Raw genomic sequence first — 72,089 nt, 5'->3', positions numbered from 1 at the left:
GGAGATTTTTTTTTTTCTCTTCCAGAGTAGCACTTCCCCCTCAGCTTGTGAATCATTTCAGGCCTTGTTTTCTGTCTCTCACAGCATGTCAGTCCCAACCCTCTGCTTTAATGAAAGACTTGGCAAGCCAGTACAGTTTTTCCACCTGTAGTTTTTAAAATCAATTTAGTATCTTCTCAAGCAGCACATTCCCTTATAGCCCACATCAAGATAGTGCTTCAGCCATATCCCCTCCCTGACACAGCCAACCCAAACACGAGCAACCACTCCTAGGAAGACACTGATAATAACATCTTTCCCCAATTTCCTTTTTCAGTTTTTCTTTTTCATTCATTCTCCTCAACAGGATATTGAAAGGTTTCTGACCTCCATAAAGGTCATTGCATTAAGAGATAGCAAATTCTTCTCTCAGCCCTGATATTTCTCACTTCTCAGCATTTCAAACTTTAGTATAAACTCCAGCTAATTAAAACTTCTTGCAGACACTCTCCAAAATATCTTTCCCTAAGTTTTTGCTTTCATCTCCACCCTAGAACTTTATTTAATCACCAAGAAATAAACAACGTTCACTACTTTGCTTTTATTTTTCCATTCCCTGAGTGATCATCCATCGCACACCACCTTCGCACACACACCCCTAATTCACCACTTCACTTCCAGAGAGGTACAAAAAAAATCAGCCTTGGCCAGACTGGTTAGCGAGACACAAAGAAGCAGCTAGAAACGCTTCCTCATCGTGGCTTCTCATTCAGATATCTACTAAACCTTGTATGTGGAAGGTTTTCTTTTTAATGGTAACTCACTAAATGGGTGTTGTCAATATGCTATATATTTCATTTGAAGGATGTTTTCCTGCACAACATGTGCCATGATGTCCCTAGGCATTGAGTTGGAACCGGTTTTCAGTTTAAATGTTTTTGATATTTCATTCTTTTTTCCTTGTTTTCCAGAGTTCCTGCTTGATATTTAGTAGGTTTTAAGTTTTATGGGCTCTGACAACAGCTGAATGCAATGCATTATTTACAAAACTTTTCACTTCAGTCTTCTACCTGATTCTGTTTGGAAAGTCAAACCATTCATAGGTAGAATAAAACTTAAAATTTCTTGATTTGTTAAATCCTTTATATGCATGTGTTATTTAAAACAGCGAGTAAGTCTATAGTCAATGAACTGGAAAAACAATGGTGAGATCAACTGAATTCAATTTTGACTTAATAATTGGAAAAGTTTTACAGGGTCAGGCTGGTTTCTGAACAGGGTATACCCTATTTAACTGAGATAAACCAGGTAAAAAGAACAAATTATTCTTTCCAAAACTGCCAAAATAACAATTGGAGTCTGACTTGTCTTTAACAAAGCCTGGTGTCTAAATAATAAACCACCTCTGTTCAACTTGCCATAAGACCTTTTCTCCAGCAAAACTAAACTGTAATTTTAAATTTCATTTTTGTTTCCAAATTTGTTCAGTCAAGTCCATGAATGTACTGATTGAGGAGAAAACCTAAGAAGCTGGGGAGAGTGGTTTGAAATACTAGTCAGTGAAAAGGTTAAATTTTACTAGTCATTTCACGGTTTTAATTATTTGCTCTGTTTTAATTTCATGCCAATAACTATCAGTTTTAATGCTGTCAAACCAGGACTTTGTTTAAACTTCTTCAAACTTTGATGTTTTAACACCTACAAATTTCAAAAGGAAGTAGATTTGTAAGCACTTGAAGAGGCAAAGTGAAAGAGGCCAGAGCTTCAGAGAGCATCAGGACTCTGCTTCCTGACACCTGTGGCCTGAAGGACTGAAAAGCTCCTGCCAAGTGCTCCCAGAGCCCACTGTGACATTCCTCCTTCCTAAGGCTTTCACTCAGCATACATTAAAGCAGGCTTGGGTTTGACTCACCCACACACCAAAAGCTGTGTAAGGGATGAAACGTGAGGAAGTGATCTCATTCTGAATCCAGCACATCTTTCATTGCCTGACTGTGGATGTGGGAATTTCCCACTGCTTCTGTAACAGAGTTTTTTTTTTTTCCTCTGGGGCACTTTTGAGGCTGCACTACAAAACAGATTTAAGTTGAGCATTAGCAAACCATAGCAGGGTGGTGTGCCAGGGCCCACAGATGGCTAATGGATAATTTGCTAAAAGAACACTTCACCATATACACGACAATGCCCAAAACATTATGGAAAATGTGATGCTTTCAGCAGTCCCAGGCTCAGCCCACATCTGATATCACTACTACACTGTAACTTATGTCCCATGTTCAGTCCCTAATCAAAGGACAATCAGCAAATTCCCTTCTAGACTGTCCATAAAATATCCCCTTTCAGAAGTGATATCTAGTCTCCCCCCGCTTCCTCTAAGAACACAATTATTTCCAGAGTCCAAAATACATTGTCTTTGAAAATTGCTCTTATCAAAGCCCACTGCTACCAAATTAAACTTAGCAGCATCACTTAAATAAAACAAAAGCTCAGAACATCAATTTCCACCTCATAATCTTCCAAGACATTTCTCATTACAAATTGCCACAATGCAAACAAAATATTCCGTTTCCTTCCAGCTCTGTATAGTACAGGTATAGTCCTTCCAAAAGAAAATTAAAGCAGCATTTTTGTCTTCTCTATTTGTCTTTTTTTAAACAAGAAAAAAGTATGATCTGAAGATTATGTCTGATTTTGAATTGAAATATTTTTTTGACATGGGTTGGGAAAATACAACATTCCCTGCTGAAGTGGACTGTTTGACATCAGTTTTGCTGATTACAAGCTTAATACCACCCTTGCTCAGTCCATACAACCAAAATACTTTTGCAACCCTTCTTGTGTCCAGAAGTAGCTTAAGAGCAGCTTTTCAGTGAACCTGAAGATGAACAAAAAAAAGCTGTAAAGACAACAAGAGAAAGGTAAAGAGGATCTGCAGAAACAGCAAGCAGCACATAATCATTTTGTGCTCTGCTAGACACCTGCCTCTTATTATCCAAGTGCAGCCTTCCCAACACCTAAAAGCAGCAACACTTAAAGTCAGACAAGAAACACCATGTTTTACACTTGCTCATTCTTCCTTGCAAGACAAATACAGTAGTCTGCATTTTACTAAAAATGGCTTTATGCACTGCTTTTTTAGAAAAATGAAATCACAGTAAATGAATAAGAATTCTATCCTGAATTCCATCCTGACATGCTGAGAATATAAATTATGTTTTATAAAACCGTCGTACATAACTAATCCAGACGGGCGCTGCTCGCACGAGCTATTAGCCGCCACTTTAAAAGCTGCAGTCTAGTTTAGTGGAGATAATTTTAATTGACTCAAGGGTGTATCTCAATGGTCATGAAATTGTTAGGAAAGTGTATTGCAGGGAAAGAGCATTCCCTCAGCTGTGGGGAGCACAGTCAATGCAATCTAATAATGCTCTGGGTTTCCAACTGCTAGATGCATTTTGCGATTGGAGGTGATTGCATTGAGGCTGTAGATGGGCCACATAAATGGAAGCTTTTATTGCTGGTTAGCGTAATTACTGCGACTGTCTGCGCTGTGTTTGCATCTGCTGGAGCTTGGTTAAGATTTCTGGAGAGTCACATAATGGGAGAATAGTTGTTTTCACAAGGAGCTGCTTCCCTGGCTATTTGCATTAAATGCTTTCTTGGGGTTTTCTGCTTGTCTTCTGATGAGGATAAAACATGTGAAATGGGCAGGGCTCTAACACCACTACCTGAAGAGCCCACTAAATGGAGGTAAATAACTGATAAACAAATAGCTCAAGCCAGTTATAATGAAGCCTCCCCCCCAGACTCACAAACATTATCTGAAAATATAGTTAAATAAGGAAAAGGATATTTTTAAAAAATCTGTTCCTTTCTACTGTATCTTGGGAGTATTTAGCAACTTGAAAGAGACCTTAATTCAAAAACCCCAAACTGAAGACAGTACTTGTAAATCAAACATCATTTTTCTCTTCCTCTTCATTTTTGGAATGTTTGTTTTGTTGTTTTTACTCTTTTTCTTATTTGAAACTTTTCTTACTCCTGCACTTCTATCTCTCCTTTTCTCTCACTCGTTTTTTAGGCAGTAAACAGTTTCCTGATATTAAATAAACTCCATGTCTGATTTTCTTACTGAATTTAAATAACAAGAGTTATTTTGCTCAGCAAAGCTCTGCTCATTTCATACCATTGCCCATATTGCCATGGATTCACTGGGAGTCACCACAACTCATCATGCAAGAACTTGGGCGTTATGCTGAGATATTTCCCTTCAACAAGAGTCAACCCCAAAGTTTCAGCCCTAATAACAAGAGTCAACCCCAAAGTTTCAGCCCTAATCTTCAAGGCCAGCCTCAGGGATGGCCTCTGCCACCTCTGCTCAGGGCTGAGATCCACAGCCATGGGAAACGGTGTCCTGGGCAGCTGCAGCTGGGACACTCAACATCTGCAAGGGATGGTGAGGCTGGGCTGTGGTTCTCACCACTGGAGGAACAAAGACTCGGACTCCCTCTTCTGCTTCAGCTTTTCCCACCTGACTTTTGAAATAAATCAATAAGGGGGAGGAGAAAGAAGAAATTAGAAATAGCAATTGCTTTAACAGAGGATTTTCATATGCTTTGAACTCTGATCAGTACCACCAGGAGACTCTCAGCTGAGAGCCTCCCACTGTTGTGCATACTGCATTTCCTTTGAGGACAGGCATCTAATAATTCCTTTTGCCTTTGATTTTGCCCCGTACCCAGAGAGCACAAGCAACCAGCAGAGGCCTCTGACAGGTTGCTGGCCCTGGTCTATGTGCCTGCAAAACAGATCAGACCTTATCGTGGCCGAGCCAGACACCATCACCCCCCTGGAAGGGCCCTGAAACCCCAGCCTCACTTGTTGAGCCATAGTGGATCTTTCAGCATTGAGTCCTGCCAGGGCTGGAAAATGAGTGTGCTAAGCTAAAGCTACTTATCTAGCTCATTTGCAACCAAATTTTTAAGATTAACCAGTCTACCACTGCTATAGCTAAATCTTTAATTGGTCTTGAAACAGCAAGGGTAATATAAATCAGGATGCAACAATTCCTTGTTAGCCCCAGGAGACACAGCGCCTCCTTTCACAGAAGCAAGTAAGGAGATGTGGAAGCCCTTGATTATATTAGCACAGATCATTTCAAGAGAAACTAATATTCCACTCACCTCTAAGGCTGGGACACTTGCACAGCAGGTGCACTAATCTGGTGTGTGCTGCAGTTACCTTTGGCACTGCAGATTCACCTATGCAAATCTCATTTTCCAGTCTGTGAGTCAATGTATTAAAATTATTTTTTTTATTACTTGGTTTGCATGCACACAGTTGCAGTTCATTAAAATTGATCCAGAATCTTTCATGTGGTTTCATGTAAATTTAAATATGAGTAAAATTGGTGGTTTGGGGGGGGAAGTTTTCCGGGTTGGTTTTTTTCCTTCTCAGTCATGCCCAGTGATGGAGGTTAACATCAGGCACAATGCTGTGTCCCAGCTACAATGGCAGTGGTACCCAGCAGTAATTAGGGCTACTTGGATTCACACATATGACATACGTTTGGGAGGGCTGTTGCTTAGTAAAACCAATGCAGTGATCTCAGTGTTAGAGGTGCTTATCTTTACTACACACACACAAAAAAATTTTTAAAAAAATTACTGCTTGGGTTTCTTCAAAGCTGTTTCAGCAAAAACTAAAATATAAAATTCTTTGGGTTTTACACTACCTCAACTGACCATTTTCATTGAAAAATCTGGCATACTACACCTATTATCAACCTAGTCAGTCAAAAATGGCTTAAAATACACTGTAGGCCTACACACTAGGACTTAGTCTGCAATAAGCTTGTGCTAATTGCATTCCAAATCCTCTGTATTGTGTCTCACAATACATAGGCTACCAATGTAACAAGTACCCAGCAAAGCTTTTGTCTAAGAGGAAGTAGTAAACAGCAGTCTAACCTTCCTCAGTAAATGGTTTCTGAAAAACTGAAAGCTAAAGTGAGTATCTCTTGGGCACTGATTGCTCTGCTTTCCACAGAGCTAGGAACACACTTCGCAGACAGCAATATACTTTTCAAGAATGTTTGGTGCATTAACCACAGAATTACATATAAATAGTTCTGACTAACGCTTGCTTTTAAGTACCAGTACAAAGTGTGCCAGGAGGAGACAAAACGTACTTAAAGACCTATTCAAATTTTATTTGAAGAATAAAAATGAGCCTCAGTTAAGACTTTTTTCATTGCTACATCAATGCTAAATCCTTATTTGCGATATATAGAGCTACAGTGAATAAAGGGATCTATCAGTTCCAAACCTGATCCTTAGATACTCTATTATTATTAAGTACAATCTTTTTAAATGAATGCAAAATTACTGTCACTCAAGGTAATAAGTTCCAGCCACGTAACTTGACAAATCTATCATCATTATTACCTTGCATTTTTTTCCTCTCCCATTGCAATTGCTTGATATTGGCTGCCTTAAATTAATTGTTATTTTAATGAAGTAAGACCAATTTAATCAATTCAAATATGAGAAGGTCTAAATTGATTTTATATCTTTCCTTATCAACCTAGACTGCACTCCCTGTCATAAAGTACAGCCTCTTCAAAAATAATTGTTCAGGACTAAATTTTAAAGCTTCAGTGAGAGCGTGATTTGATCTTCTTGTAGTCCCCAATTAAAAGAAATACACTATAAAAACAAAGTTGTTTCAATACAATGGTGACAGCACTGAATTTAATACATTTATTTAAAACCATACAAAAATGTTAAAAGCAAGATATACAGATCAAAGAACAAATGTTTGATTTTACACAAAATGTTCTTTCCAGATTTTCTAAACAAGTGGCAATATCCTGCTGTACTGAGCTTTGTGATCATAGGTTAACAACTGCTTCATCTAGAAAGTAATCACCTTTATGATAGCAAAGTGGAAATCATTATCTTGGTTTTTGAAAGCATGTAAGTAGGTACCTGAGACTGCTTATTTCCAGGTTTACTTTGTCTGCCTATTCACACATCACTGATATTATATATACAGACATAAATGCAAAAGGAAGCTTAAAAAAGTGAGTGTAATCACTCACCCAACAACTGGCCCAAAGTTCAAATAGAGGTCACTTGGTGCTAAATATCACTTTTTAAAGTATGTCCTCTTCCAAAAAGTAAATCCTTGCATAGGAAAAATCTTTTATGAAAAGTAAAACAATTGATTTTAGAAGGATCAATATTTCATTTGGGATGCACATTATGCATCACTGCATAATGCCTTAATGGCTGGAAATGAATCACATCCAGAAAATCTAAAACCAGATCCTGTAATAAATATTAGCCTGCCTGTCAGGCAATCAACCAGAATATTTCTGATGAATCTCTCAGTCATATGCTTGAGTCAAAGCAGCACCCTGTCACTCCAAGGGATAAACAGCAGAGGCTGAAGCTTTTGATATCACAAATGGCAAAAGGATTTTTACACCATATCTCCAAATTTTAGATAAAGAGTCCGTTGACAAACAGAGTCTTGGCTCAGACTCTCTCCAGGACTATGTGCAGGGGCTGAGAGCCAAGAGTACTGAGCATTCAAATTCAGGGACCCCCAGCACTGACCTGAGCAGGGGCAGCCCCCAGCACAAGCTGCCTGTGCTCCAGGAGAGGTCACACAGCTGCTGCTCTGCCTTTGCCCTCCCAGCAGTTACAGAGACAGCCCAGTACCAGGGCTACACTCTCAATGCTTGTTTTTCATGGTGTGTAATACTTGCACCTATGCAGGCTATCATGCTTTCTTTAAAATTAAAGAAATTATTTCTCTTACACTTTAAATAATCTCTCTGTAGCTGAGCTGCACTACAAGGTTCAAGGTAAATTTTTTAGCTATGTACTACATCTACAAGCGTCTCTTAAGTGGCTGGCTGGTAGTTAAACACACTTCCTGGCAGGGCTCCTCGGGATATGATTATTGGATTTAAATATTCACATCCTCTCACCTGAAAGCAACACTTCCATTCTCTTGCTGAGCACTTCCAGTCTAGATAACTTGTGAGAATATTATTCTATTCCCATGCTGTATTCTGTGTTTGCCAACAGTAAATTGATTAGAGGTCAGAAGTAAAAGCCAAGTCACCACAGTTGGGAAGGATAGCTGATTTATCATCTACCTATGTGGTTATTTTGGGTATCCCACAGTGCTAATTTGGAAAGACGGGAAAAGTATATAAGTGGAAAAATAGTAAAAAGCAAGAGCATTTTCAAGCAAATTTTGGTTTTTTTCCAAGTGCACTCAGAATTACAAGTCAATGTGAATGTTATTAGAATTAAATACCGACACTACTAATTCAATCATTAGCACTTTTAATAGCTCTGAGGTTTTGGGCTGCTAATAAAAAACTGGACTCTTTTCTCTCATTATATCATCTTTCTGTCCCTTTATCTCAGGGTCTAGCAGGGCTTGTAGTCTTCAAATAAACTCTCAGTGCCAGAAGTATGCCATGCACTTTTTAATTTTAGGTTTTAAGTAAAAATTTACCATTCCTCTTTAGCTTAAATCATGGAGCAATCAGAGGAACCACTAAACAGCATTGTTCTGACATAATATACTGCACTGGATCACTTTGCTTTTTGCACTGGAATGAAATAGGGATTTTTCTTCTGGTTGATATTCTTGCAGCTGTATCAGTCAAAGAATTTCATTTGATGATGCACTTTGTGGTTCAGCTCATGTTGCTATTGGCTATCTGTAAATGTTGGCTGGAGAGGATAAATTTTCTTTCCTTTTAAATAAATTGGCTGCCCAAAATGTTCAGAAAACTTATGATATTTTTGTTGATGACAACGAGCTTTTATATCCAAACAAACTCCAGCAAGTGACAGTTGAGGCAATATAACAAAGTGTGCAATGACAGAAGAGAATTGATTATGTTACATCATTCTACAATCATTCTACACTAGTTGCATAACCAGCATTTATCACAGAAAGAAGTCATCCATTGACCAGTTCAAACATATTCTTATCAAATGCACATTACTCTGTTTGGCCTTGGGGATGTTCCCAAGGAGCTCGGCCAGAATAGCCCAAAAAACAAAACTCCCATCTCTCCTAATACTGTAGTTCAAGGTGGACACTAGGCTATAAATCAAACACTTTAAAAAACCCCAGACAATAATAACTAAAAATTTATTTTCTTTTAGGTATTTTGTTTTCATAATAAATTTAGCTAGGAATTCAACCAATAAAAAAACCATAAAATCATTTAGGTTGGATAAGACCTTTAAGACAAAGTCCAGCCACTAATGCAGAACTGCCAAATCCACCACTGCACCCTGTCCCCAAGTGCCTGCAGGGATGGTCACTCCACTTCCCTGGGCAGACTGTTCCAAAGTTGACAAACCTTTTGGTGAAAGCAAGTTTCTTAATGTCCAGTCTGATTTTAAGGTTTCAGAAAATGAGCAGGGATATCACTTCAAAATACTCCAGTCACATGGCAGAAATCCTTCTGGGAATGTGGCCTAGTCTGGCTGTTCAAAACCTCCAGCCTCATGGTGTGTATTTTTGCATTTCCACTGATGTGCTGGACGGGCTTGTGGGGCCGGTAATCTGCAGCTCGTTTTTCACTGAGCAAACTGCAGCACAATATCAGAACCAGACAGACCTTTTTTTCCTGAACCACACTGCATTATGAACTGGGAACTGTGCTTTTGTTAGGAAAGCATTCCCTGCATGACCTCAACTGCAACATTCCTGTCAACTTAAGCTGGGACAATCAAAGGAGAAAAAGTCAAACCAAGAAACTCAAGCTAGATGATGCAATAGGGAACATTTTAGTATGTTGTAAAAAAAAATTATAATTAAACAAAAAAATCCTAGAAACCTCCTTCTACATGAACCAGACTGTGACTCAATTGCATGAGCCTTTAGAAAAACCTCAAGACATAATGGGATTTTTGCAAGAGTCTTCAGAGTTGACAAGTCTGCTAAAGACACATTCAGCCTCATCCCTTAACTGAAGATGTTTTTATTTCCTATATTCTTTTGATATGAAATAAGCACAGACTGGAAATATAGAGCTGCATTTTCAGCCAAACACAACATATTCTAATATTGTACAACTTCAAACTCAACACTGACTCATTGCAAAGTGGTGAAATTAGAAAACTGTCTTGGCCAACTCTGCAATAACTCACCACCACAGGAGAGCTTCACTGAAGCCATTGGCAAAAGATTCATTGCTGCCTTTTCCTGAAAGCACTCCTTCATTTACTGCATTTTTTTAAACTTTGCACTGCATAAAAAAGATGACCTGTACATGGCCCAGATATTGATTTTGCCTTCTGAAGCAAACGCCTCACAAACTTATTCATGGAATGATTCACAGCTTATTATACAATGTGTTTCACTAGCACTTCTCCACCCACTGCTGATTTCCTGAAGCTCATGAGGTAACCACAGCAATTACTTACATAGAAAAGCAATATGCTACATTATAGAAGTAACACAATATGTTTTAACAATTTATACACAGAGGAGGAGTCAGCACCATGCAAGCAGTGAGTTCTCCGATGGCCACCAACAATTCACATTACTGGTTTGTGGGTTGGATTTTTTAAATAGAAAAAGGGAATTAATCCCACCAGGATTGCAGTTAAAGTGTGGGTATTTTCCATGGGCAATGCTCCCCTCCTCTCACAGAGTAGTACAAAACAGTGTTACTGAGAAAATCCCTACAATTTTGCAAATTAATCTTAACCAAGATACTAATGGCCCGTTTGCTAAAAATGTGATATCACATTTTCCCAAAAAGAAACCTACTGGAATCTCAAGTGAAACAAAACAAAACAAAAGGAGGCTATTCCAGCCCTTTAGAAGACCAAGCTAACAAAAGCAAGTGTGGGCAGAGAGGAGATGAAAGAAAATTATCAAGGGTGATGCTTTAACATAGTTCTGCATTTCTTCCTCAAGGGAAAAACCTGGGAAGCTCTGAAAGGTTTGAGTGTTCCAGTACCCACAGCAGCCCCACTGGGCACCTCTGGTGGGCTCTGGCCAGCACCACTGGTGTAACGCTCTAAGGTAAGTGGTACAGCACAAGGAACAACAAAAGGAGTGGCTACTGGGTTAATTAACATCCTTTGTTTTCTATTAATGACACAATAAGCCCTCAATGCTAACAGCTTTTCCTCTTGACTAGAGGTCTAGAAAAAAAATTGCTCCAACACTTTTAAAATCAAATTTTCACCATGGACCAGGATATAATTTCAGGAATAAAGAAAAAAACTACTGAGGTCACAAAAGCTAATGAGTTCTTCCAACAGACATTCAAAAATACTCTGTGCTACATATAAAATTTGTTAGAGGTTATTCTGAAGTCTTCAAGCCTATGTTAGCTCCAAGGGCACATCAGCTCTATACAAGGCAGAAGACAGAGCATGGGAAGAAGCCAGGTAAACAGTGGAATCGTATCCTGCTCTCACATAAATTCTGTACTCTGAATTCCCTAAGACGCCCCTACAATTTTTCCTGAGTTTTATTTATACTCATAGCTAAGGATGTGCTGGAATCAACAAGGAAAGAGACACAGTGTCAACAGCTTCAGGTCACATTGCCACTAAGAGTCTTTCAACATTAGATGCTGATTTTGGTGTCTGAGTTATTTTCATCAGTACTGCCAATCAACAGAAAGAGAAAGGCAAACTCATCTGATTGATTTTCATTGCCCACAGCTAAAATCTCTGTCTTAACAGAGGTAGCGCACTTATCATCGCACAACTTTCTAGATTCTTTATAGAATTATGCACACAGTGAAATACTAAAGACATGCACCAGTCTTAGATGGCAATTTTACAGAGGAAGAGATAATATATATCATATTTTACCTTTGCATACCCTCCGTAGCTGTCAGTAGAAAATATGTTAACTCTTTCATTCTTTTATTAATCTGTCATGTTTTCTAATCCTTATACCTTGCCAAGATCCTAAATGAAAGGTTTGGGCCCAAGTAATGAATTTCCACATGATGTTTTAGTCTATTGAAATAGAGACATAATAAAATTAATCCCAAAACAGCCTATGCAACAACATTTCACCTACTTGCAGCTTAATGGAAAGCACCAGTAAAAGCAAAATCTAAGAGATATTAAAGAATAAAAGCTTTGTGTCATTTGCTGTTTCACATCTTACTAAAAGGAAACTAAGTTTTATTATTTCTACTTTCTAGATATGCCTACTCCTCAGTTTCCCTAAGAGAAACTGGTCCCAAGAACAAAAGCTACTGTTTCTCTGGCCATTGTAAAGATGGGCTGCGGTGACATCTTCCCTCTGCAAAAGTGTGATCTCAGAAACGCTCATTAGACCTCAGCCATGACAAACAGCACCTGGGCTGAGCTCCTCTTGACACTGGCTGCTCCCAAGAACTGCTGCCTAATGAGCCCCTGCTTTTTCTTTTTTTTTTAGTTGAACACCTTAGACACTTTTATGCCTGAATAACAACCCAAGTGGGATAATATTTTTGTTCTCCAACTTCCAAAGAAAGCTTCCAACCCAAAACATAGCCAGAATGAAACATGACTAGAGCCAGTTCTCTTGGGGCCCTATAGACAGTGGCCAAAAATGAGACCCTTGGAGCTCTCAAGCACTGCAAGTCTGCAACCATCAAACTCCCTCTGAGTGGAGCCAGTGAATCTCACATTTTCTGTACTCATCTGATATCCCCACTCCTCGTGGCTCAGCCCTTCACCCACTGAGAAGAGGCAAAGGCATCTGAAGTGAGCATTTAACTGCCTCCAAGGGGAATTTTTCACAGGTACCTCAGGCACACACTATATCTGTGTGCATATGCTGTAGCAAATGTGCCAGGCACGCTGCTCTCCTGCATTCTTATGTACCCCATTCCCTGTAAGTTAGGCTTGTAAACTGGTATTGTGGTATGCTAAATCCTATACAAATCCTTTGTTAAATTGTTTAACTTAGGTTATAAATGAAGTTAAATGTTGCTAAGTTTAACTTAAGCGCTGCTAAATTTAAGTACTGTTGCGCCTCTCGGCAGTGTTCCTTTCTATCCTTTTGTCTCTTAACCCACCTCTGCCTCAGCATAGTTTTGGATTTATTTCAGTTTGGATTGATTGACTCTGGATTGTTGTTTAATTTTCCTTGGTGTGCCTTAACCATTTCTTAAGCAGCAGAGTGAACCTTGCCAATGAACTTGGTTGTGCTGTCACTTTTATATTAAACCGGTTCATACTGATGCCTTTGTCCATGATTCTTTAAGCAATTTAAAAACGCTCATTCACAACATAGGCCATTGTTTTCTATTTAGTTTTAAGTCATTCTGGACCTCCATCATCATTATCATTTCCAGTAGGGAAACCTTCAGACTCTCAGTTTCCTAAGGAGTTACTTCTGCAAGAGACAAAGAGTGTAGGGAAAGTGACTGGATTTCAAGCAGCAAGCCCATGTCATCAGTGTCAGTGAGCTGTGTCCAAAGATGCACACTCAAATGAAAACCTGGCCTTACAAACACTATCCGACAAAACTCCAGGGAATCCACTGATCATTTGGGCTGGAGATGAAATTTCTTTTTTCTTTCAACCCAGAGCTCTATAAAGAGCAGATGTTCCTGATGAAGTATCCATAATGATGCCAAGATGTTTGGATTTTTTTTTTTTTCCCTGAGCAGCTCATTTCACATCCAGCGATGTGTGCAAGTAATTTAACGTTGTTCCTTCTGATGCAAGGCACCTCACACTTGCCTGTACTGACTTTCACGTGCTGTCAGACTGCCTGAGCTACAGCCAGTGACACCAGTGACTGCAGGGCTGGACACAGGGAGCTGTGCAGCAGCTCACAGCCAGAGCCTGCACTGCACAGGTGCTAAAGCAGAAAGCTCCACTCTCATGACCATTCCTTCCACATCAGATGCAGCCCCAGCCCTGTTGCTGGGTTTGATTAAGTTCTTTTTGAAGAACATTAGGGTACATTAACACCAATCAAGTTAAATGTGTGTCACCCACTTATTCTCCAATCCTTGAAGTGATTAGGAGGCATAGTAACAGTTCTGTCTTGATATTGAAAAACAAACAAAGCCATTCCATGGTTGAAAAACAGAGTTACTCCTGTTCTGATCTGAAACCCTACCCACAGAAGGGAAAACAAAAGGAATAATGCAATTATGTTCACACATAATTATATAACTGCAGTGATGTAACTTCAAAATTTGAGTATTCTGTTTTTATTTATCTAGTAACTTTAGCCATAAAGGGATACAACACAGCCCTACTCATGCCAGAAGCTTACCTGGTTAGGTTTCAACAACAGTTCAAACATTAGGACCCCAGCTACCAGACCTGCTCCTGTGCTGATAGCTGAGCCAAACTGGACACTATTTTCAGCATCTTTGTGCTACACTGCAGAAATGTGACTCCTGTGTAACCCCATCCTCCTACAGGCAGCACTCAGGGGAGCTAAGGAATTCATCAAATTCTTCTGCTCTATCACCATTTGAGAAAACAATGGCATCACTGGACAACGTTGGCCAGCAGCGTGCACTCTTCCTGTTTTCATGCTCACTGTGGATAAATTAAACTTGGAGAACATTTGAAACATTTGTCCAACATGTACTGCTATCAACACAAAGCCTTTTCTTGCAGTCAAAGGCAAGAGTATGCAAATCCAGGCAAGAACACAGCCAGGACACAATGTGTTTTGAATATCCTGACTGGCATCTAGTCCCTTGGGAACTACTGCCAGCAGGAACAGATGAGCTACTCTGTGCTGAGAAGGTTTAATAAACATGGCAGTTTTCAGCAGCTCCCTGACACCTCCACCATCTGCTACAGTAAGATATTATTGTGAAACAAGAGTCATGCGAGTCTGAATGTGCTTGGAGTACAGTGAAAAGAAACCCACGTTAACCAAAATGGGACGTAACAGCAGAGCTACACGCTGGGAAACATCCTTCAGTGGGTCTCCCTGTCTGATGGCTGTGGGCAACGCTTCTAAGGGCACACCTCTGTTTCATGAAGAGAATTATTTTTAAAAAAGGCAGAATGCTCATTCTTGATGATTTCAAGGTTCATTAATAGCTGCAGCACATGCAAGGAAATTGCAAAGGGTAGATAATGGAGGATCAAAATGCAGGATCCACGCCTTAATGGACCCAGTGGAACTGAGGTGGCTTGTCACAACATCCTGTAAGACTATTTTAAAATTCCACAATGTACCTGGAGAGGAAATACACTTCAGACCAACAGCATTACACAACCACGTGAAGTAATTGCTGTGGGCACTATCATCATGTTCTGGCTTATCAGAAATCAATGTGAAATAATCTAAATCTGGGTGGCAGATGCTAACTGCCTCCAGAAATGTGTAACTCCCTCAGTATTATGACAAAAAAGGACCACAGCAGCAGTCCAGCTTCCTTATGGCAACAACTGGGGAGCTGGTTCCACAACAGCCAATTCTCAACAAGCTTAGTTTTCCACAAAGCATCTAAAAAATGAAAGAACTTTTGCAAGAAATTAAAAAAAAAAAAATCACACAAAAGAAAACATAAACTAGACACAGACTTTGCAAAAAAGCCGCATTCTTTCCCATCAATCCCTTGACTGTATTCAGGCCTTCCTGAAGCAAAGGAGCCCTGTCAAAAAATTAATCCCAACATCAACTGAACAGCAGCCAAGATAGTTATCTGGTCCATATTTCACCTCATGTTTGGGTTGCCTAACACACCTAATCAAATCCATAGGTTTGGTCCCTTCCCAGCCTCCACACTGCCTCTCCCAGTTCCAGATGCAAGACAATGTACAAAACGCATTTCAGATGGAATGATTCAATGTGGAAAATATACAGTTCATCCAGAAGGAAAGATTTTCTAAATGAAAATGTTCCAAACCTCTGTGTGTCTGGTAACTTTTTTGCTATATGTTATTTTTGCTTCCTGGACATCAGAGATAAGAAGTGAACTTTTGATTTCATAGTACAAAAGTTTCCTATCAATACTACTTAAACTCACCATTGCCAAGGAAGAACCTCAGCACACATCAGCTTGACAGGAAATACAAAAAGGCAATGTAACATTTTGATGATCTGGTGGGTCCTCAAAATTTGGAAAACAGCAAGTGCCACTGTTTACAGAAAGTCCATCTGGTCCTTAAATATCAGTCAGACTCTTTCCTAAAAATTAAAAGGAATTGAAGCAGGAAATATTATATATTTTATCTCATACTGGAAGCTGATTTTAATAGCAGATTCTGTATTACATGTCTATTGTAACTATGAGTTCAAACCCCACATTTCAGAGGATTAAGATAATGAGTTTATTTGCAGAAATTGTACAGGAGCAAACCAGAAGCCTGGCAGCCCTCTATTCTGAACATCTCACTGATTTAGCAAGGGTTTTAAGCTGTCACCTTCACTTTGTCTCAGAAAGCTTCAACTTATCACACATTGGAAACTGAAACCTATGACTGTTCACTGCTTCTGGGTACAGAGAGGGGCTGTGGGCCAAAGGGGTGTTCTGGTTTGTGCTCTGGCTTTGCAACCCAGAAGAGCTTGTGGCTGTTGTACTCTGCTTTTCATAATAGCAGCTGAGATACTTTCAGATAATAACCCAAAAATTTAACAGCACAGAAATAGCGTGGATATATGTTAGAGGATAACAGTGACAGGATGCATTTGGTTTAACTTGCACAGGATGAGATCTTTCACTTGCCTTAAAATGCTTAGTTCAGAATAAAACAGGTAGCAGAGCCTCATCCTTTCTTCCCATCTATACAAACTGACAAGTGAGAAGTCTAACCAAAGCTTTTCTACAGCAGAAACAACATAGATATAGAAAATCATTACCTCCCACCAGCCCCACAAAGTAGACAGTGATGTCCAGGTCTCCCAAGGAAAGCTATATTTTAAAAAGGCTATTCCCCACAGCAGCCATACAAATCCACACATCCACATATGCAGTTCCCTGGAGTTCTCTTGCTTGAAGCTCAGGGAGTGGCTAATTTGTATAGCAATGGTTATTTGGCTGTGTGACAAAACCCACACCTTCACACAGGACCTTCCTAAAGCATCCCCATGAAGCTCTCCCCATCAATCGAGACCTCTTTCCACTTGCTCTACCTATTCTTTACTTCTGAGTCATTCCAAGATCAAGACAACTGAACATCCATTCTCCATAGAACTCTGGGATTTACAGAACCACATGCACAGATGTGCTACCACAATGCTCTAGTATTTCACATTAGTGACAAAATTCCAACCATCTCTCTCTCATTCTCTTACCTGCTCACATGCTCGTTGGATCATACTAAGCTGTTATTGTGCTAAAAAGCAAAGAAATAAACTGTATTAAAGCACTCCCCAAATAGACCTCTGCAGTAGCAGTGAGGCAGACACACCATGAGGCCACACATAGCTCAGATATTTCCTGTGATTCTGTTTGACCAGAAGGCATCCATTGCCTTGTTATAGAGCTCTGCATTTGCCCCCAGTGGAACTAGCTTGGCACTCGTCTAAAGTCATGAAATGCAGATGTAGCAGTTTGCACTGAGCTGATGCTTTGGAGATGTGCCATCACACAAGCTCAACACATTATTAATCTGGTCACAATTTCCATTTAAACTCAATGACACTTGAAATGATATGCCTTTACATTCAAATTAGAGATAGGTTTGGAAATATTTTAATCAGTAATCAATTCCCTACCCCACCTAAAAACAGATGGTAAAATGTTTCAGTTAATAGCAGGAGCATATGAAGGGGGAAAGGCTTAGAAATAATACTACTAAGCAACACAAAGAATGTTTAATAAACGGGCCAGACCCTGAGCTCACCAGAGTTAGGGAAAAATTACTGTCTGTACTTTGATTAAGTCAATGTTGGGGCACCCTGACACATGTTGGTATTTGCATATCTTCAGCATATGTTGCATAATTCCAGCAGATGCTGTCCCAAAAAGCATCAAAAAAATAATTTTCCACTTGTCAATTTCTTATTTTGATACATTTTTGATTTAAAAAAATTGTATCAGAATTGAAAAATATCATTGGATTACCAGTAAAAATATACTTAATATAAAAACCTCATGAGAGCAGGTTTAAAAATACAGCAATGCAGTTACTGATTTGGTTTTTTTTTTAGAAAATACAGTGTAGCATGTTATTATATAAAAATCATGTAAGCAAGGGTTGTAAAGACTCAAACACCATCTAGTTATCTGATTAGAACCTCCAGTTCCAGCTCCAGTGTAACTATAGGGAATAGCAATTAACATCCACCAGCCAGCTCAGCACTCATGTCAAACTAACCTTCGAAGGCAAACTGTTCATTCCTACTGGTGCAGGAAATTAAAGATCAACTTGTAATTCAACAAAGCTGATGTTTCTAGGTGTACTCAAAGTTTGGCCAGATTTGAGTAGGCTTGGGTAGGAAGAAATACATCCTGAACTCTCAAAAGAAGATCCTATGACTAGCATGATAAAAGTTAGCTGTGCAAAAGAAAATATTTGAAAGATGATGATTTTAAGGGATAAAGTATTTTGTTTTCCATCCCTCATTCTTCAACATGACTACATCAGTCTGAGTGGAAGAGTGCTTCAATATAAGTTGTGGAGAAGTACACCCCAAAATATACAAGTCAGCGAAGTTATGAACCAAAGTGAACATCTTATAGAAAAAAAGTGCTCAAGAACCCTGGCACCATCACCAAGACACCTGCACAGAGTTAACCAGCCAAAAATCATCCACAACCTGACCTCTGGCTGTAGCTTCCTTCATCTTTCCTTAGTGAGAGCATGACACTCAGTAGACACACACAGATGCTTAATTTGAGAGTACATTTCCTTCTTATCCTGACAGATCTTTCCTACATTCTCCTTTGCTACAGAGCAGCCAAAATCATTACACAGCCCGACAGGTTGCCTTGTTGCAGCTTTTTTCTTTGCTGAAGGGAAGGAGCAGTTATAGCTGGAAGGTTAACACGTGCCACCACTGCACAAAAGGGAGATACATCACAGAACACCAATTCTCTTTTAGGACAGGTTAGCTTTCTGTCACCCAGATGAAGAAAACTCAGTTTCAAGCCACCCCTAGTCCAAATTGGTGGGTTTTGATGAATCTTTCCAGGCCAGCCCTCAAACTACTATTTCTCTTGCAGTTCTGTTGTGTAATATATCCATAGCCAGAAAAATCCTATTTTATTCTGTTTAATGTTTTGCAGGATCACAACTTCTTCAGCCAACTTTTCTTTAACCACTGTACAAACCCAAGAGGCTTATAGCTCACCTTCCAAAGAAGCTGGGTTCTAGTATTTGCAGGTTTGCAATACAGTCCTAGGAGTTATGATGCAAATAGCATTTAATGCAGTCTGGGTTGATGCCGCTGTGGTTTCTGCAGCATTCTTTGCACTAGTAAGGAAAATACTTCAAGGTACAAACAGACGCCATAGGTACCACTAACTCAAATTCAGCTGTTTTACTGTTTTCTGCTAATAACCTTTTCAAGGCATGCTGTTTTATGTGATTAAAATCACCCAAAAGCAGTGTTGAAAAAATACACTTAAAAAGTGACATAAAACATGGAGTAATTATACACTTAGTCATGGTTTACCACTGGATACTTGGAGTAGAGAGTCAGAAGAGGAAAGGCAAGGGACTTTTACCACTGTTTTCCACATGAGCACCTCAGGCACGCTGAAAAAATTACCAGAAAATGCAGCAATGAAAAATAAAGGAAATTATGTCTTTTCTGTCCCAGAATTCTTGGCCTCAGCTTGCCAATTTTAATTTATTTATTACACTGTCATTGTGTGCAGCTTTTTTCTTCCTTCTTAAAACTATGAGTCCCTGGTAGAAAAAGAAAAAGATTTAAGAATTGGTATTTGAGATTCAGTTAAGAATGCATATTTCAGAAAGACCAGGACCAACAAACTGCATTAAGGGTTAAGATCAGGAAACAGGCTGCACTTTCTAATAGCATTTTTCATTTGCATGAATTTCTGAAAGAAAACTCAATGCATTTAGCATATACTGCAAATTTGTTTAGAATAGAAGATATTTTTCAGGCCAAGGAAGTATAATCCAGTCCCTCTATAGGTAAAATGGATGTGAACAGGGGTTTTAAACAAAATAAAACAAAAATTACCTATTTGACTATCAAGATTTCTTTTCTGACCCAAGTCCTTGGTTACAGATAGGAAAATGTTCTTCCATATAATTTCAGCATCAGTATTTCTGCTATCAAGAAACACAACTCAGTCCACACACAAAATGCAAAATAAAAAAAAACAAATACCTGTACCCGTTTCTTACGATTGATAAATGCTATGTACAGAGCTCTCAATGCAGCTGCTTGGGATGGAAGCAGTAAAGTTATACATAATTCATAACTGCAAAAACCAATGCCTTTCAGCATCATTTCTACTTACTCTCATTACTGCCCTTTATATTCTATGCTTTCCAAAATCCTGGGACTCCTGTTGTCTTAGGACGTCTCATTGTTGGATCGAGTATAAGACCATGCAACCATCACTTAAATATTAAATAAAACAACAGCATGTATGTTTTATACCTAAAGATCATTGCTGTCATACTGACCTAATCAAGATTATGACCCAAGGAAAGCATGTGCCCTCAGTGAAGCTCAAAAGCAACTGGATTTATTCCATTAAGAAATTAAGAAGTTTGCTATTTAAGTTAAATTTTCTTGGACTTAATATGAAGAAATCTAAATCAAAGAGACCTAAAACCTATATATAGCTGTCCAGTTATCAAGAAATAAAAAAACTGTACCACGAGCATTTTCTTCATTACATGTAAGGACAACCAGTTTTGTTACCTGAAAGAGTTTCTTTAGAAATAAATCTAAGCACAGAACATTGGACTGTGTGGCTCTTGTAGAACGTGGACAGCACATACCACCCAGTGATTGCTGTCATAAGATTCCAATTCACAGGTAAGTTCTGCCTCCACGTTCTCTGCTCTGTTTCCTAAGCAGTCTGCAGGATCCTCGTTTAATGTGTTTTTAGAGCCACTGGACGAGAGCCATGCTGCAAACAGAGCACCAACACTGACCTTTGCTCTGTCAGGGTTTAGAGCAATTTGCAGGATGGTCACTGAAAGAAGCAATAGAACCCAGCACAATTTCAGTGATCCCACAAGGGCACAGAACATTTCCAAAAGGATGGCACAAAGGCCAGTAGCTTTGAAGCTGTGTAAAGAACAATTTCTCAGGATCAAGGTCAGTGCTGTGTCAGTTGCTGTACCAGGAACCTACAAATTACCTCCTCCCAGTGCTTTAATTTCCCAGATAGCCTCAACAGATTTGGGGTTTCTGCTAAAGTTTCATTTGTTTTAAATTCATTAGACACATTAAGAACTGTTCTACCTTAGGAAGCATCAAAAGACTGAAATTTAGACCCTGTAATGGCATTGTGTGGTCTAGTTCCAGCAGCTGCTCTACCTCCTTGGTGCTCAGAAGGAGCCTGGCTGGTCTGTCCACACCTTCAAAATTTTCATCCCGCAAAACTACTTCAGATGAATCCACACCCTAGAATGGGATCCCCCTGTCACTCCAAGGGGACTTCAGTGAACTTCATAGATCTAAGCAAGCAAACGCATCCAAGTATGAACCTTCTGTGGAGGTTTATAAATCATCCCCAGATTACTTAAGTCAACCATGCAGTGATTTACCTCTTTGAGCACTGAAATATATTTCTAAAAGTAGAGCAAGTTCTATCATTACTCCATTGAAGTAGTAAAATATAAAAAATTATGACATGGTAAGAGTATTACATATGCATGAAGTGTTCCTGCTTGCTAGGATAACACTGTGCACGATGGTTGGAATTAATTTTCCAACTAGAATACAATGTTATTAATAAAGTATGACAGAAAAAAAATCAAATATGTTGATTTAAAAATCAAGTAATGTCTTTGTGCAGCAATCAGATAAAACTTCAGTAATGAGTGTATTATCATAACCCACCAGAGACAAACAGGCACTTTCAGCGTAGAAGTGAAAGAAACCTTTCCTGACTCAGGCAAGCAAATCAAGTGGGATTTTCAGAAACATGCATTTGACTCCAAGCAGGAGAAATTCTCAGAGAGCCACAGCCTCACACTCAGAAGAGTCTCTGAAGTTACACAGTTTGTGTAGGAAACAGTTACATCTGCCCGTTTTGGCCCTCATCGTGCTTTCCTGAAGAGAAACATCAAGATTTCTCACCAAGAGTGGAACAGAAGTCTTTTCTCATTCACTCAGTTGCAAAAACTGTGTTTTATCCCTAGCTGGTCTGGGCAATCAAGTACCATTTACTGACCCATTTACCCCCAGCACAAAGGCTGTGTGCCAGTGCTGCAAGGAGGTGGTGCAGGGAGGATGAAAGCAAGGGAATGCTGTCCATCATCCAGGACAGCATTCCCACCACCAGAGTAGGAGATGGCTTCTGACAGGAGCAGCACACATGAGGAGGGGTGGATGGCATCCTCCAGTCCCAATTCCCAAAGGCTGAAACAAGAAAGGGGGCCAAGTCTGGAGGATTAGAGATCAACAGAGGTGAAAACTCCCTGGAGAATCATCTCACAATCCCTCTGTATAGACTGCCGATGGATTTTTCTGAACACCACAAAGAAAGGCAGGCAAACGGGTGATTTTTTTTCTGCTACCCAAGCCTTCTGTTCCTCCCACGTTCCTCTTGTCCTTCATTTCAGTATCCAGGCCAGACAACTCTTTATGAAGCAAATATCCACTCCAGCCCCAAGCATCTGTTCCACACATCCCTGCCTAGGCAGAGTTCTCAGCTCTTGCCGCTTTTCCTCCTCCTCTTCCTCTGCCCACTCTCACATCCACAGCCAACCTCTCACTTCCCCTGTTTCAGCATGGTTCAGTTCATCTGCCTGTTTGGCTCCTGCAGAAGCTGCCACTCACACACTCCCAGTTCCCCAGAGGTACAGAGAGACATTAAGAAACAGCTTGAAATAGAGCAAAGAAAAAGGTTTTGGTCTTGGCCCGAAGCATTTGAAGTCCACAGTGGTGCAATTGTTTTAAAGCACCTTAAAATGTATTCCTAGCAAAGCCATGCATTACTGAATTTCCTGACAGTAGGTTTTAGATATTTTCTTAACTCTCTGTATGTGTCCACAACAGTGTGCACATGTCCCATAGTTTACCGATTGATCTCCCAGTTATCCAAATGGCTATTAAGTCATTAGCCATAACCTGAGCCTGAGATGCAAATGAACAAGGGCCAGAGAGGATCTTTCAGATCAGTCTGAACATTATTTCCTAAATAACCTTTCACACTGTATGCTCCAAAAGGTGCTGTGGACTAAAGCAATCTTTACCAAACAATGCAGAAAAATCATTTGCTGTGCTATTGTTATCAGAAACCTCTGTGCACTTCAGAGTGGGCAGACATCTGTTACATCTGTTTCAATGAAAACCCCCAAGGGATTTTCTGCAGCTTGGCACCGCAGTTGAACGTTATAATGTCAAATATGAAGCACATAACACAGCAGGGTGTCCAGGGACAGGGAAAGGCAATCCAAAGGCCTGCCCTAGTTTCTGTTAAAAATAGGTCAAAGAGCCGGTATAATCAAAGTCTGGCAGCGCATACTAATTACTGACAGCATGTCTTACACTTGCCTTGACTGCAAAGCAACTCATACACAATCTTATTAGCCAAACACACAAGAAGCCTTTTCAGATATCTAACGTTTGAAACATAAATGTAGATCTCCTATTGCTGCAAGAAATTTGTTTTACTCTGGATGACCTGTCAGATTAATTTCCAGTTAAATCAATAACCAATGGAGACATACTTTCCAGGTAATGATTTAAAATTCATTAATATATATTTGCTGAACTAATAAACAAATATTTTATGCTATGCATATCAAATAGCTTGTAGATGCTAATTACAGAACGTGAGATTGCTGCAGAAGTGCATAAAAAGCCCCACCTGTGATAGCACTGGCAGATAGGAAATAGAAACAGAGCAGAGCAATTTTGCACATTTTTACAGGTAAAATGTGACTTTAAGATAAAAACTAGTCTCCATACCCAAAAATTAATACATATTCTCAAGAACATTGTGTTTAAGGGCAATCAGAAAATTCCTTTTAATTTGATAAGAAAGTAGCACAGGAAGAAAAGGACAATGTTATTGTGTCACTGAGATGAACCATCACCAGTTTATTTTCAGTCACAAATGGCTCTACGTATCCATGCTCTGGGAGTCAATGCTGCCAGAGAAGGGAAAAGGCTGAGAAATTCATTCTGCAGTTTATACTAAAATAATATGTGAATTGACATATTAACAAAGGCTCTTTTCAGAGATCCAAAACAGCCTCACAGAACCCTCCTAAATGAACACCAGCAATGAAATAATGAAAAATTTTGTCTCTAAAAGAGATGTGATGTAACAATGATTTCAGTTAGAAGCATCCATAACTCGCACGTTGCAAAATTATTGACCTGACCGTATCACCTCCCCTCTTCGATCTGCTCACCCTACCAGAAAAACGTGAAATAGCAACAAGATTACGGATTTCTGCAGCCTAAGAACAAACTGCAAAAAAATGCTCCTAGAAAGTTATTTTTCTTGACAAATTTCCCAATTTACAAGGAGTGGGATAAGAAAACAGATAAGTTTTTCTAAATCTCTCTGGAATTAGCACAATTTCAGCCAAACAACAAATGTGTTTCAAAAGTTTTTCTAGTTGTGAACAAAGGAAAAGTTCCCTCTTCCTGCTCTAATGCAAATGTTTTGGGTACAGCTAATATGTAGAACTTGCTAATTGCAATTACTGCTCACACCGTAGAGTGAATTTAAAAACCAGAAAATGCACTTGTCCCTTCAAATGAACAGATTTCCCAATTACAGCAGAGGCCACACTCAGCAACACAAAGAAACTTTCTAGTATTCTTAGTTTCAACACAGAAACAAATAAAAAGAATCTCATTTGCTTATAATCTTTATAAGGGTAATTTTATTTTAACGATTGGGTAATTCTGTCCTTTAAGTTGAAAGAAACTCCTGTCTCAGCAAAGGTCTCATGGTGAAGAGTGCTCTTGATTGTGTTTTGCAATCAACAATGGAGAGAGGGAGCTGGCTGAAGCATTGTTTGCCCAAGAGCACACAACACTTGTCAAGAAATAATTGTGTTAATTTTGGGCATTTAAGCTGGAGAGGCTAGAATTAATGACTTTGTTTCTCAAAGCTAATTTTTCCTATGGTATTAGATACTTGCAAGATATATTCAGAAATACTAATGTAGGAAGTTATCCAGGCATGGGGTAAAAAGGTAATTGTGAGCACTTGGCCCCATAAGGATAGGAAACTCAGGCACCTTCAGTTTTCACTGGCACTAAGCATTTTTGTGCTAATTTCATCTTGTACAAAGCAGCAAGACATTAGAATGCTTTTGACCCATGAAGGGTTGCTTCCAAGTCAGGTTCTTCTGACAAACACATCAGTCCTGAAAATACCTTCATCCATCCAGCAGGATTTTACTGACAGCATGTTCAGACACATGAGGAAAAAGACCCTTATTTTAATAAGTGGACATGTATGGATGGATTAGCCACATTAAGAAAATTTAGTAATGTGCCTGCAAGAAAGCTATCAATTTAGCAAATAATCAATATCAGAATTCTACAAAGTAATCAGAGAGCACGTGAACTCAATAAAATCTATTTAGGCAACATCATGTCCTTTTCTTCTACCAAGACTCACATGATTAATTTCAAATTGCATCATTTCCAGCTTGTTTATTTAATCTAGACAACCAAAAGGAATGACACAGGCAGTGAAGACACGGCAGAATGGTGTGGCACAAATGCTGGGATTAGCAGAATTTCCTGTACTCAGTGGAATGTCACAGAAGCTATTTGAGTGTTGGTGAAGTCTACAGGAACACTGATGGAAACACTCTACATTTAAGAAGCAGCAAAAATATTTCTTTGAGATGGTCAATTCTGCTGTATAAATAATGGCAGCCTCTTCAGTTTTCTCATTGATCCTGGGAGGCAGGATCAGCAGGAGATTGATCAGTGGAGCATTACAGTTACACTCCAATCCATCATTCAACAGAGGTTATCTAATGCTCATGGCTGCTACTCGGTTGAAACCAGCAATCCACACAGTAACTACTATAAACTCTCTGGTTCCAACAGTGCCTGCATGGACAAATTTGGCAGTAACAATTCATTAGTGAACAGCGTTGAAGTTCCTGTAATCTAAAAATCAGCACCTTTCCTAATCTCTCATCTCTGTGCTTTCAAGGCACGATGTCCTTTACCATTATTTATTGCACATTGTAAAAAGGATGCAGAAGAAAATCACATAGTCAGGTCTTGGCAGTACTCTTCAAACAGAGGATTCTTCCATGAAAAATATATTATGAACAGTTTGGAGTCAATCAAAGCACTGTGTCCATTAACTTACAAGCTCAGAAAATGCAGTCACTCAGCATTTGTTTCTCTTGACCTTAGCCACAGACTGATGAATTCTCTGCAAGCACAGCCCAGCTCATATTATAAGACCAGTCCATTGTAGCTGAATACTGTGATACACACAGAAATTTACTGTATAAACAAACCAGCCTGGCTTATTACTTTAGGAGATAACTAGACCTTGTGAAAACAACCATCAGACACTGCTGAGCACAAATACGAAACAAGAACTCCACAACATTCATCACTTTTTAAAAAATTAATTCTATAACCCAGAAATTTCCACAAATGTTTTCCTTCCTAAAAAACCTCGAAACAAGAATTGTGTCCCATAAAATATTATGGGAAACTACTCTTCCCTTTGATGTTAGTTAATGCTAAATGAAGTTTCATGCATACATGATGAGCAGGCACAGCATCCCTTATGTGAAAGCTTCTGACCAAAGTACATTTTTCTGTCAAATCCCCCAAAAGAAATAAGTTTTAGGCAATCATACAACACATGTGTGCTTGCCTGTTTTCCCAGCAGCTTTTCAACACACTGACCAATTTGAGCTCTATTTGCACCTTGAGAGTATTAAAATTCTACAAGTTTCCCAGAAACTGGAAACTATGCAAAGGAGATGAGGAAAGAGACAGATATATAATTTTATTTTCAGGCATTTAACCCATTCCCCTATCAAAACCTTTCCCTATACAAGCATATGGAGAACCTGTACCCCAAAATGCAGGAACGGGCACAAAAAGCCAAGCTCAGGGCAACCAGAAACTGCTGACCAGGTCCAGGAGCAATGTCCTCAGAGCCATCCCTGGTCACCACTCCCAAACCAATCACCCTTCATGCCCCCCTCCCAGCAGCGCTCAGGCACCATAAGAAGGACACAGCTCCCACAGCCTAATCTTTGCTTACTGGCACCCACCAATACTTGCTTGCTGTGAAATAACATTTTTTGTTCAGAATCTGAAAATAACTATTAAATAATAGCTATTAATTTTGCAGTTTTTAAAATCTTGTATATTTTAATTGAGATACGAGAAACAAAACCCACAAGCTCTTCAAATTTTGCCGATACTCATCTACATTGGACAGTGGAAAGCTGCTGAACCTGGTTCTTAACTCCTCAAATGTATCAAGCCTCCCTTTTTTTTAATGCATTGCTTATTTGTGCCCTGTTTTATCAATTTTTGAGACCTACATGGACAAAGTTTTTGGTTTGGTTCCATTATGAGAGCAATGTTGCCTCACAGTGTCCCATGCAGAGCAATGTCTCTGTAAAATATCTATAAAAATTCAGGCTCGCTTTTCAAGTAGGGCTGAACAAAAATGAGCAACAAGAGTAGAGCCTTAAGACAATACCAGAAGTAGCACACAAAATATTAAAATTCCGATAATGTAAGACTTAAAGTAAAAATCTGACATCTCATAACTAAGTCATGAGACCTCATCAGCTCGCTACAAGTCTCAGTGCCTCCTGTACAAGCCAGGCTGTGCCCAGGGAGCCATCTTGCTAATATTTCTCAGTAGAACGTAGTCTGAGCACAATTGCCGCTAATTTTCCTTACCTCGTTTGCTTGATAGCTCAGATTTTTATAATGGCTGGCACTTCAGATACATTTTAATATGATTTAAAAAGGAATCAGGCTGAATAAAGAGAAGAAAATGTTATTGTCTCCTTTACCTGTGTAGCTGAAATCTAATTGCCAGCCCATTTTCCTGGCAGAGCTACCAGTTTTTCACACAGGTCTCATTCCTGAAGATGTGCACTGCAGCTCAGTACAAAGAATTAGCTGGTACCAGAGCAGCCACTGTTCAAAAGCACAGCCAGAGCCTGGGGAGATCAAGCCTGGGGACAGGGGAGATGGAAAGATCCCTCCCCACTGAGGGCAGGGGGCTGGGTCAGTATTTGGGAGGGAGGAGGGAGCAGGAAGGAACAGGACCCAGTCCTGGGGGATGCCTGAGGGGAGGCTGCACAGCGGGGCAGCTGTAGCTGGACAGAACCAGCAGGACAGGAGCCCCGGTGCAGAGTTCAGGACATGTCACAGAGGAGCACAAAAGGCTCTTTTGGGGGGCGCTTGTGCCAGATGGACACCAGCTCTTTCCCCTGCCAGCGGCCACCATCCCCTCCCCTGGATGTTCCTGCTCCAGCAGCAATGGCTGTGACCTCTGCAGGCTGTTCAGTGCGTTCACAGAGCCATAGGACTCAAAATTAGCAAATGAATATTTAATCAATTAATATCAGGCAAGTGTGACAGACTCAGATAAGCCAGTCTTTTCCACAGTGGGAAATCACTAACATGTCATTAAACAGAGCGTATTTCCGTGCATACCTTGTGTAAAACATGAGTAATAAAACAAAAGGAAAAATAAGCCCATTTCTACAAACTCCTCTACAGATTTGTTTTTAATGCATAAAACAGCAGCATCAAGGTTTTTCTAGCTATCTAAGAAATAAAAATTAAAAGCTGCAAATTACTTTAGTTCCAGACTCACTGAAAAGGAAATTATCCCACACTTGTCATACTTTTTTTTTAAAACATCCCAAATTCAGATAATTGTCTGAACCTCATCCCCTGGGTAATTCTTCTGTCAAAGAGCAGCAGTAAGCATGTAAAAACTTTACAGCTCATCACTCGCAGAAAATGCTGTGTACTTATTCAAAGCAGCAGCAGCAGGTTCCTTCCACGAGCAGAACTGGCTGCTCATGCCCATTTTTGTCAGCCCAGCTCAGGAATGTCTGATCAAGGCATTTGCAGAACCCAAACAGGACACCTCTACCACAGCCCTTTCCATAAACTAGGTTTTCCAGCAGCCGTTCCCTGGGTACCTCATCCTTCCTGGGGAGGGATGTGGGAGCACATAGTGTTCCCAATGTTCAGGCATGGCCACAGGAGCAAGACTGGGTCCACTGCAATCTGGAAACTTCCTTCTCCACTCACAGAGATCGGGGCGGGGGGGGGGAATAATTTAAAAAAAAAAAAAAAATTAAAACTAAAATAAAATTTTAAAAAAAATCCAGAAAAGCAGAACTAATAATTATAAAAAAGTAGATGTTTTTGTTGTCACCACATGCACACTCTGCAGGCACAATTGCTGAGCCAGTTGTAGCACAGGTAGGATTTTCAGTGGAAAGCAGAAATGAATCTGCTGTTTTGTCACACCAGCTTCCCCAAAGCTCTCAATGAGGTTAAATTACAAGCTACAGACACAGGTATGGGTGGCCCATCAAGCCCATGCTTTTAAGAGTTTTCACAAAGGATAAAGAACCTAGAAACAGCTACAGGGGAGTGCTTTTGCCTCAAGTGCTCAGGGCTTTTACCTTTTTAGAGATGATAATTGGCTCCACTCCCTAGAGTGGATTTGTGTATGCTTACTTCCATGGATCATGTTTTTTATCTGTGACAGTAATTGCTGTCCATCCCAGTGCGCAGTTTTCACCTTACACTGTTAGAAAGGCCATGCTGCTGTTAGAGTGCACAGGGCACTGATTTCCCAGACGAACACCTTTCAAGTTCCAAACCCCATGTCCTCAAAACTTCTTGCTGATCATGAGCTCACACAGACCACCAGCCACCTGAGAGTGTGTTTAATTTACAGCAGAGACACATTCTGCCTAAAAAAAATACCTGAATATTTCCTTTCAAGCATTAGTTGAAAGTAGCCAGATTCACCAGCAGCACCACCAGGTTTGGGGATAGTGAATGGGCACTTTGCCAGGATTTTCCTGCTTTGTCATTCTCCAAACATACTCAAAACAGCAAGAGGGCTGTCAAAAAAAAAAAAAAAAAAAAAAACAAAGCTCTCAGTGTAACAAAGCTGTTGTATTTCAGATCCTTAGAAGTGTCCTTTCTGGGATTCCTTGGTTAAAAAGTTATGGCACGGTGGGAGGTAAGGAAAAATATTCATTTTCTTTTTTCATCCCCAGGAAAAACAAACTCTCACGAATATCTTTTTCATTGGTATGTACCTTTTCTTCTAAGAAAAGAAAAAATACTCTGCTATATTAAAAAAAAAAACAAAAAAACATAGCAACCAAGCCAAGTGTCCTCTGAGGCTTTACAAATATTCTAAATCCCTCGCAGAAGCAGACTTCTTGTTTTAAATGGGAATTTGCAACCTGTGTCTGGATTCTGCCAAAACATGCAACTTCTATCTTTGGGTTCACATACAAGGATAAGCCATTTGCTTGGGAATGAGATCCTTCTCAGTACGTAATTAAGAAAAAGTCTATTTTAGAACAGGATAGCAGCCCTGCAGGTTATGCATTGAAATTCCTCTACTGCAGAGCTGATAGCCAAGGAGGCTTCTTTTAATAAAATCGAAATTTGCCTTTAGCCTTCCTGTAAGTGTGGGATTTACCTTATGTTAACAATCTTTCAGTGATGATAATAAATGCACTGCAGACAGAAAAGAAATACAATTCCATACAGCAGAGCATCTGTGTGACAAACAATAGCACTACATTCTTCTGTGCAGTAGCATCTGCCAAGTCTGATAAGCAACTGCAAGAAAACACTTTTTTAATGTATAAATCATGATCTGTGTACAACACGGAGAAGAAAATTTGAATTGCCTGGCCAAAACCTGAGCAATGCAGTGCTCTGGAAATACAACCCTGGATTTTATTTACTGATCTGCCTTGCAATGGAAATAGTATCACCTCCAATACAGACTTTTTACTCCAAAAGAAATCCCATTAACAAATGGAGAAAAAGCTGCTTAAATCTGAGGTTCGCACCGTCTTCTCCTTTCAGAAAATAAGTTCTTTTTTTCCAAGGGTATATTTGAAAATACTTATTTTCTATGCACAAAATTATTATACAATGTATCTCAATTTAAACATTAAAACAAATAACCTAGAATCCACCATATTACACTTCAAATAGTGGAACTACAATGAAGCTGGAAGAAAACACCCTGACTGCACCCAAAATTATGATTAGATCCTCTGAATTGAACCATGTAGAGTTATATCTAAGAGAGAAAAATATACCATTATACCACCCTCAAAATTAGGGCAAGAGTGCTTAGGACACAAGAAACTGGTACTGGCAAAATACAATATCAGCCCTGGGAAGCTGAGGTGCCTTGAAGTTTATTCAGCAAGAGATCTCTCTGATGCAGACTTGGTTTTCTCCCACACTATTAATTGTGAAGAGGTTGTTCTGATTCTCCAAAAGGAAGAGTTACAAACAGCAAGCAAACTCTATGCAAACTTTAGACGTATTATGTGAATATTACATCTGTGTCCCTCTCCCTCCCTGCTCGGACCCCTCTTGCCCACCAAGCAAGAAAGAGTAAAGAAGATGAAGTTTCCTCCAGTAAACCACCAAGGTGCTGTGCCCCAGGCCCAGACTTGTCTCTTCAGCCCTGGCAGGAGCAGATTCATGCAGTATCCAAAAAATAATACGCAGAAAGCACAAATGATACGCTGAATTTTGTAAGCATAAAACGTCTCCGGATGAATCTCCGAATTTGTACTTTAGGGGGTTGGTAACAGTAATTCTACCACTGAAACCTCTGAATGGTCATTACCATGAGCACCTGACAGGTATATTGTACACTCACAGCAAACACTTAAACAAGCAGAAAATCAGCCAGAGAGCTCTGTTCATTTGCATAATTTGCCAGTGCCTGTAATTTGTGTGCTTGCAAGTTATAGAAATGTCAAAATACACTTTCAGTAGTAGATGATGCTGAATGTTTGATTCCAGGTCTTTAAATCCAGAATACATTTAGTTTAGAAATATAGTACTCAGGGAAATGTCCCTTTCAGCTAAATGTATTTCAAGTCAATGGGCAGCTTATAATTTTAAAAACATTTTTATGGGAATACTGCATTAGAAATATCTTAGCCTCTTATGCTATACTCTCATGTCTGCATTTTTACAGGAAACATGAAGTTGGGAGTACCCCAGCCAGGCATTTATAGATGAAAGATGCACTGATTCCCTCAAGTTAGCTGTTGCAAAATCAGTTGCCCTGCATGAAATTCAAACCCAGGAGGACTAAAGAGATCAAATCAAAACATTCTAGTGGATGATGACTGATGACCATCTCCTTCCCTCTGGTACTGATTTTGGAAGACCAACAAGTGCCTTCCAAAAGCAGGAAGCCCCTACTTGAATATTTATGACCCAGTCATAGGAGACAAGTGCTTTTCTGGCCATTTTTATTCAATTCCCTCCTGCCACTGCCAAAACACAGCCAGGGATATGGCACCACTCCATATCTGCCTCAGCATCAGGTGGCAACACAGCAACGTGCATCCCTCCCCTGAAACCCCTGGGGCTGACCATCCGCTTCCTCGAATTGCTAGGAAAATGGAGACAATGTTTTGGAAATACCCAACTGAAAACTAACAAACAAAATAGATTGCGGGGTTTTTTTTCTCCTTTTCACACCATCTATGCTTCTAAGAAATTCAATCTACAATTCTCTGCCTCAGATATTCCTGGGTTTGCGTGATAATGATTCCTTCCTTCATTTTGCTCACAAGAAGACCTGTGAAGAAAGGATGCCCTGGCAGCGCATCCGAAGGGCAGGCAACAGTCTGCAAAGTCCAACAGGCGCCTGAGAGCTGGTGGGACCCAGTTCTGCAAACCATGGCAACATGAGGAGCCACATCAGCGCAAAAAGCTCGGGCAGTGGCCTCAGTTAAAACTGGAATCTCCTCCCACTCCATCGCATCACCTGCAGAAGGCGTTTTGCAAAGCAAGGAGCAGAGATGATCACACATAATGAGTTTCACCGAGCCTGAGGGCTCCCTCGCTGCTCCTCTGGGTCACGGGCAGATGTGGTGAAATCATCAAGCACCAGCTTAGTCCGACATCTAACTCAAACAAACAACAACAAAAAAACCTGCTTAAAAATCTTTGTTTCACTTCAAATCTGCTCCTGTTTTGCCTTGGTGTCTATTTTTACAGCTTAAAAATCCAGGAAGGGATGTTTAGGACATTGAGACTTGTCTTTCGCTTAGGCACCCAGTGATTTCACAGCACAAAAGGAGAGATGCAGGAGGCTCCCGTGCAAGGTGAGAGCATCTCTGTCCTGCCAAACTATTTAGCCCAGGAGAAATTATAAAAAGTCATAGGGACTGATTTTTAAGACCTCATTTCCACAAAACCCAAACGCTGCTTTCCTAAACGCCACCAGCATTTTAGCCTTAAACAATGGATATATTCTAGGAGATGAATTCTGTCCTTACCAAGAAAATTGCCAGTGATTTCAGGGGGGTTGGGGGAGAGGGAGTTTGACCAGGAAATCACATTGCTGAACTGTGAAATGAGATTGTCTCTTACAAGAAAAAAAGCTTAATGGAAAGCGTATTTTAAAAGTTACAAACATTCACAGTCAATTAAGAAAATACGTTTTTCAACTGAAAGAGTAACTCAGTCACGTTTGAATGTCCTGGGTTTCTCTTTTTCTTTGTCCTGTTTTATTACATTTGTAATGCCAGAAAAGTAGCTTTTTAACTAAGCAACAGCTGGAGTCAGACTCTGGGAATTATTGTGTTTTCATCTATGCTTGGTTCAACCCCTAACAAGACCACTTCCTCTGGAGGGAATCAAAGTGTTTTACATCGCAGGGTCACAAGCTATGACATATGTAAGTGCTCTGCAGGAATTCAGCAAAAGCATTTGCACATAGAAAGGACTGGAAAAAATTGCTTCCATTAAGTCTTATTCATTGACTCTTTAAAATTCCTGCAAACAAATTCCACATTCTGCCCCTTGTTTTGTTTGTGGACCGTAACATTGGCCTATGCATTCAGCTTGTGTTATGAGATTCAGCTGCACCCAGAGCAGAGCAGCCAGCTCTGAGGACCCAACAAAACAAGAGACACAAGTACAAACTCTCTCCTGTCCTTCAGTGTGTTACTGCAGCAGTTTGATTATTTGAGAGAAACCCAAGATTCACGCTTTGCATAATTTCATTTTAGAGAATAAGCACACGAAAAAACAAAGAAGCATAGGAAAGTCCAGAAGTTTTAAAACTCTAGCCTGGAGTAGAAATCTCCAACAATCTGCCCTTGCAAATGAATGTGGGCTATTTAAACACAGACAACTAAACTGGAAGTTGTATCTATATCCAAAGATGACAGCACTTAAATTTTAATCTTTTAAAAACACTCGACCATTCATGTGGAGCAGAAGCACTCCTTTAAACTCATTTCATTGGACAAAGAACAACAGAAGTGTTTTAAGGGCTTTTAGCAAATCTCCCTCCACCTGTTCTGTTCCTCCAGGCAGGCTTTTCATTCCAGGTCTATTTTTGGTTAACCTGGTGACTGAACTGCAGCAGAACACTCAATGCAATATCCCCTGAAGCCTGGCAGACTGGTCCATATTTTACCATCACGACCATATTCCAGGCTTCTGGCTCCAGCTGTTGTTCCCATTCCTTGCCCTGCCTGAGGGCTTCTGAAGAGCTGCACTTCCCCAGCTGCTCCCCTGAAGAAGCACGCTCCTCTCAGAAAGCTCCATCTGACCAACCCAGTTCCTTTATTTTGTAAGGAATGTAAATTTTAAAGAAAGTCATAAAAACACAGATAGTGTCTATCATAACAGAGGTGGTTTACAAGTCTCCTCCTGAGCACACAGATTTCTCTTCCTAGGCACAATCCCTGTGTATTAAGAGGGATGTAAAGCCATGGGCACACTGAGCACAGCAGTGAGCTCCCCGTTCCCACTGTGTGCCGTGGGGACTTTACGGAGCAAGATGTGTTTGTCCCACAGAACAGCGTCCATCTGCACTGCTCCACATTCTCCTTTCATACTGCACTGAGGCACCTCAGCATCTGCCTCCTCACCGCAGAGATTCTCACGTGTGGCCACCTGAGTGCAGCAGGACAAGTCAATAGAAAGGAGTACCTGTGGCTGAGAAACCTTTTCAGCTTTTCACACCTCAGGAAGCCTGTGAAAGAAAGAAGTGCCCAGCACACATCCCCACAGGCACATGCCATCGGCAGAACCTAAGATTCCACATTTGAGAGACAACAACAGCTCCTCTAAGTCAGATGGTGACAGAAAAACCTTCTGCCTGCTTAGTCATCACCCAACATCAATGTCTAATAATCCCTAAATAGCTACACCGCCCTATGAACGCTGCCTTAATTACATTTCCCCAAAATAAAAATGGTTTAATGGAAACAGGTTGTGTGCCTGCCTACAAGTATTCCCCAAATTTTTGTCAAAGGAGCTGCAGGAGCTGCACATAAGCTGCTGTAATTGTTTAGTGACTGAGAAGAATAAGCAAAGTGGTGGTCATAAATTGCATCTCAGACAGAACATACAAATAAAGTGAGGCAAACTAATCAGCAGTGACCATTTGATTGCAATGTTTGTTTTCTGTGATGACAGAGTCTCTGAGGAGCCCCCCAAAAGTTAACACAAACCCAGATCTCCAGTTTCATCCTTTGCACCCCTGCTCCCCTGTCCTATACCAGCCAACCAAACAATCACGAGTATTTAGCAAACTGAAAAGAACATTCAATACATATAAAAGTTTTTGATTAGGGAGTGAAACAGAACCTCCATTGTTCTACGTGGTTTTGCCCTGACATTCTCTATAATCACCACAATAATATTATGAAATGATGGTTGATACCAGAAAATGACCAAAGAGTGACCTAAAACACCTTGTTTAGCTTTCATGCTTAATTACCACATCAAGATGTATACCTGATAGGGGGTTGACAGCTCAATTCAGCTTACATTCACTACACTCTAAGCCAACAGCAGCAGCAGAATACAGGTAGAGAAATCCACAGCAGTCTGTAATCCCCATTTCTCCCCGCCACAAAGAGAACTTTTTGGTAACAAGAGTTCTTAAAATTGCACATTGTGACGAAACATAAAGAGGTAGAGTGAAATACATATCACGCTTCTCTAAGAGTTTCTGTAGAGAACAAAAGTGTTCCTCACTGTCAGCTTGAAGGCAGGCAGCTCCCCTGGCTCCAAGGTGTGCCTTTACACTGGAGAGGTGTGAGGACCTTTGGTACGTATCATGGCCAAGCACACAAAGCAGCTGCAGCAGCCTGAAGTGGCACAGGTTTCAAAGGCTGAGCACCATGTCTCTCTGGGAGCTTTCTACTGCAGACCTGCTCACTTTTACAAGAGATTTTTTAAAGTCACTGCCCTGTTGAGGGCATTGCTCAAGATTAAAATTACCAGCAAGGACATTATTTTACTTATCACTGATCTATACATTATTGATGTATCTTCATTTTTATCATCTATAGGCTATTCCTATAGCTCAGAAAATATTACAGGCCTAATCAACCCCTCTGTAGAACAAGATTCAGATGTCTGCCAGACCAGTTGTTTTGTTGGGTGGCAGTATTTTATGAAATTCATGCTGAGAGATCACTCCCTAAGCAAAACAGTAGAGAGGAAGTATGAGCACTAAAAGGAGATCAGTGTAAAAAACTTAATTTTATAGAAAACACAAGTACAAAAAATTGAACCCTGTTTGTAAGTTCAACACCAAAATATTACTCAGATGTTATTTACAAGGCAATATGACACTCACTCAAGCTGGGGAATTCAACTTCAGATAAATTTACATCATCTTTATCCTACCTTCTTGTATGTGCTCAGCGCACTGGGGTACCGTGTAACAAAAGGCAGCTGATTACAAACAAAGGTCTATTCACACTGCATATTTACCATGATTCCACAAGACTAAACAGAGCTGCTGGCAGCAGCAGAGAACTACTATCCTAGGCAGAAAACAAAAAAACAAAAAGAAACACAAAAATTAAGTAAGCACCGGGGGCAAGGTGACTGAATTTAGCTCCTTGAGACAGCAGGGAACATCTGGCTTGTCTCCATGGGTACAAGAACCAAGTGGGTCTGCCAAGATGACTGCCTCAATGAGATCAGACTCTGGAGCAATAGGTATCACTTTCCAGATGGAGCTACGGAGAGTTACTAACAATCAAAAGCTCCAGAATCATGGCTATAGGGCACACCAGCTCTGAAATAACTTTCCCCAGAGTGATCTGTGAAGAGGCAGGAGACAGGTCTGTCACACATCCATCCCTGTTACTGGCCCTGTGAATCCCCCAGGCATTCAGTCCCTAAGCATCCAGCTCTGAGGTTCTGGCAGCGTCACAGGTTCTGGCTTTTCACTTTTACCACTGAAGCTACAGTTAGGTCCAATGCCAGCACTTTTATTGTATAAAAAGAAACGACAGAAAGGAAGTTAAGGTTATCACCATCATACATCTGAGACGAGATTGAACAGAATTTAAGTCAAAAAAGAAATAGCATTGTCACAGCCTTAGGGCTTTCCTCTGCTGACTTCCAAAGGCTGGAGACACAGCTGAGATGCTGAGCTCCTCCAGATATTGCAAAAATCCCTCCTAATGGGAGAAGTCTGTTCAGAGAGGTCACCATCCCTTGAGCCTCTGGACTTGGGGACAAGTTTTAAAATCCTGTCTGGCCCCCTAAAGAGGTAAAGAGTCTTACTCTTGCTTTGCTGAACAGTATTTCTGGAGATTTCCACCATCCAACTCCCCCAAAATAGTCACTGACAGGCACAGCAAGAGCTGGATCTAAGAGTGATTCCCAAAAGCACTCTTCTCACTGCTTTTTCCACAGGAGCCAAGAAATGCATTTCAAGTCACTTCCAGTTCCCACTGTACCCACAAGATACCCTGTAATTTAGGGCACATCATTAAACAAAACCCTGGAGATGACACGATCAAAGCGGGATTCTGAACTTTAAAACATAGGTTCATCTGGGTTTGCACTCACTTCTTCTTCTTTGTATTGTTAAAGCACAGGGTGATGTGGGAGGGAAAGTTGTGAAAACGTTAAGGGGAACACAGAGGAAAAGGCACAGCTGACAGTAAAATGACAGAGCTTAATTCTGGCAGATTGTCTGTAGGTGCAAAAGATTTTGTTCAGCTCTGGGGGAGCCTGGGTTTTGAATTGTTCTCATTAACTCCTTCTTCAGCCTATCAGGGCAACAAGCATTTGGAGCCCAAATGACTAATTTATTTATTTTTCATTACCAAAGCAAGTGAATCAGACTTCCAAAAATGTAGGATGATGGATTTTGCAGACACACACACACACAAAAAAAAAAAAATCAATTTTTCTTCCCCTTATTGGTCATCTCTGCCAAGTTACAATTCATTGCAGATTTGATGCATCTGCACTTTAAATCCTCAAACAGAAGCGTTGACATTGCAGAGTGGGACAAAGGGCTGCAGCCAATACGTTGTGAGCAACAAGGTGCAGCTCTTTGCGAGCAGCACGATCTCGTGTGCAATCTCCCTGCTCACTCTGCAGCAGGGCAGGCGCCAGTCTCCCAGCCAGCCGCCGAGTTCTTCATTTCACCTATATTTTCTCAACTCCTCGCTAAAGCAGTGAACCAGACGAAGCCGGTTTGCGCTGCCTATGACAGGATATTAGCTATTGAGAGGCTGCATACATTAACTGCCAGAGCAGATGAGTGCTTTAACACTTACAGATCACGGGAGGGGAAGAATAGAGCAAGAGATCATTCACGTGCTCCTTGCTTAGATATGCTGATAACTTATCAGCTCAACACAGACGAGCCAGATGTGGAGGTGGGGGGGAATTCAAGTACAAAAAACCCCTCAACCTGTCTGCAAGCATGTACAGCAGGGGCGCAAACTAGAGCACTTTCAGAGGTGTTTAGATCCAGCACTACAGAAATTCCAGCTGTCAAAAACCTAAAGCATATATGGAAATTGAAATTCAACCCCCTAGTGAAAAAAAAAATAAATAAAATAAAATTGGAGGGTCAGGGCAGGCACGATTTCCTTGATTCAGTGCAGGCAGAGAGATTGTCTTGTTACTCACATTCCTTAATGGCAATCTATTGCTGGGGAAATTACATGAATCGTGTTTAATCCCCACATTGCTGCATACTGCTATTTGCTCACGTGGGAATTTCCATTTGTCTCAGCTCTTCCCAAGGTTATTCAAGGGACAGCACAAAGTCTTACAGGAAAGCTAAGAGATCATTCTTCCAGAAGCTCCTCTATAGTAGGAGAAAATAAAATATCTGTTGCCTTTATGGACTAGATAAAGGCTGATGTTTCCCATATACACATAGTGTTTGTTTAAATGAGTACAGTAACCTTACATTTGAGGAAACACATTTATTTCTGTATATAAACAGAATGATGAAAGATTAAGGACAGCTGTGCATCTGTTTATCCCTAACATATACACTATTATCTGACTTGAGCCTAGCAGACATTTTAACCTCTCCTTCAGCACCTGATCTATCATTTCTTTCATACTTAAATGCCTTCCTGTGGCTGCTCACAGACTGCAGAGCTGCTTGGGGGGGTGGTGGGGAATGGCACCGTTCACATCACACAGGCACCTGGGGGAAGGAAGGGGGCAAGCTCCTCTTTACTCAGTCTCACTCCATACCAGTTTGTTTCTTTCACTTCGTGGAGTCCCTGCTTCAAGTCCACTTGTACATAGTGGGGGGAAAAAAAAATAAGAATGGACACAAATTCCTTTAAAGGAAATGAAAAGGGGAAAGACTCAGAATTTAAACTACAGATCCCACAGTGACTCAACCCATTTATTAAAGATGCAGCTCTCAGAGCCACCATGGTTTTTTTTGCAGGCAGCCAGAACCCAGCAGTTTTCACCTGACCTCTCCAGTCCTGCTCCTGGTGCCTATGGGGTACCTGAAGAGTGGGGAGCTGCCAGACTGCCCTGAGGCCACCTGGGTCTGCTTCTCCAGCACTGGAACACATCTGCCAGCACCCAGTGGCAGCGGGAGCAGGCAGGTACAGACAGCAGGACACAGCCAGCTGAGCTCCTAAAGCTCATTCCATGACAGGAAAGGCTTGGAAAAGTGACCATGGAGCATAATTAAACACAAAGAAACTCCAGAGGAGCCAGCAGCTGGAGCTACCCTGACATCTCCACCCTCAAGGTAGGCTCATCCATGAGATGTTTGGACATTTACAGCCACAGCAGTTTAAACAGCAGAATAATTGACAAATTTCTGACTCATTGCAGCCAAGAAGAACATCCAATGCCAGAGGAAGGATGGATTGCTCCACTTCAATTCTTTCTAATACAAGATTTCAGGCATTACCAAAAGAAAAGGGTTACTTTCAAGTATAAAAATGACTAATGGAAACTGGAACAAACCATTTGCCTTCAGATAAGGTTCATTTAAAGTTTAATGGGTTTGGACTTTAAAAAGTTTTAGATCAAAAATAAGATGACTTTTCTTGCAGTCAAATATTAACGCAGTTCTAATAGCCAAGCTGATGCAAAAATGGGGGCTAAATCAGCCCTTACAGGGCAAAGAATGACAGCATGTCCCTCTCACAAGGATATGGAAAAAGTAGTCCTAGAAATCTCTAAATAGGGAGATGGAAGGCAATTAATTCCACATTTCCCAAAACATTTTTTTTTTGAGTGTGTTGGTTGGGCTATTAAAAACACAGTTATTTATAGAAACCTGTAAGACTTGTGTGAAAGGAGACCTTGTTAGGAGAAGTGGTGGTAGTCATTTTGGACTGGCCAAGTATAATGTGGGCAGTGCTTTTATACCTGCAGGGCATTTCCTCAGGGCAGAGCCAACATTAGAATGCAGATTTTTCCAGTATACCATCTCCCTCTCCCATATTTCTAGAGGTTAGTCTTCCCTAGGGAGGAAAGGGATAACAAACCTCCAAAGAGGAGATAAATACACACACATACCTGATTGCATGTATTATAAGCAATAGCCTTATTTTTCTGCTTGAAGGGACAGACCACACACATGGAACCCTTTAGTCTCACTGGGTTTTTTTTTCCCCCATTTGTTCTGGTACCTGGCATTGTTTCTTATGGCTATTTTAGCTGTAACTTCATTTTTTTCCCCCTAACGTAATTTGAAGGCAGAAAAAACCACACCAGGCTAACATTTCTATAAAATATGTGCATGCTCCCAAGAGCTGTTACTTAAGTTTGTAGGTCTAAACTTGTGAAATGGGTGTGCTTGCAGTTTTGGTAGGAGACCCTCTAAAGACCAACTCAACACAGAAGAACCAAGCTCAAAATTCTGTCATTATTTTTTCAGCAGGACAAACCTTTCCACAAACCATCAGGGTGAACGAGCAGCTTGTCTTTGTTCACTTGACTTTACAGTGCTGCCGACAAGAAGAGGTGCAGATACAGCACAAGGATGCTGGGGGACAGCGCTGGGAGCAGGAAAAGCTGCTCCAAGCAGAGGGGGCAGGGATGGCTGTCCCAGCCAGCAGGGAACCTGCACCCGCCCTGCTCTCGTCTGGGAGAGGATTCCCTGTTTCTCAAGGCACTGAAACCTCTACACCACTGAGAAGTCCACGCAGTTAGAAGATTTCTGGATATCAGCTTGGAGATTTATGCAAATTTTCTATTGGATTACTTCCAGTAATTATATCTATCTAATTACTCTGGGCCTACAGAAAAACTGAGCGGCTTCCTGTATCCAAGACATTCTTAAAAACTCAGGAAAAGAAGCTGATTCTTGTTTGGAACCAGAAATGTGCTAAAACAGCATCAGCATGACATTAGTGGAGTGTCAAACCAGGACTCCTGTCCTCCCAGTCAAAAAACCATTTTTAAGCCTGGATGGGATGTCAGTCATTGCGGTGCAAAGCCTTTTTTTTTTGGTTGTTGATGCCTAATCCCACAATTTTCTGTCCAATACTCCTTCCTCTTCCATCATTTTTGTCTCTGACTCTTTACTAAGAGAATAAAGATGCGAGGTACTCTAATTTCTTCCTTACTCAGCCACCAATTTACACAAAGCTCATGGAAGTTTATCTTCTTGAAGTCCTTTACACATCAGTTCAGTCAGATTAAAATTCTCCAGTAAGTGAGGTCGGATGTGGGACAAGGAACTAGCAATTGGACAGAAAAAAAAGATCCCAAGTTATTTCCACTAAAAAAGCAAACAGAAATTCCCCACACTGTTTTTAACAAAATCAGAAAAACAGGAAAATGAAACCTGGGCCCTTAATTCTCACAGATCACTTGGCTGCTTTTACTTGAACTACTTAATTCATTCTCAGTCAGGTGCGTACCCTGTAGAAATATGAACTTTTCAGGAAAGGATAAAGAACCAAACATTACGGGGTCACAATCCTGAACAGAAATGCAGATGCAAATCAGGGTAAGTGTTATACTGCCCATAGCGCTCCTAAAAATCTCTACTAGCAACCAAGGGAGCCATACCCCAGGTCTCAGCAGGCATCATCAGCAAGGTCTTCTCATGCAGTCCTGCACAATTACTGACACCCAGAACCTTCAGGTCAGGAAGAAAATTGCCACTGATCAATTGGCACACACAATCTCCAAATATATTTACACTGTTACAGACACATAGTGTGTTACACCATTACTTTAGCCACTTGATGGCCTGGATAATTTTTTTTCTCTTAGCAATTAATAATGCCAGTAATTACTACGTAAAGTTATACTTCTTTAAAAGCATAATTGCAATTTCCACTCCAAGCTAACACAAGGTAACCATTTGTGTGATGAACCTTGGCATTCAGTGGTGATGTTAATGAACTCAGAGCAGAAATAAAGAGAGAAAATGACACACAGTCCAAGGAAATACTTGCACTATGGACTTAAACACCAAATCACAAAGTTATTTTCTTTTTCTGTCTGGGAACACACAATTATTTAGTATTCATATTACAGTGCAGTCCCATCTCGAGCTGATTTAAAGCCTACATTATAATTGCTAATGATTACTCATGAAAAAGAGACTATTATATGTAAAAACTGCAATCAGCACTAATCTATTCACCTATCCATTTTATACTGATACTTTTCCTAAACAAAGCTCTGCCTGAATTGCTCATAATTAGCTTCTATTCTTACATTTTTAATTGCTCTTCTCCCCCTCCCATTTTCAAACAGAACATTTTACATAGCTTCAGACTTTTTTTCTTTTAAAGATTTGGATGGAATTCTTAGGAGTGAAAGCCTGACACTGTAGAACTTGAAGTTTTAAAATAACTCATCTGTTGTCAAATAATAAATGCCTAAGCAGTGTTTCAGGAAATAAATATTTTAAAACAAGATCAAAATTTCAGGCACAGCATCTATGTAGTCTGAGAGCATCTAAGAGAGCACTAAGGGAGAAGAGGTAGCTTAGTTACAATTTTTTTTTTTTTTTTTTTTTTTCCAAAACCAAGTGCATTCTGCCCCTCATCTGCAGGCTGTCAAGAGCCTGGTAATCAAGATACTTTTGGCACTCCAGCTGGGAAAAACACTGCATTTAAGGGTCTCTTCTGCTGAGACTCTAGTGCTGCTATCCAGCTTTCACATACATGGCATTGAAGTCACTCTTTTTACTCCACTCTCTTTCAGACACCTGAGCACAATTTCATGGAAAGATGTGCTGGTTCTGGCTGGGATGGAGTTAATCTTTTTCACAGCGGCTGGAATGGGGCTGTGTTTTTGGATTTATGCTGATAACAGTATTGATGGCACAGGGATGTTTTTGATACTGCTGGGCAGAGCTTGCACAGAGCTATGGCCTGTTCTGCTCTTCACCCCACCCCAGCTGTGAGGAGACTGGGGGTCACCAGCATTCGGGGGGGGGCACAGCTGACCCCAGCTGAGCCCATGGCACATCATTTTCAGCAGATAAAGCTAGGGGAAGAAGGAAGAAGAGGGAGGGATTCAGAGTGATTGCCTTTGCCTTCCCAAATAACCATTATGTGTGAAGGAGCCCTGCTCTCCTGGAGATGGTCAACACCTGCCTGCCCACAGGATGTGGTGAATGAATTCCTTGCTTCGCTTTGATTGCCTGCACAGCTTTTGCTTTACACATTAAACCATCTTTATCTCAGCCCACGAGTTCTCACTTTTACACCCATGATTTTCTCCTCCATCCCAGTGCAGGGGGAGTGAGCGAATGGCTGTGGAGTTCTTAGTCACTGGTGGGGGTAAACCACAACAAAAGAAAACTGGAACAGCTCACATGTGAGAGCCAACAAAGCCTGTTCTGCATTGCACAGCCCAAGTTCTCCTAGTTATTACATAGTGCTCCTACATATTAGATAATGTGTCCTGCTTAGGAGCATCCCCTGTCAAAGTAACACTTGGAGAAAATGGAATTCAATTTTGTAATGCCTATTCAGGTATTTTCTTCTTATGGGCCTATGAAAATCAATCCCACCTTATATTCAGAATAATATCTCTGGTCCTCAAAGGGCAAGAAGGAATGCATCTGGCTTCAGCTACAGACAGAATAGAGCAGCTCGTTGCTGAGTGTTCTCTGCCAAATCTCTGCCCCACACAAAGTTATGTAAAAGCAGATAAAATTATCCTGTTTCAGTGCATTCAGCTTGTGGAAAAAAACTCTGATTTTAATGAACTGTTCCTTTACTAAAGCACTTAAAAGTGGCATTTTCTGACACTCATCTTTACATCAATTTCAGCGGTTGTTGGATCAGGCTCTCCATCTGCAAGAGTCATTCACAACCAGTTTTATGCAATTTCCAAAGTGTTGCACTAATCAGTAGATGCTTTAATCTTCATAAATGCAGGAGAGCTCTTAGGGACTAGTGCTACAGTGACTGGAGAAACTCATTCCAAAACATTTTAATCCTTTCAGAAGCCTTGCGTTTTCAAGCTCAACAAAAAAAAAAAAAAAAAAAAAAAAAAAAAAAAAAACAAAAAAAAAACCACGGAGTGCATAACCTGTATGAGTTTGCATAAGGAAATATTCAGAGCTAAAAATTACCAAATTCACTAAGTGAATAATAAATCTACTTGCCAGCACAGTTTGTGAACGAAATTCACCGATAGATTTCTAGTCAAGCCGGAGAGCACCTCAAACTGTTTTAATTTGCATCTGTATTTCCAAATTTCAACAACTTGGAAAGATTCATACATATGCATCATACGTATTCATGAGAAAGCCATGCATACAAACACATCATCACACACATTCTGTTTCCAGTTACGTGTCCCAGCAGAATATCTGTGTTTTGACTTCAAGGCTGCACTGCCCAATCTATCTAGGAAAAGTTACTTAAGATTCGCTGGTCTCACTGTGGATTGGGTTTAGCTCACAACCACAACTTGTTGTATTCTCAGAACTGCTCCCATATACCTGCAACACACCCAAACATCCCTATGAGCATGAACAGAGAAGTGTGTGTGCTTCCTGACATGTCCTCTTTCTCCCTGGACCCACAGGACATTATCAAAGATGAATTTGTAAGGAGATCAGTAACATTACAGTGGATGCAAGGAAGGGAGGAGAAAATGAAATCTGGTTTGCAGGCATTTTCAGATTCAGAAGTTTTCTTTCAATACCAGCCATGGTTCTTGCTGGGATGGAGTTAATTCCCCTTATGGCAGCCCATGCATTTGTGTATTTGTGATAACATAACAGTGATAATGCTCCAGTGCTGTGGTTATTGCTGAGCAGCTCAAACACTAGCAGGGCTTTTTCTCCAACCTCACCTTCTCTTCCCAAAGGCCTGCAAGGCAGTTTCAGTGCCAGAGGATGGAAAAGCTCATAGCTTGGGCAGCTGACCCAGGGTGAGCTGAGATATTCCTTAGCATGGGATATTGCACTCAGCAATAAAAGTCTGAGGGGTGGGAGCATGGGGAAATTTGTGGTTAAGGCATATCTTGCAAAGCAACAATTACATGTACTGGGGCTCTTCTTCCCAGGAAGTCTCTGGACATCTGCCTGGTGAAAGGAAGTGGAGAAGAAATATCCTCTTTTTTGCTTTGGTTTTCTATGCAGCCTTCACTTTTCTCATTAGACTGCTTTTATCTCAACCCTTGAACTTGTCCATCTTTTATCTTCCTGATCCATGGAGGAAGTAGATCAAGAGAGCAACAGGGTCTGGCATCCAGCTGAGGTCACCACACCATCATATCTATTTTAGAGCAAAAATTGACATTGCCTGTTTCAAAATAGTGTTGGGCTTTGGTGTTGTTATAAACTTGTACATTAGATTGCCTTGAGGCTTACTGTTATGCTGGCGCAACAGGAGCCTCAGAACACTAACATCACGCTCACAATTCATGGTTTAATAAAACAAGACAGTGTTACCTCTGCCAATTTTAAAACTTCTGATCTTTCTGTGGAAGCCAAATAAGCCTCATATAACAATCTGAGTATGGTAAAGCTACTATACTGCTTTGATGCAGTAGCTTCTCTAAAAGGATGTAAGTTTCCTCCTAAGATTAGAATCTCAGGGGAGGAAAAAAAAAAGAAAACCACAAAGGAAAACACCCAAACCTTGGACAGCCCATCTATGCCTTCAGCCACCTGAGCAATAACATTCTCTCTAGATGCAGCTGTATCACCTTAAGTGTTTTTCTTGTTCTCTCCAAGGAAAAGAAGATTGCAACTGTCTCATATGCCCGGAGATATCACAAGCTATTGTCTTATCCTTGTGCCAAGAACATGACCATCTTTTATGAGGCTTGACTCGAATCAAAACTGCTGTGTTTTGAAGAGAGCTGTCAATGATACTTAGGACTTACACAAGCCTTTCCCAAGACTTACAAAATAAAATCAAAATCATTTAACTATCTGCCATTCATATGTGCTTGATAAGCTGAAGAGAGCTAACTTTCAAATATTTTTCAAAGAAATGAAGGCATTCTTTTATGAAGCCTGACTCTAGCTAAAGAGCTAACACCAGCTTGGAAAAGAAGAGTGATTCAGTTCCTCTGACCACTCTGTATGGCAGACCCCTACACCAAGTAAAGACTTCCATTTTGAAAGCATTGCCAAAAAGTGCCTGAAACTTTAAGCCCAACTGAACAGATATTGATTACATTGATACAAGAGACCCCTCAACGTTGCTGGGTCCTGGCAACAACCACAAGTGTTCAGTTTCCACAGAGCCACACTGCAAGGAGTAGTTTGGAAACCAGTTTCAAGGCAGAGTTCCTCAGTGTTGCATGATCCCAGCTGGCACAGAATCCTGAGGTACAGACCAACAGACCAGGGAAAAAAGCTGAAGTTGCAGTTGCTTGTTTGGGAGATGAAGTGACTAAATTGCTCTAAATTTGCAAGAAATGCAGATTTTTTTCCTCTTAAAATGTCATCCTCCTTGCTGAGGCACTGCCAGTGAGGCCGTGTCTCCTCTACAGTATCCTTACTTTCCCTCTCGCTACACACAAGTCACCTCCACCAACTCCAACTGACCTCTACTTTGGCCCTATCTTTGGCACATAATTTGATTTTCTGCATCATTTCCTTCTACTCCCAAAGATTTTCAGCTCAAACTTCAAAAGCCTCTCTTCTTTCTGTGTTTTTATTTGTATCCTGACATGTCATTGCAGACTCACAGCAGCCTTGCAGTACATGCTGTTGTCTACCTCTCGTGTTCCAGGACATCCTTGGCTTTAGCTGTACAGAAGTCCTAACATAAGAAAGATCTGAAGAGAGCAATTGGTGAGAAAAATCCTGCTACATCTAAGACCTTGTGACAGGTTTTTTCCCAATTTTTGTACCCCAGGTACTTCCTAGTTTGGGCAGTTTACCACCATTTCTTCAGGGAAAGCACATTTGCTGTACTTACATGAAAATAAATTGTGTGGACATCTTTACTCAATTAGATAGTAATATTTTAGTTCACTTTGGATTAAAAAAAAAAAAGAGCTAATCTAAGTTAGAATAAATTGCCTTTCCCTCAGACATTTTCCCCAAGCTGTTCACCATTATCATTAAGGGAAACAAACTCATACAGCCTCCTTATGTTGTGAAGGCAAGTTGCTGATGTCAGCATTTGCTGGCATGATGTTAGATCTACAGGCAAAAATCATGAGCACATTTTACTTCTTCCCACATGCTGTTTCATTTTCATTTCAAAAATGAGGACATCACTAGTCTTTTTGCTGTAGTTCAGAATCAGAGCAGTTTTAAGGTAGGTGAGAAAACAAACTAGAAAACAACTCCTGGCTGGCATATGACAGATCAGTCAAAAACCTACAGATTTTCATCACTGCAATCAAAATTAACCAAGAGGGGATTTCAGAGTGCCTTGCCACATTATTATCTGATACAGCTTTGTCTGGTTGTCTATTGAGTGGATGCCCCCACTCCTGGAAACATTCCTGATCGGAAGTTTTGAGCAAACTGGTCTAGTGAAAGGTGGCCCAGCCCATGGCAGGGAGGTGGAATTAGACATCTTTTATGCCCCTTCTAATCCAAAGCCTTCAATCAGTCAGTGAGTCAGAGCTACACTGCCTCAGTATCTTTTGAAGAACACTGATTAGATAATTACTTTTATTGGCTATCAGTAAAGCAGCATTTTTTTTTCTTGCAGAAATTTTACATGCACTTGCTGCAGTAAATGACGGTGTGTGAAAGATCTGAGAAAAAACTCTATGGAGCCTGCAGGAATTAGAACAATAGTGCACCTCCTAAACACTGATTATGACATGATAGTAAGTGCACTGACACTTATGGGGGGAAAAACTAGTTGGCATAAAACACACACTTCTCTGCAGTCCGTGCTTTTCTGTGCCAAAACCTGCTTATAAATGAAGCAGCAATTTGGGCATCTGAAATAAATAAGTGACAGATTCCAAGGCTCCAAGTTTCCTCATACCACATGGGGCAGCTGCTGAGACTTCTCAGCAACAAAAAAGCTCTTGCAAAGCCAAGTGTAGCGTTAGACAGCCACAGAACATCCCAACAGCTCAACTGCTGGCAGACTTCTGGCTTGGTACTGAAATGAATTTGTTAACCCAACAATCATCTACAGACAAGAAAGCAGCTCTGGGCTGCATATTTTACAAGCATTTTGTAGTTTCTCCTGTGCTGCTGCAGCATAATGGCTCTTCACACTGACAGAAGAACAAAGCAGTGTTTTAATTTTGGAAGTGTCATTACTCATGTATCCAATCCTCATGAATTAGTTTAAGTAGAAGACATAAATGAATGCTGAAGCTGTGCATTTTCCTTCCGATTTATTCTTCTTTCATATGGCGACTACAAAATGTAAAATATATTTCTGTTCTGCCTGTGAAGTCATCCTGTCGAGTTCAGCTGAATGGCATCCAAAACTTAAGATGCAAAATGCTAAACTAAGTTTGTGTAACTATGTATTTTTATATTTTCAACTTTCATCAAATTACAAAGTTAACTAGAAATTATATAAAGTCATTCGCCACGTGAATAGTTAACATTTCCTCGTGTGTTGCAATTAGTCCTGAAATTAAGAAACTATTTCAGATTGCAAACAATTAACTTGATTTTTGGAAATCTCACTGAAGTACTTCTTGGGAGTCCATAGTATGAGCTAGGCAGTAGCTCATACACTAAAAACAGTGTCAGTTTCAAGTCAGGCAACATTCACATAAAAAATAGCTGAAATTCAATCACCCAGCAGGACAAAATGATAGAAACTTAAAAATAATTAAAAATGATAGAGACGTCCAAGTTTAAGAGATCATGATGGAGCTCACTGTTTCCAAAGGAATTTTTGTCACTATACTTATATTCATAACAGATAAACAAAGATATAATAGAGAAACAGAAAAAGATGATTTAATGTTATGAAGAAAATGAGTCACAAATGTTTCATGGTTCCTTAAGCAGAAATCATGAACAAGACCAAGTAGCTACAATTTTAAAGCAGAATTTGCTAACATGACACACAACATACTAAGTGGAAATCGACACTTAGCTGTATTACTGTGCTATTGGGCCACAAGTTCTACTTTTGAACAATAAATAAATGTTTCTGTAAGGAAAAAATAAGATTTTACTTAAACTTCTGTCTAACTGTGTATTTACATATAAACTTTTAAAAGTAAAAACCCCAAAGACCTATTAAAAATTCTTGTAATGTTATTACAAGAACTGACTTATTTACCTCCTTTTTGTTTTCCAGTCCTTGTCCAAGCTGATGGTGAATGCTGTATATCTAATCATAATCCTGCTGTTATCACAGCTGTTATGTGCTTTATTTTTGATGACTTAAAGACAGATGTTTCAAAATTGCCCTAGATTCCTGCCAGCCTTTTCAATTGCATTATACAAACAATTAAACTTTCCTGACCTTATTCCTGTCTCTAGATAAAATTCAGACGTTGACACTTCAAGAAGCAAATCATGTATGTAAATTGGTTCTAATGACAGCTATTGATGTGTAGTCATATGCAAATAGAGTATTATCAAACATTAAAATGTCCAAGAGCAGTAGCTAGATGGATGCAGTCAAGAAAAATTAACTAGAGGACGCATATTCCAGATATTTCCCGCAGTATGTAATGCAATTAAAGGGAAATTCACACTAGAAACTGCCTCTCTCCTGCCATGCCTATTTATTCCCCATCATCTGTTATTATTGTTGAGAATCTTCACATTGTGTCCCAATTAAGCAAATCTCTCAGAATTAATAAGGGTTCACCTTCTCTATCACCACAACTTTATAGTTTGGAACTGAAAGCATTGGCACCTCATGGTGAATGTGAGTGTGAGCAGTTAGAATAATAACAATTGTAAGATGTGCTTGCCAAAAAATGATTACAAGTCAAGCTTTATTGCAAGGGTGTCTTGTTTAGGAGGATTTAGCACAATTCAATGGGGTGACAGCAGTTGTCAGGCATTGATACTAAGCATAATAACTACTAAAGATACAACTCACTTATTGAATATTCAGAGTGCTTAGCCATTGTTTGGGTATGTTTGGCATACAGATTATTTTGCTATGGTTTGCTAGTCCTGTAATGATGATTTTAAAAACATTACAGCAAAAAAGCTCTTTTTGTTTGATATTCTACCCCGTGGGTTTCATAGAACCCAATGATAAAAAGATGACAGCATTCAAAATTTCCTGAGAGTGTGACTAATTCGACTTATCCAAAGCATTTCTAGATCCTAACTTGTAAGTCACTTGTGAAATTTCAAGGATTCTGCTGTATTTTTCTGTACATTTCAGTTGCTTCAATCTTAGCATTGTATCTGCTTCCTGTTTTCAAGCCATTTCTCCTAGCTTTTTTGTCATTTCCTTTCCAAAAATAGTGGGAAAGGATATTAAAAAAAATTCCTCCGCAAAGAACTCTAAGGTTTATTTCTACCTCACAATATAGAGCAAGCTGATAAGTTTAAGAACTAGGAAAGACCTTCCAGTATTTTCCCTGCAATCTGAGTCTTCTGCTTTAAGTATTGAATCCTCTCAATGAGCATCAACAAACATTTCAAAAAAATTTTGCTTTTAATGGTCATCCCTGATTAAAAAAAAAAATCTTGAAGCATGATTTCATTTTAGGATTTCTAGTCTAATATGCTGGCTCAGCACAGCTCTGCTTTACTCTTTTTTTTTTGTCTCCTCTTTTGTTATCTCACTTTGTGCACCCACATTCATTCTGCTGGAGGAGACTGCATCGTATTCAGAAGAGAGAGTTAATGTTGAAGATATTTGTGTTACACCACACACACACAGTGGTGATCCACAGCCACTCGAGGTAGCTGCCACCTCCACATTCAGGCTGCTAATGTTGCACATAGCACACTAATATTTATCACAGCCAATGTTAAAGGAAAGCAAGGATCCATTTTCCTCCCACACATCATTTCACAGAGTGGAAAATGGCAGATATGCACTTGTGAAAAAAGGTGCAGTGAAAGAAGCAACTGTTTTGGCATCTCTCTGCAACCAGAGGAAGAAAAACACCCCAGGGAAAAAAAAAAAAAATTAAAAAAAAAAATAAAAATAAAAAAAAATCACAGGATAGATTCACACTCAGGAGATTGGCCTCCTCTTCTTCCAGTCTAGCCTAGTATTATACATAAATTCAGGACAATATCCTACTTTATGTTCACCTGTGTAAGGCAGAAGCAGACAGGAAAATTTGATGCTATTATTTGACATTTTAAAGCTAAACCTTTGTACCTTCATGAAGAGTGTAGCACAGGAAGGGAGCTTGGCCTTGATTAACACCAGCTCAGTAAACTGGGTTTCCTTGTTTCTCTATCATGAATGCACTGGAAGCACATTAGGATGCAAAGCCACAATATTTATCCACGTTCTCCCCTTTCTTCTTCCCCTGTATTGCCCTCCTTGCCCAAGGAATCTACCCTGGATAACACAAGTAGAGACTAATTTTTAGAGCCAGGCAAGTTACCAGTTCCTTCTGTCCAGAGAAGGAGTAGGAGCCCCCAGACACATCACAGAGCTTCCCCAGGAGCCCTGGCAAATGCTTGAAGTTTAATGTGGCTTCATTAATCAGGCAAAAAAAAGCCTTCACTCACATGTAAAGAAGTAAAACTGGGAGACTGTGACAGTCACAAACTATTCTAGTACAGAATCACTGAATATGATATGCTCTTTAGTCAGTCATACTTCATCATTTTTCCTGGTCTGAAGGGTGACAGAGATGAATAAACATTGCTTATTTGCCAACAAATACAGCAGCTTTTCTGGCTCACTGAAATCAAAATAGATGTCCATCTCATCCATAGACAGCACAACACTAAAATTACCTGTTCAGCTCTCATGCCACAGCACAAAAATGAACAGAACCAAAGGGAAAATAAATTCACAAGGAAATCCTTCATAGTACACCTGCTATAAATACACATAAGGAGGACAACACAAGCTTGGCTTGTTTTTGTTTCAGAACAAATGTGTTCCAGTTGAATTCCTGTGCTTAAGACGTTAGGTGGTATTCTCATGGGAGAGTTTTGACTGGTTTGTATATACATTAAATATAATTTTTTTCATGAAATACCTCTTGAAGAATCACCCTTTCCAACCAGGAAGATACATTACAAAGTAACATCAGATCCAAGACCAGCTGTTGCATTTAGAAACCTCGCAGGGATGAAGAACCCCTCAGATGAGGACACAGGTACTGACAGGGGATTTTCCACTAAGTCTTCCCCCTCCCCTCAAGAGTTATAACCACCTCAGAAATTTTAGCCATGGCATTAGCACCATGCAAGCTAAACTCTTTTGGGGACACAATTTCCCTGTTTTGTCTTAGGCACAGGACCACTGGGCCCAAAGGTCTCTCGCCCTTACCTCATCATAGGAAATACTTAGAGAGCATAGGGATTTTGGTGAAATTGAAGTGAATGAAGTGGGCCATCAGACAACTCAGCAGACTGAGCTAGAACTTAGATCTGTATTTTAGTTAATACTTAATTGCTGGAAAAAGACAGTTCTGTTAGTCTATCATACCTGTATGCACAATTATCTGAGACTGGAAAAGGTTTTTCATTTAATCTAACAAGCACTTTTGACCAGACAAAGTTAAATCTTATTTCTAACAAAGCACATCACTTCTCTAAACAAAGCCTTTATGATTTCAGCTTTGTTTCTTCTTTCTATGTACTCCTGAAGGCAGAGGAAAGATTCCAAACTGAGCTAAAAAATCCCCCCAAAATACATGTCTTCTACATCTGTTGTGGTCAGAGGCAGCTGTGCACGTAACACGGTCAGACACATCTATCCTTTGTCAGCAAACAGGCCAGATCAATCCTCAGTTTCAGCATTTGGGACCACAAATCTGGCCTGCAGTCACATTTGCTTCCTTCACCTTTCCTCAGTCTCCACCATCTGTTACACATTTTAATTATCAGGAATCTTTTAACTGAATTAGCAGACTTCAGGTCAGGCCTTTGGTGAATGCTTTTTTCTGCTGAGATTCAGGGAGTTCCGACTTACAGGTCTTGCTCTTCCTACTGTTCCTTCAGATGGACCTGAATGAATAGTTATCTGCTTTTTCTACAGATTACTCCATAGTTCATTTTGATTTATCACAAAGTTCAGTTATCCCAAAAGATCTTTCTTCCATAGAACTAATCATCTTTTAAATCCTGCCACATTTTTGGAAGAAACCTTCTTACTCTCAAACTTACCAAATATTTGCCACAAAGGCAAGATCATGAAAATACCTATGTTGTTAAAAAGCTTTAAATCCTCACATCTTAATGAAATTGTATGCAAAAAGACATTTGAAGGGCATAAACAAGACACTTCAATGAATAGTGATGATGTGCATAAGTGTTTTCAGATTCTAAACCACAGCGTCTTTGATGTTGTATATTGCAGTTGTAAAAGAAAGCTGTTCTTAAGATTAAAATAATTACCTTAAAATAGTAAGGAATGCCAGCTCTATCATCCATTAGGCCTCCTGAATAACCAGGTATAACAGGATTGAAAGCACACATCAGAAGTAAACTCAGGAAAAGCAGTGTGGGTGTATCCTCAACTCAAGGAGCATATCAGATCTCAGACATACATACAGAGTAAAGTAATTCTAATCTTGTTTTGCTTTTTAAAGGCTTTCCACAGTTTTACATAGTCATGAACTGGTTAAATGAGACCTTCCTTAAGAAAACAAGGTAACTATTCACCTGTGTTTATGATGAATTTATATTTGACATCAAAATGTTTATTGCATCATTCATTAGGTATATTACCCTTAATAAGGGCTTCTTGCCTAAATTACAGGGGCTTTGGAAAAACTTAATGCATATTAAGATAATTCTAGAGCTCTACCAAGGAGCAGCCTCATCTGATCTACATGCGCTGTTCTTCAGGACAGACCCCATCTAAGTCCTGTTTGATCAGAACCCTTTCATGGAATCTGGAAGTAGGGAAGGTCTTCCCAAGTGTCAGAAAAATTCTCATTAAAATGTGGACTTTGGGCACAACTCTCTCACAGGGCTTTAATTTCTCACTGCATGACCACCGTTCCACACATCATCTTATTTCAATTTGAAGCGCTTCCTAATTACCTTTTTGTCATGTTAAAGGGTAAAAATTTTCCAAGTAGTTCTTTCCTCTAGAGATTTGTTTCCACCAGAGAGGCTCTATTAATACGTACAGTTCCGTTTGCTGTCCTCTTGAATTGATCTTGGTCTAAGGCTATTACTTTGTTACAGTCAAACAGGTGGCTAGCTATAAAAGAGCATCATTCCAGTACCTTCCTTTCTTCTTTTCATATCCAGAATTTAAAGCTTTTCTCCCTTTATGAATACCTCTTCCTTCTTTACAATTGCAGTATCTCATAGAAGTTTTCACATACACTTGTACATGCTACTACTTTCACACCAGACCGTTCACTATCAGACAAGGAAGTTTCCAGGTTGATAAAATGAAGGAAACAACATCTAATATGTTTTTTATGAGCACTAACAGTCATCTGGTAGACTTCACAGAGTCTCTGTCACAATGCTCAAAATACATAGTTCTTCAAACTGAGAAACAAAAAAAGATGTAATTTGCCTTCAATATATGAACTTTATCTGGATTTCCAAAATACAAGTTTAAATCAGTACCTATAGTTCAACCCCTGGTAAGTCTCCATAGACTCTATTTCTCCATAGAGAAATATATTATTTTTAAGACATACCAGACTAAGTAACATGAAGGAATTATTCAAACCCTTGCTGAGATCTCAACACAAAATACTGAGCAAATAAGCACTACATTCTTAAATCTCAAGATAACCCCTCCGCTCTGTGGAACTACTTACCCACCAATTTGTCATCAAGCACTTTGGAAACTTTTTCTTAATACTACATTTGCATGAAGCACCTACCTTGCCAAAATAGCCTCGCACTATAGTACAGCTCTTTGCCCAGCAGTTGGCAGATCTCATGCTATGGACTCTGTTGCTTCCAGAGACCAATTTGTGTGTGATCTATTAACATTCATCCTTCGCTCTGAAACTCCAGTGTACAGTTCAATTTTATATTTATGAGTACTACTCCAAACAAGCAAAAGGCCTCCTGCTGCTTTCTGCAGAATGAAATCATGTGTCTGACAGGAAGCAGAGAAAGCTATTTCAGGATTATCCATGTGGCTCGAAGTTAAACAGGATTTCAAGATGAAAATGTAGCAGATCTGTAAAATAACATAACACCTTTATGGTTTTTTCAGGCGCATTTAATATGCAAAATCATAAATTGGTATAATCTGTTAGCTAAAAACCAAAAAGGCAAAAATACTTTGATTTGAGATCTTTGCTAACAGAAGCCTCACCTCTTTTAAAACAAGGACCTTCTTTAGAAGAAAAGATCCAGGTTAACAGAAGGTTAATATCTGTCACCCGACAGAGATCAGAATCTCCCCATTCCAGTGGCTAACATTTCAGAGGCTACAACAATTAAACCATAAGAAAGCCATGACCAGTGTAATGTAATATTTGTATTAGTCAGGCAGATCATTTTACATTGCTGGGTATTCTGAAAGATCCCATGAGGATTCCAGATGTAAATTCTTGACTAGAAAGGAAATGATAGCAGTGTCTCAAGGATTTATTTTTACTTTCTGTACAGCAGTGAGCACATGGTAGAATAACGAATCCATTCATTCATAATTGCAGATGTTTTACACATCTTGCTGAAACATGTGCATTAATGTGTTATATGGAGCTCTCTTTTCTGTTTCCAAAGTGTTATGATAATTATTCTTTGATTTGCATGTTTGAAGTGTATACATATATGCATAAACCCTTCTGAGCTCCTGTTCCAGTTATCGCTGTTACAACTCATGTCAATCACAAATAAATCATCTCCTCACCGGAAGGTGAGGATGCTGTGCAGTTATTGACACACAACTACACAGTTCACACTCTGGAAGGTTCTGGCAAGGCGGGGCACTAGGGCTCATTCCTGTGGGCTGTACAGTGTGAACCTCCTCAGCTGTGTTTGCTGATAAGGCACCTCACATAACATGGATATTTATACCACTGCTGGAAGATTACTTCCAGTCATTCTAGAAATCCCATAAGCTAGCTGGTTACTGCACACAAACTTTTCATAGTATTCAAAGATACTATCACAGACACTATTTCAAACAAAGAAGAAAACTACTAAGCAGTGAGAGAAAAGAGGTGTGGGTTTGTTTTTTTAAATCAAGTACTTAAACCCTTTGGATTAATTTCTTTCAGTTCCACAGATTTTTTCTTTTCTCTGAAGTCTCACTTCCTCTCCTGTTCTTTTTCCTTCATTGTTCACCAAATCAGGAAGGTGGTTTCCCTGTAAAATGCTGTGTCCTCTCCAGGTTTATTATCAATACTTTGTTATCCTGATATGCTTCTACAGACATTTCACCGCTAACCGTACTGTGTAAAAGATTAATCTTTACACCTATTTCAGTCCCGCCAACTTTCTCCACCCAAAGGTGCTTTTCCAGTATATTTGTTTATTAGTAACAATAACATCTCTATTCATGGGATTACTGCATCCCATTTCCCTAACTTCTTGCAATCTTTTCACACAGAGAACTTGTTTGCTAAAGTTCAATCAGCACTTTTTAAACTCAAGCACATCTGACAAGTCAGTTAAGTAGAGATGTAAAAATAAAAGGAGCTGCCTAATTTTCAGAAGTCCTTAGCTCTTCAGCCTCTATTGACTGCAATGTACATTCTACCCCTTTAGCTGCTGAAACCAGACTCTAGACTCAAGGGTTTGATGAAAATGCAAGCTGAATCACAGTCATCTTGGACTACAAGAATATTTTATCAACTGAAGATCACCAGTATATAGAGTTTCATGGTAGAAGAGATTAAGAGAAGTAACAGTAACCCCAGGACCATTTTCAAGGCCAAGACCAAAACAGATACTGATCAGGGTGATTAGTTGCTGAGCTACTGATGACCAGAAAGTGAAATGATAGAAAGAAATCATAGAATATGCTGAGCTTGGAGAGACCCATCAAGATCACCCTGTCCAACTCCTGGCCCTGCACAGAACACCCCAAGAGTCTTACAATGTGTGTGAAAGTGTCATCCAAACACTTCTGGAACCTAGGCAAGCTCCTGACTAGTTTTCTTTGAACAGAATAACACTTCAAATCTACAAACCATTTCAAAGTTTATTGTTTCTAAAACAGTATTTTGCCTTTGATTTCTTTTTATGTTACCATTCTAATCATAACATAAAGCCTGACACATCAAGAATGACTGGAACTATGTGGTAATTTGAAGAAGCTTGCATAACTTGCTCCAGGAATAAGAGCCTGGTAGACAGCATGACAACCCCCATAGTTACATTACCACAAAAGCATAAGAAGAAGGACTTAAAAGGCTACAAAAGAACTGGGAGTTTTCTTTTTCACCTAATATACATGTTTCTCAGGATGAGGGGGGAAAATAAATCACTGAGATAAATAATACAGGAGAAACTTTTGAGCACCATTAGGATAATTGTCAGACTGATCTTCATCATAAGATGCCTGAACATCCTGGTTATGTTTGGTAACACAACAGCAGAAACAGAGAAGGTCATTTGCTGCCCAACAGCCTCTTTCCTCTTGTGTTGGTTAAGCTACTTGTTGGATTAAAAAACTCATAATTACAAAAACTGCAGTTCAAAATTTTCATAATTTTGCCCAAAAACTACCTCAGAGGAGCTGAGCTGGCAGTCCCAGTCCACAGAACCTACTTGGATAAAGCTACCAAGAGCAGTGGACACTTACCCAAAAGTAGACAAAACCTTTCCTGCTATGTCCTGCTTCACACAAAACCATTTTAAATTCTTGAAGTACTTGCAATGTTTCCCCTCGGTTGCTTTCTACTTTCTTAACTAAATAAGGAAACTAGTACCCCGCATGGGTTCTTTCAGCACAAGAGAGGGGCTGCCTGATGCTCAAGGTGCCTCTCAGCCCCCATGCACACCCTCAGCCAGAGAGGAAGGGAGCATGAACAGAAGGGCAGTGTCCTCAGATTCCCAGCCATGACCACAGCTCTGATGATTAATTCCTTCAGCACAAATGGATGCGACAGTGTTTGTCCAAGTTGTGTCCAGTTCCAGGGGCAGGGAGGTGAATCTGCACACTGATGAATAACAGAGCTCTTGCACACAGTGTAGGAGTCTATAACAGGAGTATTCTGGTGTGTTTTGACTACACTGACAAGAATTTTGCTGCATGGACTGCATCTGAGGTCTTTCCTTTTCATGGAATATTAACACATTTCTTGGCATTTTCTGACTATTCCTTTTCCATTAAAACAAAACAACCCACCAAAAAAACCAAAACACCACTCTCACCTGTAGATATTTACTTACTCTTTTAAACAGAGATCTGCATTTGCCACACCTCACAGACCGCTTGAAGATTCCAGTTTACTTGGATGATTTCTCTTAGTTTAACCAGAGTCAGAGAGAACATAACTGGGTTTTTGCATGGACACAGAGTTGTTCTTTTCCCCGTGCCACTGAATTTACCTGTTGTCAGCCTCAAAGTCTACTTACAGCAAGAAAAGGTATGTTTTGGGTCATTTGACTAGAAAGGAGCAGGCGTAGTTATTGACATCCCAACTTCCCCAGGAAAGAACAAAAAAATTTATTTTGCAGTGTTCACACCAAACAAGTTATCCCAATCCGTACCAAAACACTGCACAAAGAAATTTTGAACTTGGAGTATTTTCTAGCACATTCTACCTTAGCTGTGGACCTTACATATATTTTTATATAGTTTACAGCTATGCACAAGTCATCACTGGAGAATATTCCTATTAGTGATGGATATATGCTGTCATTCTCATTCAAAAAATGCTGCATCATTACCTATCGTTCAGATAAGAATAAAGTTTATTTTTACCCTGTAGTTTCTACCTAGTTAGAATGAGTTAAGAGGTTTGTAGTTGTAAAGTGTACAGGATACAAAATGAATTATAAGCACATCAGAGTATGAAAGGGAATTAGTGGTGATTGAATCTCAGAAGAGCTTCAAGTTAAATTCACAAAGAGCCTTATTTGAACTTTATACAAAGCCACGTGTACCTGAAAATGGGGTGAACATAAAAATACCATCTGTCAGTCTCAACCCGACTCTTAGCATTCCATCCAGGTGAGAAATACCAGGAATCTTATTTAGATTTTTGATATTTCTTCTGCTAATCACTGCTGAAGCTGGAAACTGCATTGTAAGACCAGGAAAAAAAAAAAAAAAGAACATTACAGAAATATTTTGTATTTGGGATAGAGAAGCCATGTGCTAATTTCATGCTCAACATATCAGGGTTTATTTACCTAAAACACATAACTGTAGTATGCAATGGTCCCTGCAAAGAGTGAGAACCCAATCATAGATTGGAGGGTCAGCATAGAGAGTAAATTACAAGGGGAAAAAAATCCCACAAATCCACATTTTTGGATAATAAAGCTATTGTAGATTTTGATATGGATGGATTCTCTTGGGACACCTGATACGAGCTATTAGCTGGAGCAATGCAAAATTTAATTTATACAAAGAGTAAAGATCTTCTCCTAACAATTTTTTTTGTGACTAAAAAAAGAGGGTGGAGTACAAGAAGTACATTTGCCATTAAAAGTCATTTTTCACCCGTGTGAGTCAAATTTTCCCAATATGGTGATTAAACCTAGATGAATGATTTTGCCTGGAAGATGTGGGGTTTTTTTTTCCCCACTCTGTCATAAAAACATCAACTATTGAACTTATAGCAGGCTTTGTGTGGACATAATTTTTATCTGGATTGGAAATTTAAAAAAGAAACCCACTATCAAACCCTTGAAAACAACCTTTCTTATACAAATGGTGATAACACGAAACATGAAAACTGAAGGAGTTTAGTATTTTGGGGTTTGAGGGGGGGTTCTGTATAGAGTTCTATGTTCTTTATATATCATACTTATGTTTAAAAATAAACAACTATCGCAAAAAATCTAAGTTATTCTGCACATGACATTGCACTAGGCAGGCTTTGAATTTTCTTCTTGAATACTAAAATCTCGTGCGCTGCAGACACTAAAGCAATGAAACAGAATCTACAGAAGAAAATGGAATTATATAGCCTTAAGCATTATGGAGCCTGCATGCTGTTCTTTGTTAAACAAGCACCATACTCCCTTGTCTGTCAGGACTCTCATTTTCAGCAGCAGTTCAGCACTGCCTCTCTAAATGACACAAGGCAGGGAAAATAAAGTTTTCAATGAAGCCTCACACAATTAAAATGTTAAATATTTCACATACTATTCTGATGTCTGCAAGAGGTAAAGCTTCACAGGGAGATAACTTATCCTCTGCAGCCAAAGGAAATGAAGCAGTTTCAGCCATCAGATGGCTTTACCTCAGTGCACATTCCAAAAAGATTCACAGGCTTTGCTCTCATATAAAAAATTATTTAGAAAAAGAAGGCAATGGAGGCCATATTACAAAAAGAACACTTCAGTCTCATTTGACAGGCAGTAACTATGGGTCAGACTGCACAATTGATTTTTTTCCAGTAGAGCACGCCTTTGATTTCAATAGGGAGCTTAGCTTAAAAATTGATAAGACAATATGTCCTTATTAAAGCAACCATTTTAGGGAAAAGAACCCTCACTTGTTAAATATAACTCTTGTTCACACTGAAGACTGACAAAACCATCTATTACAGCAGAACAACAACCCTTCAAACCCCAATTTCTAGGAATTCTTAGACACAAAATCTAGTTTGCAGAATAGGATAAATACAACTGTCTACAAATAAAGTTTGGCAACTTCCTAGGAGCTTGTAGGTTTGGAACCCAAGTTGTTGGTTGGGTTTTTAGTGTCACTTTTCTCCACCTGCCTCCTTAGAGGTGCAAGAAGTAGGTTAAGTGTAACAGGAGCAAGAGCAAAGCACGCACAATGACGCAGAATTTATCTGCGCTAACTTCCTAACAGAGAAATGATCCAAAACCTGCAATCCCTCCATAAGGAGTGTTACAGGGTGGTAGGGTGCGATGTGGGCAGGGTTCTGCCCCCGGACACGCCGCAGTGTCGGCCCGGGAAGGTTCCCGGGAAGGTGCGCGCACCGAAGGAGCCACAGAGGGCTGCACCAGCAGGGTTCTGTCTGGCAGTCACACAGAGCCTGAGCAGGGCTGTCTAAACAACACACTAAAGCTCCATTATGAAAGGGTTTAAAAGTTTTTACTGCAGCGAGTCTCAGAAGCAACTTAATGAAGTATTTCACCTGTCACACTGACCCGTTCTTCAGTTCTAAAACACAGCAAAGATCAGTGTCCTTGCCTGCCTTTACCTATAACTGCCTGCAAAAGCAAGGTGACATTCCCCCTTTGGATGTCATCCAGGAGACTTTCACAGAATTCACTTTCTGAGCGCAGCACCAAGGCTGATGTCTAAGAGCAATTCTGCTTTCCAATTATTAAGCATTGTTTATTGTTTATAACTGAGCAGTTTATAACTTAAACAGTCTGTGCTCAGTCCAAGTCCACCCTGTGTCCTCAGCTGCACACAAACATTACACACTTTCTCCCAAAAAGTCCAACAACAGAGATAAGGCAAGATATGAAACATACTGAAGTCACAAGGGTCAGAGAGTTGGAAAAGTTAACAACATGACCGCCCCAAGTGCAGCAAAATGTTCTAGATGCCTGATGCCTTCTCTGGAGGAAAAGAAAATAAACCAAACAAACCAAGCCCAAGTCTTTGACTTTTCAAACCACCCTGGAAATTCATAGAATAATTTTTCATACAAAAAAAATTTCATACCAAAAAAAAATGAGCAAGTATTAAATGATGGGGACACACACACATTTTGGAGACACCTCGTATGACAACCATAGTTTACACTCCAGGTGTTTAGGATCCTTCCCCAAAAAGCTGAATCATCTTGGTTTACAATTATCATTAACTTAGTATTAAGCACTTAGTACGAAGAACAAAACAGATACAAGGGATACTCCACTGCAATCCTCAAAGTTTCAGTTTCCCCACTTACTTTTCTAGCCCTGGTTTTTCACCTCTATTTTTTTTTTTTACACATGGTCAAACTCAAGCTTTTAATTTTCTTCCAGATAAAAGAGGTGTTTTTCAGGGTTTCTGCCAGAATGGCCAAGTCAGCAGGATTTTGACAAACTGCAGCAGGAATTTAAAGAGTAAAGGCAAAGTATCCCATCACCTGGAAAGTGTTGATAATGACAGCAACCAAGCTGGAGAACCACTTGGAACATTTAATCAGGCTGTGGTACAGATTAATTTGATACAGCTTTTAAAGGGCTTTGAACATGAAAAGCATAACTTGATTGTTTTATCTTCAGCCTCGTCCCACCTAACGGTGCAAGGCAGCTGGTGAACTTCTGATGTTACACTGGGCTGTGACAAGGGAGAACTGGTTCCAGCAACACCCCAACCCCTTTCTCTACTTTCAAAAGCAAGTAACAAATTGATTGCTGGGTAAATATTTGTAAAAATGTTCTACTTTTCATTCACACCAGCCCAGCTGTGCAATTCCTAATATATTCTGGCTAAAAGTTAAATAATTACTTAATGAAAAAAATTAAAAAACACTAACAGTGACTTTCACTTCCAAAGCATCAGCATCTGTGACAGCACCCAAGCAAATAACAGGTCCCTTTGGATTTATGAGGTTTCATATACAAGCATTGTAACTTCTACAGCAGTTTAGGTAGTTGGGAGAACACTGTAATTCAAAGACTGTTTAACATCTCCCCTTGAAAACCACTTTTACCAAAAGAGCGTGAGGACAACACAGAGCAACTATTTTACTTATCCATCACTGTTAGACCAAATTTGGACAGCAGTACAAATACATAGCAAGTGGTATATTCAGTCTTCTGTTAACTCTTGAAAAAGCAGTGTTCACTTCAAGGGATGACAGCAGAGAAAGAGTCAGACATTCTGCTGTCCAACTGCATATTCATTAAACAGGGAACATGGTACAACTATACTGTAAAAAAAAAAAATAAAAAAGCATGATTTTTCTTCATTCAGAGGCTATCACCTCTGGCTTCTAACGACATCCTCCAAGACAATAGGATAGGAAAATTCAACTCAGTTCTGCTCAATACACAAGCACAGCACATAGAACTGCCAGCACTGTGAGTTTCTGCACTTCCTGAGGAAGTGAGAATTTTGCACTAGTAACAATCATACTCACCTCACATTCCACCAAGAAAGGGGCCTGCTGTTTAGAAATTCATCCCTCTAGCTTGGGGGATTTTTTGTGCCTTTCTCTTTGGTGGGTGGGGAGGTGTTGGTGATGATTTTGGGGAGAAGGACACCTTGCATTAAGGATGCAATTCAGAGAAGTGCACTGAGAAAAATAATCTTCTGTCAGCAACAGAAAAACTTGGGGATGAAAGCAAACTTAGGGAAAGAGACTGGAACTGCCAGGGTACCCTCACAGCAGAGATCCTGCGCAAATACAGCACCTGGCAAAGGTTTGAACCACCACCTGTGGTAACAAAGAAAACACACCTGAAGAAGCTCACAGTCTGGAACAGATCCTAGGTACACATTTAAACAACATATCAATCAAAAAGTGGATTTGTATCAATTTGACAATTGATACAAATGATACAGAGCTGACTTGTTTTCTCGCTTTTCTCAGACAAAGCAATCAATCACCTTCTCAATCCTTTTTCTTTTCCTTTCTTGTTTGGCTTTTCCTCATAACAACCAACATTTAAATTAAAAAAAAAAAAAAAAAAAAAAAAAAAAAAAACACCCACACAACTATCATGAAAGATTATAAAGGGAATAGTACACTTTCCTCAGAGAAACAAGGTGCAGCAGTAGGAACACACTGGCTAGCACATGGGAGCCAGAGTAAAGAAATACAAAGTTCTTCAGTACTCTTGTCATAAATGCTTTCAAGGTATCCTCTTAATTTATAAATACTTCACGTAGGGATAGATAGACCTTTATTAATTCATCCTCCTGTTGAAAGGACAGGATCCTACAGCAAAGCTCTGTGACTTGAGACACTGAGAGAATGAGTAACTGAGTAATTCAGAATTTCATTTGATTTCTATCCAAACAATTGAATCAAGCAGATTACAGATTAATTACAGTTCTCTAAGTCAAAGAAAAATTCTGCAGCCTTTTCCCAGAATCTGCTTTGTGACTATCTTAAAAATGCTAGAGGATTTGCCACTGCAGTTTATATGATTTTCTTTAAGTGGCTTATTTCATTAGCTATCTTAGAGCTGAGGGAACACATGAGCATGCACTTCAGTCCCTCTGGGCAACAGCCCCTCCAAAATGATTGATTTCATAAGGTTGGTAATTCAGCTGGAGTGTCAACCTCAAAATCCATGAGAGGGGCCTAAACATAAAAGACTTGACATAAGATCATTCTGCCTGGCAAAAGCTGCAAGGATTTCCATGCCTGGGAAGTCTCCCATTTCAAAACACAGCAGCTCTTCAGCAGAATATCAGCAAGGTGGTCACGGCACTGTTGAAGCAATAGAACTCTTGAAGACTTACCACCAGCTTTTACATATAAACATAGTGTTCTGCACATAAATTGAGAGAGACTTCAATGGAAATGTTTGCATTTCAACACAAGTCTCCTTGGTGAGTGATCTAGCTTGTCTCTAAGATCAAAGAGACGTGCATTAACATCTTCTGGCTTGCAGAAGAAAACACACACAAAACCCACCCATAACTCAAAGTGTAGTGAACTACAGAACAGCAGCCAGGGAAAACAAGAGGAAACAGAATGGATAAACCAGATCATCCTCCAGAAGCAGGACTAAATACAGATGCAGATTAGCCTGGCAAACTGAACATTTCTAGGAAGTGCTGATATGTCACTGTATTGCCAAAATTAGAAAAACTGTGTAGGAAGCAATTAGCTACTGTAGCTTCTCCCTACTTAAAATGATTGTTCAAGGCTATATTGTAATAAGCAGTTGGTCATACCAATTCAGCACATAAACGCTGGTGTGAAAAATGCCATTTATTCAATCTCAACTTCAAAAAATTTAAATTGAGTTGAGAGAAATAACAGTTCTTTTCTTGACCATTCTGCATTTACACTTCAATTCTATTCCCAACACACAGCTTTGTTGTGCACGTTGTGTGTGTGCCCTCCATAATTAAAGCTTTATTTGAAACACCCCCCTCTTTCCACAACTCTCTTGGTTAGATCAAAACAGTAGAGACAAAAACTGAAACATGCCTGGGGTGCAGGAGAGAACAAGAAAGACTGTTTAGTGAAGTAGGCTAATGGTGGTGGGGAGGAAGGGGGTTGATTTTCACATCTCAGAACTGTTAAGCCTGCAAATATTACTGAAATCACATCTGGGAACAAAGCTGTGCTTTAAGTAAGTTCACCCATGAGTGTTGCTAAGCAATGGAGAAAAGGCAAGGGAGAGGGAGAGTGCCTGACTTTAGGATTAGGAAGAAGGATAGAAGATAAAGTAAGGCTTCTGCACAGCTATTTATAAAAACTTTCAAGTTCTTTGTTTTTATTGCCTGTCTTCCAAACTCCTTGTACCATGATTAATCAGGTCTCATTCATGGTCTATCCTAAGGCACAGCCAGCACAAAGAGAGGTGCTGCATCCTGGAGCACTGGCACAAGCATCTGAGCACCAGAACTGCCAACATCTGTCTCTGGATTTAACAGGTAAGAACAGGAGAAGCTGACCTGATGCAAATACTATAGAATTTAGCATCAATATTTTAGAGAAATACTGCAGATACTTGTTTTTATGTAACTTAAAAGCTATGCATTATATGGGAAATAAAATACTTGTGATAGCTAGAGCTTGTTCTAACGCTATTTTTATACTGGTAGTTACAGAAAAGTGAAGTATTTTATCTTCTAAGATCAATAAATGTCATGTCTTTACCTTACTTAAATGAAGTTTTTCTGTCCACTCTTTACTGGCATCTTGATATTATAAAAGTTTCTTGTCCTGCTTTAGCAAAATTACTTCCAATCCTTAAGAAAGTAGCTGCACATTTTCAGCTCATATTGCCTCATATTATTTCCCAGAAAACATTTGTTGCCTTGTTCAGCTAAACACCTCCATAAACTATAGCATGTACATTTGTAAAGCATGCATTGTTGGAACAGTAAATTGAATTCTTTGATTTATTTTTACATGGCAGCAGTATTTTTCTTTTTTTTTAATCATCATAAATACTCTGGATGCTCATCTCTTTATTACTCAGAATTACATTCCATATGCTAAGGCATTTGCAGCCTCACAGGTCATTTCATAGGCATTAAACTTTTACTATATACCTGTCTTTTTAACATTTGCTAATAACTCATCTGGAAAGAGAGTGACATTTGTTGCTGAGTAACAGATGTCTGCACACACAGCATGAACTAGGAGCATTTCTCAGCCTGAGATCCTAGATTATGATTAACTACCTAGTCAGTATTCTAGTTAGAGATATTATGAAGGCCTTTCCCAAAACTCAAGATATTCAAAACCTGTCAATTCTGCAGCACTCCAGCAGTGTTCCCTGCACATGGGATGCATTTCCCTGACAGGCAAATAGCATTTAACAGACCGAACAATAGAAACTAATTAAGAAGATTGAGTGTTGTAATCACATTTTTATTTTATACACCTTTAATATTTTCAGAAGCAGAGACTCTGAACCAAAGTTTTTAAGCTCAAAAAAGCATGGACACTGTACAAAGGCAAATTGAGCCACATGCTGAAAAAACAACCTACAAGCTTTCTTCTGAAAGGTGATAAATTAATTACTGAGATGGGAAAGATTCCCATGCCTAACACATAAAATGGGTCACCTCTTGTACTGTATTTTATTTACATACACAGTCAGAAGGAAATCTATGGGCAGTTGCTTTAGAGTTGAACAGGCACAGCCATATCATTTGACATTCTCCAAGAACTCATCCAAGCAGTCCAAAACAAAGTGATCAATTGGAAATATAGACCAGGACAGAAGAAAAATGCTGTGGGATAACCCAGCAGTTACCAGTTTCATATAGCAAACTTCTGGAAAGGGAGGACATGTAGAAAATGCACTGAAATCCATCATGTTGCATTGCCTAATTGACTTTTTTCCCCCCTTTCGCTTTTTCTTAATGAAAGGCAAGGAATAAGAGAAGAAGAAATCTTCCCTATCAGCAGCAGCAGGGGTTGCTGCAGCAAGATGATAATTCCCTCCTGCTACTCTGCTGACAACCACCAAGCTGCACAGGAAGAGCAAAGCATTTTAATCATGGAATTGAAAAACATAGCAGTTCCTAAAGCTTCACCTTACCTTGGTTGATTTACATTAATTTAGGATCAACTGGCTTTCAGCAAAATAATGTTATCTATGGAAGATAACAGAGAAGGAAAAATTCAGTCTAACTTCCAGTTTCTCTGTGCATAACAGGCAAGGATCTACATATATAAACAGTTTTGGAGCATCTTAGATAAGCAAGGATTATTGAATTCCTTAAAAGCACAGTGAAAACTTGAGGGCTCCCTAATTCCATACTAAATATTTTATAAGCGCCATGTTTTCAAATACACACCATTAAAAGGATAGAAAATATATTAGCACTGGCAAGTCAGGGTCCAATCCAGGGTCCACTGGACCCATCAGAAATCCTGTGACAGAGGCCTCAAGGTTTTGGCTCTGGCTCTTTCTTCAGATTATCACTTATAACAAAGGCACTCCACAAGGAGCAGCTAAGAAAAATGCACATCTTGTGTCAAAGACAGTCAGACACTCCCCCCAAAATTAAAAATTTGAGCACACAGCAGCTTACAGGCAGCAGCTTTGGGCATGTGGCACAACATCTGCTACAAAAACACTCGAAAGCAGACCTGCAGCAAACTGGACCGGTGCCAGCTCCCAAGATTATCCCCCTCCAAGGCTGTCAAGTGAACGGACAGATGGCAGCCGATGCACTCACAGGATAGTTAGCTCAGTTAACAATCAAGTATGCTAAATGATTTCAGATTCACTCTGCACCAAGCATTGTGCTTTCCAGTGAACCATTAACACTGTGTCCTAATAGAAATATGGTTTGGTATGAAGGAACTGGCAGATCTTGTTTTTTAGAAGACAGTTTCTCTGGAACAATTTGTCAGGGAACATTAGATCTGCCTTCATGAGTAAAGTGAGAATCTGCCAAGTTTGCCAGGCGGGTTTGTCCATTATTTTAATTTGGGAGTGTTTGAAGAGTGAGGATGGAAACGAACACAAAGATGCAGGTCAGTTACCCACGCAAGCTGCTCCCAGGGATGCACTCAGCAGAAAGCAGGAGGGATGTTCAGGGCACACAGGATCTCACATCACAGCAGCTGTGCCCCTGCAGTGCTGCCTGCCTGCTGTAGGGCATCACACAGCTCTCCTGGTCAGGACAGCTATCACAAGCAGCCTGCTGGGTGACACACTTGTCACCCGAGTGCACAAATGTGACAATTCATCCCAGAAAAGCTGATGGTTCTCGGGTTTAAATGGGTAAAACCCTTCAAGAAAATTTGGCCCTCATACATCAAGGGGACAAATAATTCAGTACTGAACACTAGCACGGAGCATACAGGTGGACTTCTGGCCTCATCATTACAAGATACACCTTGAAATGCTCCCACTTTATGGTTAGATATGATTCCCTTTAAGGACATTTGTAGATTTAGTGACAAATTTATTCTATTGATTTGCTTTTCCATAAATCAGCAGGGCAAGGATAGTCTTTGAAAAAAACAAAAACAAAAACATTGGTTTCTTCTCCCACCTCCACCTTCTGTTCCTGTTGCACATCCCTTTTATCCATCCACCCAAAATCCCACATAGATAAAGAGCTGGTCAGAAATGTAATAGAATTTATTCATTATATATTTGGCTTCCGTGACCATTTTATTGATCACTGTTGCACCTAATAAATACCCTGAGAAAATACACACCACCACCACACCCCTTTTCTGCCTGCATTGGAAACATCCTTCAGCAGAAAGCAGGGGAGAAACCCAAGAAAAACAGGTGGAAAAATAGAAGGACAGGGAAGAGAGAGAACTTAGCTAGCTCTGTTGAAGGAGGTAGGAGTTGTGTCATGGATACCAGAAAAGCAGCACCTCACACTTCCTATCTGTTATCTCAGTTCCAAAGAGTAACACTGAAGAAAACTGAGAACTGTAGCGCATTCCTAGTGGGCAATCAACAAATCAGTTCCCTACACAGTCAGGTGAGCGCCAGCTGGGGAGCAGCAGTTTCTGATGGGCGCTGTGAAGCCTCATGCTTTGGACTCACACTCTGAACCCTCCCGGAGCACAGAGCTCGTCCTGCTGCGGGTGCTGAGCCCAGAGGAGCTGCACTGCGTGGTGCAGGGCTGCAGAAAGTGCCCCAGAGCGCTGTGCCCGCCTGTGCTCAGAGAGGGGACATGACACAGCTCTGCTCTCTCGCCCTTCCTGCTACCACACCGGTTTTATTCAGAGGTGTTTACAGGACATCGCCACAGTTACACCAGGAAAAGCAGCAAGAGCAGTCAAGAATTCACATCCCCTGCTCTTCCAGTTCAGGCATGGAAAGGTGCCACAAAAATACCAGAGCAGGAGCAAGAACTCCGCGTTGAGCTCCCCTGCAGCCCTCTCTGCAAATTTCCTCTCTCTTGAAGAGGCAATGTTGTGACTCTGGTGTGGGATCACCAGAGCAGGGAAGTCAGAGATGCAATTTAAAAAAATAGAGCAAACCGGTCAAAAATGGAGACAGAAGGAACCTCATTTTCTGGCTCAACTTTAGGAAAATCTGATTAGACCCCAGTGAAATTTAATCTTTGCCTTCCAGACCTCCTGAGACAACAATAAAGATCTCCTGAGCTCATAAAGTACCCAGAGAGGAGAGATACCACTCAACTGTAGGAAAATAGTTGAGAAAAATTATTTTTCTTGGCACTAATCATCAGGTAAATCTGCAAAAAAAGTCATGAAAAAGTGCATGATAAAAAGCTACACGTCACTATTTTCAAACACAAGAATACACTTTATCAGAAAAAATAATAAAATCATATGAAAAAGACAAGACAATTTAGGTACAGCAATAATTAGGAATGCCAGACATTCAGAAGAGAGTATTTGTTCAAATTGCTAAGATAGTCAAGAGACAGAAAATTTGACTCCCAGCAATCCTGCAGTGCTAACATTTCTTTTTCCTTTTTTTTTCTTACTACAAATATACAGCAAAAGCAAACCAACCTACCAGATATATTTTTATATTATCAGCCCTTCCCCAGAACAACTCTGCTTCAAAACCACTCATTAAGCTGGAACTGGCAAAACCTAAAGTTCCAGTCTTTTATTCTCAGCCAGAGGTTCTACGTTTCTCCACGTCCTTCTAACAGCTGTTCCTACGTTGCCTCACGAGACAAAGGAAAATGGGAATTTTTTTTTTTTACTTTCCCCAAAACACTTTCAATTTCATTGAGGGGTAATACATGTCAAGAGGCCACACCAAACGCTGCTTCCTGGATGTGCTCAGCACAGAAGTACAGAAAGCTCTCACTGCAGGAGGTGCTGATTTTGGGGTGTCAGTCCCCCCAGCCGGCTCAGCAGTGGCAATGGCACCAGAAGAAGCCTTTCTGCTCATTCAACATCTGTGGTGGAATATTTGCCAAGGGTTTGATCTTGGATCCTTGGTTTGTGCCTGCAGTGCCCAGGATTCCCAGAGGGTCTCACGGCCAAACCTTTCCTACTTTGGGGTTGCTGAGCCCACCACAAGCTGTGCTTTGTTGGCACAGTGTAAAACCAGCAAATCCTACAACACTGATGTTTCTTAGATTCTTCCAACGCTCTGCTTACAGACCAACAAGATCTGCTTCTGCAGCTTTCAGGAAAGAAAGCAAAAAATTCTTACGAAAGTACAGCGTCCGGGAAATTAAAAAAGAAAAGGAAAGGAAAAACCAGATACGAACAGGTGGCAAAATTGTATTTGCAATCTTCTTCTCTAATAGTGTAGTACAGCAGCCATTTCCAACCAACTCATT

This window comes from Hirundo rustica, chromosome 13 (genome assembly GCF_015227805.2).
Source record: "Hirundo rustica isolate bHirRus1 chromosome 13, bHirRus1.pri.v3, whole genome shotgun sequence".
Taxonomy (NCBI): Eukaryota; Metazoa; Chordata; class Aves; order Passeriformes; family Hirundinidae; genus Hirundo; species Hirundo rustica.
Note: the sequence above shows the minus strand (reverse complement) of the source record.